The sequence below is a fragment of the Dendrobates tinctorius genome, unplaced genomic scaffold (assembly GCF_039654945.1).
Source record: "Dendrobates tinctorius isolate UK_male_01 unplaced genomic scaffold, ASM3965494v1 ptg000008l, whole genome shotgun sequence".
NCBI lineage: Eukaryota > Metazoa > Chordata > Amphibia > Anura > Dendrobatidae > Dendrobates > Dendrobates tinctorius.
The window spans coordinates 74,178,223-74,250,311 of NW_027361676.1; positions in this window are offsets into that span (position 1 = coordinate 74,178,223).

Sequence of the window (72,089 nt, forward strand, 5' to 3'; positions counted from 1 at the left end):
CATTCATTGACCTAGCTGTGTGGCATGGCTCACTGTCCTGCTGGAAAAACCAGTCCTCAGAGTTGGGGAACATTGCCTGAGCAGAAGGAAATAACTGTTTTTCCAGGATAACCTCGTATGCGGCTTGATTCATACATCCTTCGCAAAGACTAACCAGCCCAATTCCAGCCTTGCTGAAGCATCCCCAGATCATCACTGATCCTCCACCAACTTTCACAGTGGGTGCAAGACACTATGGCTTGTACGCCTTTCCAGGTTTCCGTATAACCTTTTAGACCAGTGGTCCCCAACCTTTTTTGCACCAGGCACCGGCTTCAAGCAAGACCATTCTTCCATGGCCCAGTAGGGCGGGGATGGAGGTGTGACAGGAGTGGGGCTTTGGTGATAAAGGGGTTGGGCTATGGATGTGGTTGTAGTTTAGCAGTGCATACTTATAATTTAATTATAACATTTATAATGTGACTCAACTCACCATAGGTTTTGAATGAGAGGGAGCACCTGGCTTGTTTCTCTGTTTCAGTGGAAGCACTGGGCTACTTCTACTGATGACCATCACTGCTAATGATGATTGGAACCAACAAGGAAATGGAGCATTGAGCACTTAAGAAAAATTGTACTGGAGTACTGTGCATGCTGATTATTTTCTAATCATCAGAAAATGTATGTGTGGTTTCCCCCATTCTGTCCAGCTCTGTGTGGCTCCCCCTGTTGTATGCATGGCTTCCCTGTCCCATCCTTGTATACATGGCTCTGCTCCCATCCTTGTATACATGGCTCCGCTCCCACCCTACCATCCTATATACATGGCTCTGCTCCCACTCTCCCATCCTGTATACATGGCTCTGCTTCCACTCTCCCATCCTGTATACATGGCTCCCCTGCCCCATCCTGTATACATGGCTCCGCTCCCACTCTCCCATCCTGTATACATGGCTCTGCTTCCACTCTCCCATCCTGCATACATGGCTCTGCTCCCACTCTCCCATCCTGTATGCATGGCTCTGCTCCCACTCTCCCATCCTTGTATACATGGCTCTGCTCCCACTCACACATCCTTGTATACATGGCTCCGCTCCCACTCTTCCATCCTGTATACATGGCTCCGCTCCCACTCTCCCATCCTGTATACATGGCTCTGTTTCCACTCCCATCCTGAATACATGGCTCTGCTCCCACTCTCCCATCCTGTATACATGGCTCCGCTCCCACTCTCTCATCCTTGTATACATGGCTCCGCTCCCACTCTCCCTTCCTGTATACATGGCTCCCCTGTCCCATCCTGTATGCATGGTTCCCCTGTCCCATCCTGTATGCATGGCTCCGTTGCCACCCTCCCTCCCTTGTATATATTGCTCTGCTTCCACTCTCCCTCCCTTGTTTATATGGCTCCGCTCCCACTCTCCCTCCCTTGTATATATGGCTCTGCTTCCACTCTCCCTCCCTTGTATATATGGCTCCACTCCCATCTGTGTATGTATGGCTGGACTCCCCCAACCTCCCCCATCATACTTACCCTCACGTCACTGAACTTCCTTCCCGTCGCTGAACTTCCCTCCCTGCATCTCGCAGCGCTTCAGCTTCTTCCTGTGCGGAGCAGTCACCTGCTACCGCTCATTAAGGTCCATGAATATGGACACCACGCCTATGGGAGAGGACTGGCGTCCATATTCATGACCTTAAATGAGCTGTACACTTGACCGCTCGGCGCTGGATGAAGCTGCCGCGCCGACAGGGGTGCAGGGTGAGTATCAGCTGCTGCACCGCCGCCGGCTCCCCTTGTGTCCACGGACCGGCAAGAGCACTGCAACGGCCCGGTGCTGGGCCGCGGACCGGTGATTGGGGACCCCTGATTTAGACGACCAGGTGTTGGGCAAAGCTGAAAATTAGACTCATCAGAGAAGATTACCTTACTCCAGTCCTTTATGGCCCAATCCTTATGATCTTTGCCAAACTTCAGCCTGGCTCTCCTTTTCTTCTCATTGATTAAAGGCTTTTTTTCTAACTTCACATGACTTGAGCCCTGCCTCTAGGAGCCTGTTACGAACTGTTCTTGCCATGCACTTCATCCCAGCTGCCATTCCTTTTGTAGGTCACTTGATGTCATCCTACGGTTGCTGAGTGACATTCGAATAAGATGACGGTCATCCCGGTCAGTAGAGAGTCGTTTTCGCCCTTGACTGGTCTGTAGCTTTGTGGTCCCCATTGTCTGCTGCTTGACCTTATTGTAATAGACTGCCGTCTTATAAATTTTAAGGATGGAGGCAACATGACGCTCACTGTATCCCTCTGCTAGTAAAGCCAGAATTGAGCCATTCTTTTCCTCACTCAAGACTTTTCATTTCAACTCCTTTGGCATGGTTAAAAGTTATTTTTACATTCCTATTACTTTTGGAATATTACTAGCACTTGTTTTGCCATCCAGCTTGTCCTATTGCAAGAGGTTTGTGAACACCACAGCAAGGTTTTTTATACTTTTCTTTGTTAAATAAGATATGGTTCCGGTGATCCCCTAATCAGAAGCAAATTAAGCAGAATGAGTTGTACTCTGGTTGGAATTCAACTTACACTGGAATGGAATGGCTGTCAGACATGTAGAGAAGCTGATCTTTATAAAACTGTGCAGTGGTCTCTTAATTTTTGCCAGAGCAAAAAATTCATCCATACCCTTAATATTTGTATATGTTAATAATACAGCTATGTGTTTCCAAACTATTTGTGGTATGTGTAATCTTTCTTTATGGGATTAACCCTCATCATCCATATAATATTAAAGGTGCGTGTTATATCTGTACAGGAAGACTTGAGCTAGATATGTAGTAAATTATAAAAAGTCAATATTTAAATACAATAAAAAAGATGTGATATTGTATTTTATATGTCTCCTGGCTGTACTATAAGGTAAATTATATAAGTGTAACAACTACTAAATCAATAAATTAATCATACTGAATCCATGTGACTGGATGACATGCTTGTCTATTGCACTTTTTTTCCTTACCACATCCTGTAAAAAGAAGATGTGGTACAATATGAGACCTTTTAGAAGTGGAAGTGATTATGTAAGGTAAACATTTAAATGAGCCACAAAATGGGACATATCTATATTTAGGCTAGTCTTCTATACAGAAAGTTTATGGTAATCTACATATTAAAGACATGTTAATTTGTTGTTAAATTTTTTTTCATTAAAGCGGTTGTCCACTTTGTAGGACAACCCCTTCTTGCTGTAAATGTTTGGCCCCGATAAAATAAAAAAGCTTATACTAACCTCCTGTGCTGGCGCCGTTCCAGCATGTCTCATGTGCTTGGATGACACCTGGTGTCCGGCCCCCAATCAGCGCTGGCGTCACTGCCTTCGTCTTCAGAAGAATCTGAGAACAGCATGATGTAGGCAAAGAGACCCTCAATCCAACATTGTATCACTTAGTTTACTGTGTGCAGCAGCTGTGATACAATCAAAGATTTTAGTTTTAGCAATGCAACAGAGCTGAGAAAAGTGGCCTTACCTGCACCAGGCCCTCTGTGTACATAGTCTATAGACAGTGAGCTGCTTATCACAGAAGGGGCAGAGTTGGACGAGTGCCCCCATATCGGCTAGTCACAACAATGATAATTAACTGGGTGATTAAACCTTCAGTCTAAGTAAACCACAACACACAGTTTAATATGTGAAACATCATTGAATTCTGTGTTTTAACCCTTACCTCATTCTGTCCTCTGATTACATAGCAAAAGCCTACTGACATATTCCCTTTAAGCTATTGAAGGGAAAGAAAGCTTTGCCTACTAGCCAGGCCACAAGTGAAGGGTTAAGGGAAGTTGGAATAGTATTAAAGGAACCAATTACCATCTAGACGGCCAAAGTACTGAGACAGGAAAGAAGTAAGAAGAAAGGTCAGCTGAGGGAGGTGTAATTCCTGTAGGCAGCTAGCAAGGAATGGTCTACAGGGCAACGTGACAAACCGGTCCTGGAGGGTTAGAGAAGTTTTTTCCAATCTCAAGGAGCAGGGGTGCAGCATTGTAGTGGACAATACAGTCGGTGGAAATTAAGAACCAGGAGGCTGTTTGAAGTACTCTGTTACTCCGAAATTGTAACTGAACAACATTATGCCGTTTGTAACTGAAACTAAGTATTAGCCTCTGCCTTATGCATTAGAATTGCACAGGAAAATGCACGCCATGTTTTCATGTAAATGAGAAACTGGGTCTGAGCTGAAAAAGTAAATTAATGTGTATGCAAAATGTAATTGCATATGAACACATGACCTTTACACAGAGACAAACAAAACACAAAACAAATATCCTAAAATAAAAAAGTAAAAAATAAATTGCAAAAATTGTATGAAGGTAGTAATAATAATAAGGGTATTTAGTTAACATAATTTTGATCAAAATTATGTTAACTAAATACCCTAATTATTATTACTACCTTCATGCAATTTTTGCAATTTATTTTTTACTTTTTTATTTTAGGATATTTGTTTTGTGTTTTGTTTTTGTTTTTTTCATGTTTTCATGTAGCAGAAGTGGTGCAGAAACTCTGTAGCATCTAGTAATTCAAGCAAAATGAAAGCAATTACATAAAAACTCAATTCCATTGTACATTTAAAGATGCTGGAGAACTGTGTGTTTTTGCTACATTTATGTGGGGACTGGTTAGACCGCATATGGAGTACTGTGGACAGTTTTGGGCATCGGTGCTCTGGAAGGATAAAATGGAACTAGAGCGAGTACAAAGGGGGGCAACAAAATTAATAAAGGGGATGGGGGAACTACAATACCCAGAGAGATTAGCAAAATTAGGATTATTAAGTCTAGAAAAAAAGACGACTGAGGGGCGATCTAATAAGCATGTATAAGTATATAAGAGGGCAATACAAATATCTCTCTGAGGATCTGTTTATACCAGTGGTTCCCAAACTCCAGTCCTCGCGGACACCAACAGGTCATGTTTTCAGGATTTCCATAGTGTTACACGTGAGAGAATTCCTGATGCCTTGATGATACTTCCATCACCTGTGAAATATTAAGGAAATCCTGAAAACATGACATGTTGGATGTTGGGGTCCGCGAGGACTGGAGTTTGGGAAACACTGGTTTATACCAAGGAAGGTGACGGTCACAAGGGGGCATTCTGTGCGACTGGAGGAGAGAAGGTTTTTCCACCAACGTAGAAGAGGATTCTTTACTGTTAGGGAAGTGGGGATCTGGAATTCCTTGCCTGAGGAGGTGGTGATGGCGAACTCAGTCAAGGGGTTCAAGAGAGGCCTGGATGTCTTCCTGGAGGGTAACAATATTGTATTTTACAGCTATTAGGTTCTTTAGAAGGACGTAGATCTGGGGATTTATTCTGACGGAATATAAGTGGAACTGGATGGACAAATGTCTTTTTTCGGCCTTGCTCACTATGTTACTATGTTACTAAATAGCACATTTAAGAAATAATTATTTTTTTAAATGCAGCATTCCAGCATTTCTACACTAAAAATACTTTAAACTGCTATACCAACACAGCACCAAAACATAAAAAAGAGGAAAACACACAAAATACATCAGCAAAGTGTGATAATCAGAGCAGATTACTATTTTCTGCAGAGAAAAATGTATAGGGGAAATAAACAAAGTGATTCCACACGTGGGAACAGGGCTGTAATGATTTTACAACATAATTTACTCTTTGCTTATTTTTTTGCTTCACGTTGACCAGATTTCTCTTTGGCCTGATCAGCAAATTTGCCAATCCTGGTGTTCTGTGGCAAATGCCAAGCATCCTGCACAGTGTTGGGCTGTGAGCACAACCCCCATCTGTGGACATCGGGCCCTCACACCATCCTCATAGAGTCGGTTTCTATCCGTTTGTGCAGACCCATGCACATTTGTGGCCTGCTCGAGGTCATTTTGCAGGGCTCTGGCAGTGCTCCTCCTGTTCCTCCTTGCACAGGCGGAGGTAGTGGTCCTGCTGCTGGGTTGTTGCCCTCCTACAGCCCGATCCATGTCTCCTGGTGTACTGGCCTGTCTCCTGGTAGTGCCTCCAGCCTCTGAACATTACGCTGACAGACACAGCAAACCTTCTTGCCACAGCTCACATTGATGTGTCATCCTGGATGAGCTGTACTACCTGAGTCATGTGTGGGTTATAGAGTCTGTCTCATGCTACCATGAGTGGGAAAGTGTCATGATCCAGGTTGGATCTGACAGATTAAATGCACAAAGTAGCCTTTTTTTCCTTTGGCTGTGTGCCAAGGTTTGGTTTTTGCCCCCAGTGGCCATTAGGATTATTGCACTGTGGTGTCTTTTGTTCTAAATTTGACCCCCCGCTGGTGGTGAGCGTCATTGCACTTGGGTACTTTAGTTTGTGCACGCAATTATGTAACAGGTGTGATTGCTCTATTAGAGAGTGTCAGGTGTGTCAATCACGGTTGGTGATTAGTCCTCAGTTACAAGCAAGCCTGGGTGAAGGATGGAGCTGGAAGAGAGTCCTGGGCAGCTCAGAGAGAGTCCAGGAGTAGCAGCTATGGTGTCTGCAAGGAGGTCTGGCATGGCTTGGTGGAGTTGCAGCTATGGTGTCAGCAAGGAGTTCTTGCCTGGCTTGGTGGGGTGGCAGCTATGGCGTAGGGAACGCTAGGAGTGTAGAGACACTGTATCAGGGGAGTGCAGGAGGTCTCCACGTCCCCATTCCCTACCGCAGGGCCACCATTGTTATTGTTACCCAGGTTGTCCCTTATTGTTTAAATTCGTCTTACTGGAGGCGGGGTTTCCAGATTTACATGTTACATGTATAACCTAAATTCGCCTGTTGGAGGCGGCGCATCCAGCTGCACGTGTTATTATTTAAATTCGCCCAACTGGAGGCGGTGTATCCAGGGTCACGTGTGCCATCTAAATCCGCCCTGCTGGGGGCGCTGTGTCCAGCTACGCGTGACCGTGACAGAAAGCACAACCAACATTCAAAAGTGACCAAAACATCATCCAAAAAGCATTGGTACTGAGATGTGGTCTATGGTCCCCACCTGCAGAACCACTCCTTTATTGAGGGTGTCTTGATAATTGCCAATAATTTCCATCTGTTGTCTATTCCATTTGCACAACAGCATTTGAAATTAATTGTCAAACAGTGTTGCTTCCTTAGTGGACAGTTTGATTTCACAGAAGTTTAAGTCACTTGGAGTTATAGTCTGTGGTTTAAGTGTTCCCTTTATTTTTTGAGCTGTGTATTTTTTAAAAATAAAAATGCTTGACTTAAAACTGTGCTGGCGCATGGTGCCATACATTATTGTTATCCTTTTAACAATGCTGCTAGGAGAGAATGGTCGATGGAGAGCATGCCTTGATCTTTGGGGGGCAGATCCATACAGAGGTCCATATACCCTATATACAGAGGTTAGATAAGGTCCCATACAGTGGCGTACCACTAATAGCATTTGCTCCAGGCCCCCCTGCCCAACTTTCAACTTTATCTGCATGAGGTGGATCCAGGAAGGAAGAGGAGGTAGGAATCCTCCCCTACCCTTAAATAACCACCCCAACCCTGTCTCCAAAACTCCCTCCCACGAATCAGACTCCTTGCACGTACATCACCCAAAAATCCCTCCCATTCTTATTTTCAAACAAGTTAACCCCTTCGCTCCCACCCTCTAAATTGTCAAGAGGCCTGTCCACCGTAGGGGCTCTCTGGCCTTTCTTAGAAAGTCATAAAATCTGCTCAAAGAAGTGACTAGATAGTTTGGAAGCTGCTTATTAGTTTTGTGCAATGTTGAGCAGAAATGAGTACACTCTCTCTGAAAAGTAAGATTTTAACTAGTATTTCACTAAACACAAAAAACAATTCCAAAATGTTAACAAGACTGAGTTTCATAGAACATTTTTTTAACCTCTTCACCTCCGGGGCCAATTTCCATTTTTGCATTTTCATTTTTACCTTCCCTTCTTCCCAGAGCCATAATTCTTTATTTTTCTGTCAACATAAATACCTGAGGGCTTGTTTTTGCAGAACAAGTTGTACTTTTGAATCACCCCATTTATTTTACCATATAGTGTACTGGAAAATGGGAAACAAAATTCAAAGGTGGGGAGAAATTGTAAAAAAAAAAAAAAATGCAGTTCTGAAGTTGCTTGAGAACTGTTTTTACAGTGACGGTGATTGTTAACTCTTAAATGCTGCCGTCAAACTCTGATCTGATCGTGGGTCGCCGATTGGTTGCTATGACATCCGAGGGTCTGCTGAAGATCAAATGACTTACTATTCCTTCCATGGGCATTAAGTCCCAGGGCACATGGACAGAATAGTACATTTATGGTGAGAAAGGGGTTAAAAAAGCCATCATACAGCTCCATCGACCAAAAAATAAAAATGTTACTGGTCTCTGAAATGGTGACACAACTTCAAAAAAATTTTTTGGTAAATTTCTGATTTTTTTTCACCACTAAAATAATTTAAAAAACTGGCCATGTTTGCTATTGCTGCATTGGTGAACAGAATCCTATTGCATGGTCATTTTTACCACAAAAAATGGTAGGGGGAAGGATGACATAGCCCTAGTGGAAAGGATGACATAGCCCTAGAGAGAAAGAAGCCCATATATTTGCACCAAGACTTATGTCTGTGTCCACTCCAGTCACATACTCTTCTGACATCATCAGAATAGACTATAGGCTGTAAATACTATTGTGACATACTTTCAATAGACCATGATCTGTACAGTATATACATATACACTATTGTGATATCTTCAATATTTTCAATCTATATATATACAAACTATTTCAAGATTATGGCAGTAGATTCCAGTCTGTAACGATCTGCGCAACCTATTTATGGGGTTCTCACTGACTAGGGGCACATTCTCTCTGACATACTCATGGGAGGCACGTTCACACTGATATTTTTGAAAATTTAGTTATTTACAATAGAAACAATAATTTCCCATTACTGCAAAATAAAATATTTTTTTTCCCTCTGTTACTGCATGCTCTTATTACATGTTCTGAGACCGAAGGGGCAGCACGGTGGGTCAAATGCCACCAAGGACAATATATGCCTGTAAAGCGCTGTGGAATTAATGGCACTATATAAATGAGTAAAATAAATAACTAAATAAATAAATATGCAAGGAGCTTGTATCTTCTTCCCGTGTTTTCGTGGGTTTCCTCCCACACTCCACAGACATACTGATAGGGAATTTAGCTTGTGAGCCCCAATGGAAAAAGTGATGGTGCTGTCTATGAAGTGCTGTGGAATTAATGGCGCCATATAAGTGAGTAAAATAAATCTATAATAAGGGTTGAGAGCTAAACAGAAATGTGCTTCCAACTAATATAAGACACAAGAGATACAATGCCCTACTGGAAACGTGAACTCCCAGTTTTACTGTATGGTAAAGTTGGACATGGCACCTCCCTTTGTCAGCACTCTGGCTGATTTTCGGCTGCAGAGAGTACAATACTGTGACTAATGTGTTTTCTTTTCCTGTCTCTCAGGGAGAAAGCTTTACCTTCCAAGCCTCATAGCTGTAAGGCCCAATTACAAGTCGCTCCTCTTTTTGTTTATCATAGCAACCCTCCGCCTCTTTACTCTGGTGTCAGCTGCTCCGAGCCATTGAATCAAGACATAAACAGGCAGCTTTCTCCTTTCTTCCAGGATCATAGATATGCAATTTTCTTTCTTTGCAAAACCATTTTACTCATTTCCAGGATTTCTTCATTTTTGGACAAGACACCTAAAGACAGATCTCTAATAAAATAAGAGAAAGACAGCTGAGCCAAACTGAATATTGCAATTTTTAATTCCTTTTTGATCGGTTTTCATCAGCAGTTATTTCGATCTATTTTCCTTTTCTAGAGACGTCGGCAGATATCGGGATGCCCAGAATTTTATCAGCCCTTCATATTTGTACTTCTATACAGCACTTGCATTGCATTTATTAATTTTATTTTTAATCTTTGACCATAAAGACATGAAGGTTGCAGTCTTGGACTTGGGAACTGTCTTTGCTAAATTTTTTAAATCCTCCGTATCTCCTCTAAGTCCTGGGCCAACCAGTAACCCCTTTTCTCAAAGTCCTAATGCAGTGAACTCTCCAGGAACAGCAGTCCCTTCCCTTGGCAGTAAAACACCATTTTTTCTGCTTTCCACCCCACCGTCCCCTCTTCATATCCTCAATACTCAAACCACATTGACATCTTCCCTGTCCCGTATTCCCTCTGGAAAAGCTTTGACTCCTAGTCCACACTCAAGTGGTATATCTGCACCCAGCAGCCCTTCTCATCCGGTAAAGCCCCATCCTTCGAACTCAGTATCCAGTAGTGCCATACAACTCAGGCAACTCAATGAGGAAACATGGATAAATCCACAACCCACTGCTTCATCTCCCACTCCACCGACAACAATACTGGTACGTCCAGCACCAACAAGTATCAGCACAACATCTCCAACAATGCCAGCTAACCACTCAAGTCGGTCACCGAGGCTTCTTCAAGAAACATCTGCGACCGGGTGGAACACCAAATCGATGCTTTTTACCCTGCCTGATATTGGGGAGGAGAGCACAGATTATGAAGACAACCTCTACAGCCATGGGTGAGTTGTGTTTGAAGAACAAAGTCACATCTGTCTATGGATAACACTAAATATCCTATGGCTTTAATTAACACTGAGACTCTTTGAATTACTGAGTATTCATGCATGCACATGGCTCCAGCTAGTTACACTCTATTCTATGTGCTCATTGTATCTTTCAGCAGCACCTACTGTTTCACTGCAGTCTTGGTAATAGTTCAGTACAATAGCAGCCAAATGTGACGATAGGTAACATAACAGGCTAATAACATGGCTCATTGTGTGGTCGAACAATCATGACTATAATAGAAATACAAACTTGGCAAATAAAAAATAAAAGATGTCTGAGTCACATGTAACAATTGTAACTAGAGTTCAGTAAATGGGAGAAATATAATTCATTGAATCAGAAAACCACCTAATCCAACAAAAACATTCCTTCTTCAATCATCCTGTCTATATGATTGCATGATACAAAGAATGATGGAATAAAAAAAAAAAAACAAGATATTATTGCAACAGGAATTTTTTTTATATTACTGTAAAATCTATGTGTCAGTGTGCAGATGATCAGCTGAATCCAAACTAAGGCTAGAGAAAATTGGTCCGATTATGCTAATCACATCCGATTTTCTTGGATGAGAAGATAAAAAGAAATTTCTCCATCTACTGTCAGTATGTGAAAATTGGATTTTTTTTTTCCTGGGATAGACACTATCCAAGGAAAATAGGCCATGTGCACCATAGAATATCATTGGTCCAAGTGCAATCTGATGTTTTCTTCGCTCACACTCGAACTGAAAATACGATCAACTGCATGATCCCTAGCAATGTATGTTCATGCTGTCTGTCAAAATTAGGACCAAAATCTGTCACTTTTACTACCATACAGAAAAAACATTTGTCAATTAATTACAATGGTCTTAATATGGTGCTTTTTAAAATGAACACTACTGTATATTTTTTTTCTTAATTTAAAATATTGCACCATTTGTGAGATAAAGAAAAAGCTTTGGCCCCTGGGGAAATAAAAATCAGAAAGTGTATGGGAATGTGCACATGACTCTCGACAAGTTTTTCAAGAAGACACTCTGGGAATAGCTGTAGCTTTTTTTCTGAAGCATCATTTTAAGCATGTTTGGTAATTTCTCTTGCACTTTTTGTCCTTTTTGACCATTAGAGGGATTTTTGGAGTATCTCACCAGCATTTTTGTGGCATTATTTTTACTGCCGCTTTCTGGACTTATTTTTTTTTTTGCTTTATCCAACGATAAAGAAACTGTTCTCATTTTGAACCTTCCCATATCTTTGTGGTGTAAAGCGTAATGCATCTTCATAGCTGAAAACACTTTAAAAATATAAAAGTCCATTCTTTGAACCACTTGATATCTTGGAAATGTGAAACATTTAAAAGACCCTCAAAATACTGAGCATGTGAACAGAAGGTCATTTTTGAGTAGAAATGCATATGTTTATTCTTTTCAGTGTTTTTTGGATAGTTTTTGAGAAATGTTTCATATCAGACCCACCTGAAAAAGACATTGTGCATATATATCTTAGATTCTCTCGGCCTAGTTTAGTAGGGGCAATATGCAGTCTTAATTTCCTTCTTGAGAAGTGCCTCATGCCTCAATCTGTGAATGCTCCCCTTCTTGCCCCTCTTTCCCCTCATAAGGTAATAATGCTGTACTAATTTCATCCTGGGCCCTTTCCTAGTATAATCTCCTTCAATCTGCACCCCTTGCGTTAATGATGACCTCCACCCTGAGTCCCTTCTAGTAAAAATATTCCCCAATATTGGGTCCCTTACAGTAATAATGTCCATCATTATGGTCACATTCCAGTAATAATATCAAACATCCTGGGCCCCTTCCAGTAACAATATCCCCTATCCTGATGTAACGTGCCCATCCTGGCCCCTTCTAGTATTATATGTACCCTAACCTGGGTATAATCTCATAGCTCCTGAGACAATCCTGCAATATTGCTCCCCGTTATGCTGCTGTTCTCTAATACATTAAAAAACAAACAGTTCTTCTCCCTTTCCCCCCCATTCCCTGGCATCCTCGTCTATAGCTGGCGCAGAGGCCGGCAGCTGACTGTCACTGCTATGACGTCAGCTGCTATGCTCTGCATGTGACTGTCACGCCGTTGTCAGCTGATGGCCTCTGATTGGCCGGCAGTGTGTATTGCGGGGTGCAGGGACACACTGGGCCAATGCACTTTAATACCGTTTAGCTGAATATGCATCCTCTGGTGCCCACCCATCTAAAATAGGTGCTAGAGTCAGCGGGTTCCTCTCATGCAAGGGACCAGACGCTGTCGCAAGGGTTATGATCCTGATTGCAGCATTTGCTTCCCAAATTCTGTCAGTGGGCAAAGTCACATAGTCAAGTGCAAGAATAAAACAGCCATCATGCCCTGAATGGGTATATTCACAACACAATCAGTGGATATATTGCAGAATTACTGTCAGCTTATAAAATGCGATTTGGATTTTAAATTTGCAGCAGGCGCTCAACTAGTGAGACAAAGGATGACAACCACAATAAATCCGTAATAACATTTCATTGTATAACAGGGTGACTTTTTCCATCACTTCTGGATCACCCACGAATGAACTAAACTATAATTAATCCTTTTCAAAATGACTAGAGAAGAGCAATTCCATTCACACTACGGTCGATCTCCACTTTGCTGCTCATCTTATTAGACCCTGTGATGTCACAACGAAAAACAGATTCTCGAAAAGACCATAAAAGAAGTTGATGGACCAAGCTTAGAAGCTGACCTGCTCCACACACAGCGGGTATCAGCTTTGTTACACAACTGACATTCTCCTGAATTTGCTGGAATCTGCCAACCCATCTCAGGTCAATGTCAGGATTCCAATGGGTTGTCATGGTAGCGGCGGATTGTCTAACAAAGTCAACCTTGTCTACAATGGTAGTAATATAGATAGAACGTAATAGGAAAAGGCTCACAGGGGCATATACTGCAATGCAAAAGTTACTAGTAACCGAATGATTACAGTGTCAAGTAACTAGCAGGACCAAAAAACTTTAACCCCTTACCCCTGGACAATTTTCCATTTTGCTTTTTTTTTTTAACCCTTTCTTCGATCAGCCATAACTTTTTTTTTTTTAATTTTTCTATAGGGCTTGTTTTTTTCTGGGACAAGTTGTACTTTTGAATTATACCATACATTCTCTCATATAATGTACTGGAAAACGGAAAAAAAATTCCAAGTGTGATGAAAGCGTAAAAAAAAAAATGCAATTCCACAATGGTTTTTACTTTTTTTATTTCCCATATTCATTATATGATAAACCTGACCTGACAATATGATTTGCCAATTTCTGAGACTTTCAGCTTTCTAATTTTTTTTCAGGTTTGGGGCATTGTGAGAGATTATTTTTTGCGCACCAAGTTGAAATTTTTACGTGTACCATTTTGGGGTAGATATGATATTGTGACTGTCTCTTATTGCATTTTACTGTATTGTTGCGGCAACCAAAAAAACATAATTCTGGAATTTTGATTTTTTTTTACTGATCAGATTTATTTTCTTTTATATTTTGATAGATCGGGCGTTTCCAAATGCGGCAATACCAAATATGTGCATTTTTTAATTTTTTTACTTGTTTTATTTTTAATGGTGCAAAAGGGGGTGACTTGAACGTTTGCATTTTTTAAAAATATTTTTTAAAACATTTTTTTACTTTTTACTGTATTTAATAGGAGACTTGAAGCTGCGATCGTCCGATCACCTGTGCTATACATAGCAGTGCTTCAGCAGACCCCCGACTGTCATGACAATCCATCTGTCCCCTGGGATCATGTGATGAGCATGCAGATGGGTGGCATCAATAACGTGCTTTCAGTCTGCGCTTGTTAAATGCTGCTGTCAGTGATTGAGAGCGGCATTAGCTGATTGACTGCTGCGGGTGGTTCTCGGATCCACCTGCGGCTGTTAGTGGCACTTGATGGGTGATTAAATCAAGTGCGGGGAAAGGTGTGAGCTCAGCGTGTGAGCCCCCATTAAAGGCAGGGACATGGCTGATGACGTAAATGTATATCATCGGTCATGAAGGGGTTGAAAACGTAAAAAAAATAATTAGCATGTTAAAAAAAATACAAAATATAATCATTTCAATCCCCCTTTTCACTTTTATTTAAAAAATAAAATAAAATAAACATAAAATTATGTCCATATTAAACTATTGAACTATTAGTTATCCTGTACATTAAAAATTTGGCATTATTGTGTCATTTTTACCACACAGTGAATGTCATAAATAAAATAGTAATAGTCATGAAACGTAGTCACAGAATGTCTGCAAAGTAGATAGAAACCAGCCCATAATGCATGTAGTTGATAAGAAGCATAAAATCGAGGTACAGATTCAGTAGTTTCTTAAATGTAAAATGGAGAATGTAGAGCTCAGTTTCCAAGTTGATAACTGTAGATTTAAATCCAATACTTTCTATTTTCATAGTGTTAAAATTCAATGACACTTGGCGAAATCCAAAAAAAGCATAAGAACCCAACGCGTTTCGAACTAGTAAATGTTCCTGGTATTCTATATAAGAGCTTTTACTAGTTTGTAACGCGTTACTTTCTTATGCTTTTTTATATTGCCATGTGTCATTAAATTTTAATGGTATGAAAATAAAAAATTATTGGATTTTAATGTACAATCAGCATAAAAAAAAAGAAAACACATCATAAAGATTTTTTTTTTCAGATCACAATATTGTAGATTAAGTAGTGTCTCTGAAAAATGCAGCTCATCCTGTAAAAAAAGTAAATCTTAAGTAAAAGTTATGTCAGTAGACAAATAAAAAATGTAAGACTCTTAGAAAACAGAAATGAATAACGAAAGTGAAGAAAAAACGAAAAATAGCTGTGGCAGAAAGGGGTTGTTACTTATACCTATAGTTATACATACATGCAACACCTATTTGTCATCATTGTTTTAGTTCACCATTAAAACTTATCAGCAGCTGAGGACTCTCGCTTTTTATCTTTAACATTTTAGACACATGAATAGAAGCACCTTAGCATGCCGTTAGCAAACAAAGTAAAAGTTGTAATAACAATGAGATGAGGAAACAGTCGCAGATTCCTCTCTTGCCCTGCTGAGTTCTCCTTAGTATTGCTGATCCCTGTTAGCTCCCAGCATGCACTGCCCGTGCTTTGTCCTTTAGGACTGAAAAGAAGTTCTGAGCCTCCTCAATTATAGCCCTAGTGTCGGGAGAGGGGCAGACAGTAGACTCTGCCATGCATCTTCTATATATATAATTGCCTTAAATTGTCTGTCATCCACTTCCGTCTGGATGTCCCCGAATCCCATAATCCACTGCGCCGGACCGGAAGTACGCCGACCGCCATTTTGATACACCCAAGTGATGCCGCCCAGATCCATGATTCAACTGCAATCCCGAATGCAGCTGCGATCCCGTTGGCACTGGGATCCCCAGCCACCGCTGCGATCCTGACCTTCGCTGCGATTCCTACCTTCGCTGCGATCCCGGCTGCTGCTTGGATCCCAGCCACTGCTCGGATCCAGGCCGCCACTGCAATCATGAGGCTGTGAAAGGGGTGTAACGAGGGGGTATAATGAAAGGGGTGTAATAAAGGGGGTATAATGAGAGGGTGTAATGAGGGGGGAGTAATGAGAGGGATGCCGCCGCCGGACCCCCGCCATGACCCACTGCCTGACTACACGCTCCGGATCCCGCCGCTGCCTGCCCACCCAACTCCATGCAGTCACAGCCAGCAGGAAAGACTGCGGCTTGAAGCCTGTGCTGGAGATTGGGTGCGGCCACCCTCAGGTGGCGCCCCACACCATCTCCAGCACAGACCGCAAAACACCGTCTTTTCTGCCGGGTGTGACTGCACGGAAGTGGGTGGGCTGCCACCCCAGCACAACAAAGCTGCCCCCATTGTGATGTTACTGCCCTCCCGATGCGCTAGCATCGGGCACACATCTAGTGTCTTATAATACCATATAGTGCAGGAATGTCAAATTCAACTACACAGAGGCCAAAATTAAAAGATTAGACGTGGGCCATCCTTAGTATTTATAAAAAAAGTCTACAATTGAGGAAGTTTTTCCTTATCTTCAAATATGATGAACCTTTTCATATGGAAACAAACTTAAAGGGGTTGTCCCATGAACATGGTACATTTTAATTACTAGATCTTAGCATATTGGAATAATATAATGTCATATAAGAGCAGTAAAAATCATATGGGCTAATGGGCTAATTTAAATAAGTACTAGCAAAGAATAAAAAACCTTGAGTAATGCAGATGATGCCAATAAAAGCGCCCCCCAAACACAGTAAGACACCTCCACAGAGAATTGCCCCACAGTACCATCCACATGCATGGTTTGATGGCCCATAATAACTCCCCCATCCTCAATCCATCCGGCAAAGTATGGTGCCTCCATCACAGTATGAATCTGGATCGCCCTCCCAGGGCCGTGGGGTACTCGGTACCAGGCGGGTGTCAGGGGGAATGTGTCACAGCAGCGGTGACCCGGTCCGTGGCCCTGGGCACCCAAGCAATGAGGAAATGTAGTTAATGGAATGGAATAGTTTGTGACACCACCTGTGGTGCTTGGCAAGGGAGGTGTTAAGCCGACGCTGCAGACAGATCCTCTGGTACAGATGGTGTGGTGCAGCAGTGATGGTATAGCCCTCCACAGGCAGGGCTGATGTTCCAGGCAGTGTAGTTGTAATGGTTGTGGAAAGGTGCAGGCAGCGTAAAAGATGGTACCCAGATGTAGGGGTGCTGAGTGGGTTGGCGCAAGAATGAATGGAGGACATCGAGGCTTGCAGTTCCAAAGGTTTACTCACAGTCTGCGTAACACAAGGGTGCCTGCCTCCGGGCTGTGTCCTCCGGGTCAGAGAAACACCCAACCTCCAGGCCAGATGGAAAGCTCCTCTCCAACACTCCGCCAACACTCCGCCAACGACTCCTCTATTGCGCCTTAAAGTGTGAAGAGCTCCAGTACTGTCGTACTCTGGAGTTCCTCCTGTCAGATGTTCCCAAGAACTCCACTCGCATGGCAGACAGCAGTAGCCTGTCTCGGGGACGCCCTCCTCCTGAGTCCCGGCTCTCTATCCGTGTTGCTGTTGTGCCCCAAGTCTTAGATGGGAGTAGTGCATTTACAGCCTACTACTCCACCGGTGTCTGCTGCAGAACCACAAGCGTCCACACAACCTCGGGGACCGGGCCCCGGCCTTGCACTGAGAACCTATAGGCAGGGTTCCTCTTCCAACCCACGTCTCCTCTCTGTTCTCCTACTCCTTCGTTCCATACTGATCCTTCTCTCTCTTATGGAAGCTTAGGTTGCAGTTCTACGTCTTTCTCCTTCTTTCCCTTTCCCGTGCCAGCTGGCCCAGATCACTGAGGCAGCTGCAGCACTCCTTCCTCCATCCCTCCTTCCATGGATCCCCACTCCTCCCGAGTGGCTTCCTTCCTCACTGACCTTCTGTCAGACTGAACCCCTAATCCTACACTTTCCCACTCTTTTACATAGCTCAACTCCACCCACCTCCCAGCACATCCAGTGTTCCAAGCAGGGAACCACCAAAGGTGCTCTGCTACTCTCTAAGCACTGAGCCGCAATGTGGTTGTGCAGAACTACCCTGTTGTGTGGGGTGCGAGTGTTGGAGCGTGGAAGGGAGTTCCCACCTTACCTGGATGGTGGGGCACTACACCTTAGGAGAAGGTGCAGTACCTCTGTGGCGACTGAGCCTCAGGGGCGCCACAAATCCCCACACAGTTCTCCTTACAGTATAATGGTCACCACATAGTCCTCCATAGTTCTCCGTACAGTATAATGGGCCTACATAGGGTATAATAGGCACTACATAGTCCTCCATAAAGTATAACGGGCCCTGTATTGCCTTTGATACAGTATAATGGGCCTCACATAGTCCTACATACAGTATCATGGGCCCTTCATTGCCTACTATACAGTGTAATGGGCCCAAATAATGCTTTATACAGTATAATGGCTCCACGTACTCCTCCATACAGAATAATGACCTCACCTGGCTTCGGGCTAGAGTTTGATATGTGTGATATAGTGTAAATGTTACCATTACAAATACTCTACGTGCATATATTCAAATGTAAATTCATAGTGAAGAAGTTGGAGAGCAAGAAGCGCAAATAAGATGTTATCTAACACACTTGTTTTATGTTAAAAACAGGATATGGTAACCTGATGAAGTAGAAAAAATGCTTTTGGGACAGATGATCAGCTGCTGCAGATCCACGGGTCACTAGACCAATTGTAGATATGGGAAGGAGGATTTGTGGGGTTTTTCAATGCTGCAGAAGATGGAAGACAATCCGGTTCCAAGTTAATAAATTTGAGGCATTTAGATGTTTTTACTTCCTAAAGAAGAAGTGTGGTATACTTCGAGATGTGTTGAATAAAACCGCATTTTTATTATCTTGGAATCGGATTGTCGTCAATATTCAGCAGCGCAGAAAAAAAACCACACAAATCCTCCTTCCCAAATCAAATATAAATTCAGAAATAGGACAAAGTCTTTAAATTTACAGGGCACATTGAAGACAGATTCGTTTTAAAGGGACCACTATCACCCTGGAAAATACTATTTACCTGCAGATATAGGGGTAGTCTGCAGGAAAATAGAGTAGATAGCGTCTGACGCTGTGGAATATGATGACACTATGTAAGTAAGCATAGTAAATAACACTGGCACATTGTTGCCCAGCTGCCGTACTGAAAATGAGAGAATTAACTTATATCCTCCTTTCAGTGATAGAGGCGTTCACCAAGTGGTTACACAGTCATCGCTGACCCTGCTGTAATTACTCTACAACTCTTCGATTGACAGCTCTCCATAGATGCGCTGCAGAACGAGCTGTCCAAGTTCTGAGGCATGCCGCTGCTCACTGATTACTGAGCTATGACTCTAGCTACTCCATGCACGCTCCTATGACTGAAAGCTGGCAGCTCATTTAGTTCATTTTCTCTTGGTAGCCATGCTTTCAGTGAGGTAGCCAGGAAGCAATGTAAAGCTATTCACTTGCAGATTAACCATACAGTATGTTGGCAGGTAAATAGTGTTTTACAGGGTGGCAGGTTTCATTTAACTCCTAAGTGATGGTGTAAGTAGGTAGCAGGTGTATGGAGCATGCCCATGGGGTGAGATACCCAGTAGATAATGGCAGTGACACACAGCCAGGATCTGCCTCTAAGGCTGGGGTCACACTTGCGAGAAACTCACACTCCTGTTCTGAGTGCCGGCGGCAGTGCCGGTTATTGAGACGCGAGACTCGTGCGAGTTTTATCGCATTGCACTCGGCCATGTTCTATGAGTGACCTCGGCTTAACAGGCAGAGCTCCGATAGCGACTGTTAACCTGCTAAATACCACTGTCATATTCTGACAGTGACATTAATAGAGCACCGGCATGAGCTATGACAGGTAGGTGTCTGTGGAAGACCTCCATGCTTGTTACCACATAATTTCTTTGAAGCTCAACCTGTGGCCGTGATTTTTACCATATGCAGCAATATTGTGGCATTGCTGTATATAGCACAAGCGATCAGACAATCATAGGTTCAGCTCCCCTAACAGGACTAATAAATACAGTAAAAAGATGAAAAAAAAGCTTTAGAAAATATGAAAATAATAAAAAAACATAAAAGTTCAAATCATCCCCTTTGTCACCATTAAAAATAAGGATAATAAAAAAAACTACACATAATTGGCATTACCGTGTCCAGGAAAGTCCAATCTATCAAAATATAAAAATAACTAGCTGAAGAGCCCGGTGTTGCCTGGGCATTGCAACTAACTACGGTTAGTTATAACAAATTATAATGATTATATACTGTGTGTATATATATATATATATATATCTGAATGTAGAGCCCCGCCCACTCCGCATAGCCACATTCACTATAATATCCCACATCATCCCTTCAGCCAAAGCTACCGGACTACTACTCCAAATATCCCACATCATCCCGTCAGCCAGAGCCACCAGACTACTACCACTAATATCCAACATCATCCCGTCAGAGCCACCGGACTACTACACCTAATATCCCACATCATCCCATCAAAGCCACCGGACTACTACCCCTAATATCCCACATCACCCCGTCAGCCAGGGCCACCGGACTACTACCCCTAATATCCCACATCATCCCGTCAACCAGAGCCACTGGACTACTACCCCTAATATCCCACATCATCCCGTGAGCCAGAGCCACCGGACTACTACCCCTAATATCCCACATCATTCCATCAGCCAGAGCCACTGGACTACTACCCCTAATATCCCAAATCATCCCGTCAACCAGAGCCACTGGACTACTACCCCTAATATCCCACATCATCCCGTGAGCCAGAGCCACCGGACTACTACCCCTAATATCCCACATCATTCCATCAGCCAGAGCCACCGGACTACTACCCCTAATATCCCACATCATCCCATCAACCAGAGTCACTGGACTACTACCCCTAATATCCCATATCATCCCATCAGCCAGAGCCACCGGACTACTACCCCTAATATCCCACATCATTCCATCAGCCAGAGCCACCTGACTACTACCCCTAATATCCCACATCATCCCGTCAGCCTGGGGTCAAAACCAGAGCACTGAGTGGAATGGTCCTAACTTCCATATCGGGGATCCCTTTAAGAGAGGCCTGGCGTCAGAACCAGAGCGCTGAGTGGGTTTGCCCTGACTTCCATACCAATGATCCCTTTAATAGAAGCCTGTGGTGAGAATCAGAGTGCTGAGGGATTTACCCTAACTTCCATACCGAAGATCCCTTTAGGAGAGGCCTTGGGTCAGTACCAAAGCACAGAGTGGATTTCCCCTCACTTCAAACCGGGGATCCCTTTAAGAGGGGCCTGGGGTCAGAATCAGAGCACTGAGGGGTTTGCCCTAACTTCCATACCGGAGATTCCTTTAAGAGAGAAGATGTGACTATGGGATGGAGGATGTGTGATGGGTATATGGGCATGGGAGGGGGTGATTCATTTCTGTCATGTGCTATCTGCTACTTTCTGGGAGGCAGACAATGGCTCGGAACTTATGTTTACCGGGATGCTAGATTTCTCCCACCCGGTCAGTGTCTGCTGAGGTGTTGTCGTGGAGTGGGAAAACTGTTGCTCATAGCAACCAATCACAGCTCAACTTCTTTTAAACAGCTCTGGTGAAATGAAAGATGCTTAGTGTGATTGGTTGCCAGGAAAACTGTTGCTCATAGCAGCCAATCACAGCTCAGCTTCTTTTAAACAGCTCTGGTGAAATGAAAGATGCTTCAAGATTGGTTGGTGATACATACATACACATATACATTCAATTTTATATATAGATTAAATCAATCGCTAAACACGGTAAACAGAAAAAAATGAAAATGCCAACATTGAGGATTTTTTTGGTCGCCGTAATGCCATAAAAAATGCTGTAAGAAGTGATTCCAATTTTACACCTGTCCCAAAATGATATCAATACAAACGTTCTCTCTACCTGCAAAGAATAAGCCCTCACACAGTTCTGTTGATGGAAAAATGAAAACATTATTGTACAGGTCTCAAAATATGGTCACACAATCAAATTTTGTCTTACAAATTTCTCATTGTTTTTTCACCACTAAGAAAATAAAAAAAACTGGATGATTTTAGTATTGCCGTAATCCTACTGATAAAGAGAATCATATTGCCAGGTAATTTTTACCACACAATGTACCCTATAAAAACAATTCCCAAAAAACTATGTCAGAATTGCATGTTATTTTTTCGCAATTTCACCGCATTTCGATGTTTCCATCTTGCAGTACGCTATATAGTAAAATAAATGGTCTCATTCAAAGGTGCAATTTGTCCCACAGAAAACAAGCTCTCATTTATTTATGAACAGAAAAATAAAAAAGTTATGGCTCTCGGAAAAAACAAAAAACACAAAAATGGAAATAGTCCATGTCGGAAAGGGGTTAATGCATTTAAAGGGTGCAAAATCATAGTAAGAGCTTGTCCACCAACCTCACATACAAAATTCTGCATAAACAGACAATGTTACTTCCAGTAACATAGAAGGGTGTGCGCACACGTTGCGGTTTCTGCTGCGGATCCGCAGCGGATTTGGCCCTGCGGATCCGCAGCAGTTTCTGCTACGTTGTACAGTACCTTTAGGCTATGTGCACACGTGGGGAATTGCCGCGGAAATTTCCGCGGCAATTCCGCAACTCCCTGCTGCGGGAAATACGCATGCGTAATTACCATGAAAAACTAGCGTTTGTTTTGCAAGCGTAATTAGCTTGCAGAATCTTAGCATTTTCCAAGCGATTTGTAGCATCGCTTGGAAAACTGACTGACAGACATGCTCCCGGCAAGGCATCTCTGGGAACGGGACTTGCCGGGAGCATCGCTGAGGCCTGGGAACGCTGTGGGGGACACCGGAAGGTGAGAATATCATGATTTTTTATTTTAATTCTTTTTTTAACAGGGATATGGTACCCAGGGCCTGGAGGAGAATCTCCTCTCCTACAGACCCTGGGTGCCATCCACACATTTTCCTCTTACTTTGTGCATGGTGGGCATAGCCACTTGCGGAAAGTAAGCGGAACAATGCATTCCTATGTGTGCAGAATCACCGCGATTCTGCAAAAAGAATGAGCATGCTGTGTATTTTTCCGCAATGCGATTCCGCCGCGGAAAAATACACAGTATTAGCACAGCATGTGCGGAATGCCATTGAATTGAATGGGTTGCTTATTTTATGCGATTTTGCAATCCGCAACATGTGCACACACCCTTATTGTATTTTTAGGCCACAGGGAAGGCTGTGGTTGTTAGCATTCTTGGTAAAAAGCTTATTGGCACCTGAAATCTCCACATTCCTTACTGCCCATATGACGCCTGCCAATAATGGAGTGGCACTATGTGTACATGGCCTTTTCATCTTGTTGACTCTGTGACTGTATAGTACACGTGCCTGAGAGTCGGGGATTCTCTGGAACTGTTATGGTGGCCTGGCCATACATATTAGGTAGAAATAATTTGATGGTTAAGCAACTGTTGAACTAGTAATTATCTGGTAAATGGCTTTAAGGCCTTCATGCACATTAAAATATGTTTATGATTGAACAAACATTTAGCAATTGATTTTTTAAATTAATGACTCTATTGCAAATACAACCAGACACATTTTCGTCTGTATAGCCAGTTAGAGTCTTTCAACCTGGCCATACATGCTCGGTGATATTGTGCGATGATTGAACAATCTTTCTGGCAATATTTTTTCAATGAAGAATCATTCATAGATGAATGAACTTTCAATGAAAGAATATTCCCAGAGTCATCGTCCGTATGTCTTTTAACCGAAAAAATATCAAACAATGCTGACTTCATTTGAAACAATGGCTTGTGATAGTTTGCTCTTAAAGCACTTGTATACATTAGACTACTTTGCAATATTCAGTATTACTCTGTCCTTTGTTGAGTGTGGATGTAAGAATGGAGCTCAGAAACAGACGGCTTCACATACCGTGAGTGCTGATTGCGTTACAAAATCAAAATATGCTTCTAACAGCAGTTATTGTCACAATCTCTAACAGTGGCATTTAAGGCATGTGGTCCAAAGGGGCCCAATACTCCCCCACAATTAGATTTTGGGATTTGGGGTGCTGATAGGTTGTTTTGGCTGCCTGGGAAGCGGGCAGCCTGAAGAACCCCATGGGCTCTTTCTGTGAAGCTCAGACAAACATGAGGCTTCATAGGAGACCATGATTTGACCTATGCTGCTGTAATACTGTGGTCCTGCTGTATTTAAAACAAGCAAACATAATTGGGCAACATGGTGGCTCGTTGATTAGCACTGTATCCTACAGTGCTGGGGTCCTGGCTTCAAATCTTACCAATGACAAAATTTGCTAGGAATTTGCATGTTCTTCCCGTGTTTGTGTAGGTTTCTACTGGGTACTCTGATTTCATTACACCCTCTAGAGACATATTGTTAATAAATTGTGGGGGCAGTCATGATGATGACTATGGAATTAATGGCGCCATATAAGTGAGTAAAATAAATAAAAAAATTTGTAGCTTCTGGTCATCTATAATAACTTGCTTCCAGAGCTTATTTTTAATAAAAGGAGGCATTACCAGTGTGAGGCATGTACCTAACACAGAACAGTAAAACTGAACTTTAGCTCCTTACAAACACATTTTCTGCAACTCTCACAACTCTGCTGTATTGTAACACTGACTGCATGTGAGATGAAAGCTGAAGCACTGAGAGGAAACTGCAGATATAATCACACACAGCTCTGCACTGATATCAGGATAGCAGAGAACGGCCATTACACGCCCCAATAATCTCTGGAGGCAGATTCTCAGGGAGATCTATGTCTGGCCCATAGATCTTAGCAGCTCATTGACATAAATTATGCAAACGTGGATTTCTCTGGAATAAGACATCAGATTACACATAACACTGTATCCCTTTATTCAGCCTCCTATGACCTACATGCCCATATAGATGGCTTAGGAAAGTTGATCCTAATGACAGATGACCTTTAAAGCCATATTGTTTCATTTAAATAAAAAAAAAACTATTGTGGCATGTCCTTTCGCATGCCTTATGCATGGAGGTATATGAAAGCACTCCTGCACTGCATTCTTACTGACTTTCTGAAACCCATTTATCCCACTGATCAGCTTTCATTTGCTCCCAAATGGAAACACTGAAGAAGTTATGAAGCATAATTTAATTCAATGTGTAGCAGCCATTGCTGAGTTATGCAGAACAACTCTAATCTTTTGTTCTGCAATGCCTGTCAGTGGCTGCTACCCATTGAATGAAGCTGTGCTTTGCAGTTTAAAGTATTTACATAAAGGTATTACTGGAGCAAATGAAAGCTGATAGCTGGGGGTGCCAGTGTAAGGGGGTGAAATAAGACTACTCATTTGCTCTGTCTCCCTTAGTAGCTTTTAATGTTTTACCGTGTTTTCATAGTAATCGGTGGTACTGCTACATGTCGCCATGTATTACCACCCATCACCAATGGTATTGCCACACTTTTATATGTGTTACCATTTCCTGCAAATAGGTTGTGTCCATTGTACAATACTATATTTTAGATAGGGAAAGTGTAGTGCACCCTTTGGACACTAGAGGGGGGCACTTTAGCACATAGAGTTCTTAGCAACATAGGGTTAAGTGTAGGAGGGCCTACAGACACGTGCAGCAGAACACTTAGGCTGAGTTCACACGTGGCTTTTTTTTGCGTTTCCGCGGCGCTTTTAACCTCGCGATTTTGCCGCGAAAACTAAGCATCCCATGCATTCCTATGGGATTCCGCAATGCTGTGCTAATGCTACGGTTTTTACCGCGGCGGAATCGCTTCGCGGTAAAAAACGCAGCATGCTCATTAATTTGAGGAATCGCGGCGATCTCGCACCCATAGGAATGCATTGTTCCGCTTACTTCCCGCATGTGGCTGTGCACACCATGCGGAAAGTAAGCAGAACAATTGCGGATGGTACCCACGGTCCGGAGGAGAGGAGACTGTCCTCCGGGCTTTGGGTACCATATCCCTGTAAAAAATAGAATTTAAAATAAAAAATATTGTTATTCTTACCTTCCGGCGTCCCACGCAGCATTCCCGCCTCTCTCCATGCTTCCGTTCCCAGTAATCCTTTGCGAAAATGCCCGCGATGGCGTCCATTCTCGCGGGATTGCGAAGTCTCGCGGTCATTCGCGCGACGTCATCGCGAATTACCGCGAGACTTCGCAATCCCGCGAGAACGGACGCCATCGCGGGCATTTTCGCAAAGGATTACTGGGAACGGATGCGCGGGACGTCGGAAGGTAAGAATAACACTATTTTTTTTATTTTTTTTACATTCTATCTTTTACTACTGACGCTGCATAGGCAGCCTCAGTAGTCAAAAGTTGGCAGCCTCAGTAGTAAAAGTTGACAGGTGACCAACCTGTCAGTCAGTTCTCCAAGCGATGCTACAGATCGCTTGGAAAACGCTAGCATTTTGCAAGCTAAATACGCTTGAAAAATGCTAGTTTTTCCGTGGGAAAATCGCGGGAATTTAAAATGCGATTTTCCCGCGGAAAGGAATTCCGGAATTCTCGTGGTAATTTCCGCGAGAGTTCCGGTACGTGTGCACTTAGCCTTATGGTTACTGTCAGAGTTCATTCCAGTTCTGACACTCCGGCTCCATGTTTCCAAGCTTCATATAACACCTCCGAGTCACAGTCTTTTTCAAACAATTCAATTTTACTTATCAAATGAGCGCTCATCAACTTGGCAGCACAATTCACACAAAGCCATGTATCCTGCGCTTTCCCTGCCTTCCGGGCAGACTCAACTCTTTCTGTACTCTTTCTTTCCTCCTAGCAATCCCTGCTGTCTCCTTGGACAATTCATGTCCCTTCCAAGCCACCGTCGTCACCAGCTCCCTGAAAAATACAAGCCGTGGAGACACCATCACATGTTTCTCAACGCAAGCAATGACTATCCAGGTCTTTCCCCAGGAAGGAACAACCACGGGAAGGGCAGTCTCCAATGAAGGAAACCACATATGCCAAATCATGGTATCCATCCACAGACAGCTGTTTCAGGGTATTGCCCCTCATCAGTGTGGAGTAGGAAACTGGCTAGTAGGAGCAATGCCTAGTAAAAGACTGTGAAAAATGAGGATGAATGAACTCATGGAGATCAACATCCAACACTGCGGAGACACCATCACATGTTTCTCAACGCAGTGATTCTAGAGCAATGCCCCCATCCCTTATGGGAAATATGCAAAAACATGCAAAATACAGTGTTTTTGCATATTTCCCATAAGGGATGGGGGCATTCCTCTAGAATCACTGCGTTGAGAAACATGTGATGGTGTCTCCGCAGTGTTGGATGTTGATCTCCATGAGTTCATTCATCCTCATTTTTCACAGTCACCAGCTCCCTGTCAGCCCCTCATTCGGTTCCAATTGGGAAAGGTGCTGGGAATGCCCTCTCCACTGTTCCCGCCCCGGTCATAGACCCTTGAACCTTCCTGAGGATGATCCCGTTGAGCTGGTGTCTGGCTGCACTATTCTACGCCTGGGGCCCCTTACTGCTGACGCGCCCGAGGGGCCGTGGGATACTCGGTACTGAGCCCGTTAACTGCAATGGGAGATGTCACAGTGGCGGTGACCCGGTCCGTGGCCCCAGGCGGTCATGTAAAAGGGGTAGAATTGGATGGGGATAAAGTTTATGTAGTGATTCGTGACGCCAGTTGGATTGTTCAACTGTAGTATAGTCGGCACTGCAGATGTTCCCTGGGGGAGTAGATGGTGATGGCAGTACAGATGTTAAACCCTCTCCAACCAGGGCAGGCCCCCAGAGATTGTAATGCAAGTAGAAGGCATGGAGTAATAAGGCAGGAGACATGGAAAGTCACTTTATCATTTCCTGTAGCTCAGGTGCAGTTCAGACGAGATATTACAACTCTCACCAGGTTACAGTCTGCTCTGGAGAATGGGAGTTATCTTTCCCCGCTGTGACTCAGTGTAACTTTCTGCTATTCTAATCCCTTCTGGGACCAAGGCTTAGAACTTCTCAGTATTGCCTCTACTCACTGTGTATTTCTCCTTCAGCAACTTGCAGCTTGAATCCTTTGTGAAGCAGCTCAAGTTCCCACTTGCACTATCCTTCACTGATCCTAGGTTATTGCAGTATTTCTGAGGGAAAACACTTTTCTGCTGGTTGTATAATCCCATGCAGTCTCTCAGCATACCACCCTGCTCTGAAAGCATGGATGGTCTAGGGGCTGGTTCCCTGCTTCTTTAGCTCTACTCCTGGATCGAGCACATGTCTAAACATGGTCTCCAAGATGTTCTTCCTTCTTCTTGTTCACACTGAAAAACAGCAAGTCTGCTCCTCTCCCTCCCAGTTAGGGTGTGTCTGCAAAGCTCTAAGCTCCAGCCAAGTGAGGGAGTGGTGTAAATTGTGTGTGTGTGTGGTCTTTAGCAAAGAAAGCATAACTCCCATTGCTCACAAAGCACATAGAAAATAGTACACATTTAACCCTTTTGTGGTGATAAAGACGCAGGGCGCCACATTCCCCCTAGTTAAAGGTAGCACGTCCTCGGGCTACACAAGGAACATAAGCATATAGCAAATGACATAACAGTTAACCTGAGTATAAGTAAACAGTCCCAGTAACTGAGTTGAGTCGTGGATAACAGCCCAAAAGCACTTCTGATTGTTTGGATGGTCCCTAAGTGCAGCTGCAGGGCACACAGACCATAAAAGAAAATTCACTGCACTGGCTGTTTTAGATGGCTTCCTGCCAAGGCACGATGAACAGATTTTCTTCTCAAGTTTAAGAGTCTTTACAAGAGTTCTTGTAGTAGAAAAAGGCATAATAAATACTAAAATCTCACATTAGTCCATGTGGGCACATATTTCTTTAACATATTTAATAACGTTACCTAAGGCAAAGTTCAATGTAAGTACAACTCAAACTGTATTATTAATCTTAGAATATTTTACAAATCATTTCTATAAATCATTTCTATAGTGAGAAGGGGTTTGGCCCTGTGTGCTATGCTGTGATCTGCACAAGATAGGAATACTAGACGACTTCCTACAACTCTTTGAACCTACCATGGGTAAAACAGGTTCACTGCTGATTGTGGGCAAGTTTTCTGTTTCTTCCTCATGCACAGCGTTAGTGGTTGGCATTAGCGACTCATTGTTTCCAGTACAATTTGGTGTCTCTGGTAAAGACCTTTGTGGGAACACCATCACTGGAACTACCACTGCATTGCTAACTTGTAGCCAAGAACTAGGGAATTCACCTAGAACAGTGCGAATCTTTGCATCAGTCTTTTCTTTTAGCTGTGAATCTTCCTTAGTCTCAACTCTTTCATGCAATTGTGCTGGACATACTTCCAGATTGTCTCTGGATATGGTAGTACACGTTTTTCCGCCGTCTTTGGAGATAGTACACACTTTGCTGTTGTCAGAGCTAGATGGTTGAATAGTGTAAGGCTGAGCCTCCCATTGGTCATCTAATTTGTTGTTTCTTCTCTTTTTCTTCAGCACTTGTTCACCTGTTGGTAAGGGGGTTGCCACAGCATTTCTATTAAAGTTCCCTTCCTGTTTTTGCCTAGCTTGCGCAAGACTTTCCTCCACACATTGTTGAACTTTTTGATACTGCAGTTGTCTTTCCGTATTCCAATCCGTGTCCAATTGGCTGGATATGGTTTCAGGAGTTAGGACTCCCATTTCCAGGTCAATGGGGAGTTTACCTGGCCGTGCACACATCAAGTAAGCTAGAGCATATCCTGTTGCGCTGGTTGGGATATGGTTATACATTTCAATCAAATCAGGTAATTTCTCAGGCCATTGGTTCCTTTCTTCCAGTGGTAGGATCTGCAATAAATTGATCACCAGATGATTTAGTTTTTCGCAAAGACCATTGCCTTGTGGATGGTATGGTGTAGTTCTGATCTTTTTACATCCATAGAGGGGGCAAAATTCTTGAAAGACTTCTGCTTCCAAGGCTGGACCTCTGTCTGTCAGCACTTGTTCTGGGTAGCCATGGGGTCTGCAGAAATATTCTTGGAATACCTTTGCAGCTGTTCTTGCTGTTTTGTCTTTCACCAGAACAACCACTAGGTAACGGGAATAGTGATCCACTATTGTTAAGGCATAGGTATACCCTAATCGGCTTGGGGTTAGTTGCATGTGGTCCAAGGCCACCAGTTCCAAAGGTTGTTTAGTGACGATGGGCTTCAAAGGGGCCCTTTGATTGGCAGAATTCTTTCTTCTGAGATTACATGGGCCGCATTCCCTACACCCAGTGGCGGATTAAGTGGACTATGGGCCCGGGGCTGTTCATAAAACCTGGGCCCCTGTACCCCCCTTCCCACCTGAGCGCTGCGGTCCCCGTGCGGGAATTGACAGCCGTACGGACCGCAGCACTTGGTTTGCTGCGGGTCCATACGGAAAACCCGCCACCATTCCACCATGTGAAGCCCCCACTCATCCCCCCTTCATCCTGTGAAGACCCCACTCACCCCCTTCATCCTGTACAACCCCAGTCACCCCCCTTCATCATATACAGCCCCCAGTCACCCCCCCGTCATCATATACAGCCCCCAGTCACCCCCCCGTCATCATATACAGCCCCCAGTCACCCCCCGTCATCATATACAGGCCCCAGTCACCCCCCCTTCATCATATACAGGCCCCAGTCACCCCCCCTTCATCATATACAGCCCCCAGTCACCCCCCTTCATCATATACAGCCCCCAGTCACCCCCCTTCATATACAGCCCCCAGTCACCCCCCTTCATCATATACAGCCCCCAGTCACCCCCCCTTCATCATATACAGCCCCCAGTCACCCCCTTCATCATATACAGCCCCCAGTCACCCCCCCTTCATCATATACAGCCCCCAGTCACCCCCCTTCTTCATATACAGCCCCCAGTCACCCCCCCTTCATCATATACAGCCCCCAGTCACCCCCCCTCTTCATATACAGCCCCCAGTCACCCACCCTTCATCATATACAGCCCCCAGTCACCCCCCTTCTTCATATACAGCCCCCAGTCACCCCCCTTCTTCATATACAGCCCCCAGTCACCCCCCTTCTTCATATACAGCCCCCAGTCACCCCCCTTCATCATATACAGCCCCCAGTCACCCCCCCTCATCATATACAGCCCCCAGTCACCCCCCCTTCTTCATATACAGCCCCCAGTCACCCCCCCTTCTTCATATACAGCCCCCAGTCACCCCCCCTTCATCATATACAGCCCCCAGTCACCCCCCCTTCATCATATACAGCCCCCAGTCACCCCCTTCATCATATACAGCCCCCAGTCACCCCCCTTCATCATATACAGCCCCCAGTCACCCCCCCGTCATCATATACAGGCCCCAGTCACCCCCCCTTCATTGTGTACAGCCCCCACTCACCCCCTCCCCCATTTAATTCATTTTATAAATAAAAAAAAATAAAAAAAGTTCCCCATACTTACCTCACAGCCGGCTCGCTCCCCAGCAGCGCCTCTGCTTGCAGCATCCTCCGGGACATGTCGGCGCGTGCATGATGACGTCATCGCGCACGCCCGACATCTGACCCGGAAGTACAGCCAGAGGGAGCCGGAGCTGAGCAGCCGTTAAGGTGACGGCCGTGCACAGCTCCCGGCCCCTCATAGAATGTGACGCGGGCGGCTGTCTGCTGCCGGCGGCGTCACAGGCAGCACAGGGCACGGCCGGCCCTGTACAGGTGCTGGGGGAGCGGTCCGGGTGGCATTTGCCTCTCTGCCACCCGGCCCAGCCCGCCCCTGCCCCTGCCCCTGGGCCCCCAAAAAACCTTGGGCCCGGGGCGACCGCCCCATCCGCCCCTATTAGGATCCGCCATTGCCTACACCACTGTTCAATGGACCATCTCATACCTGTCAAGAAGAAGCGGTCGCAGATGACTACTTCCAGCTTTTTCCAACCAAAGTGTCCCGCTTGATTGTGGTAAGCTTCCAAGATCAAGGGCATGTCCTTTTTGGGGACCACAATCTGCCATACCAGTTCATGCGTACGTGGGTTAATAGCTCTTCGGATCAACTTGCCTTCATAAAGGAACAGCTTCTTTCTCTCTTTCCAGAACTGTTGGACATCTGCAGGAGCATCAGGAGCTGGAGACGAATCTGCTTCTCCAAGGAGTTCTTTGACCATACATATAGCTGGGTCACTGCTCTGCGTCTCTGCCCAACCATGGTGAGGTAGTGGATTAAGGGAAACTTCGTGAACGGCAAGACTTCTCCCTGTCACATGGTTGGAGTTTTGGGAGGCACCATGGCGGTGGAATGCTGGCATCTCTATTTCTTCCAGGTCTTCTAGATCTTCTGCTGGAACAGGAGCATTTGGCATATGGGACAAGGCATTGGCATTGGCGTTTTTAGTACCAGCTTGGTATTTAATGTTGAACTCATAATTGGACAACCGAGCCATCCATCTTTGTTCCAAGGCGCCAAGCCTGGAGGTCTCCAGATGGGTTAACGGATTGTTGTCCGTATAGATGGTAAATTTGGATGAGCCAAATAGTGCTTGAACCTCTCGGTCACTGCCCAAACGATAGCCAAGAATTCTAGCTTGAAGGAGCTATAGTTTGTAGGGTTCGTCTCAGTAGGATGAAGCTTCCGACTTGCATAAGCAATGACTTTCTCCTTACCCTGCTGCACTTGAGATAGGACAGCTCCTAACCCAACATTGCTGGCATCGGTGTGCAGGAAAAATGGCTGATCATAGTCTGGATATGCTAAGATCTCTTCTCCGGTAAGTGCTTGCTTAAGGCTGTTGAATGACTTATCCAACCTAGCATTCCACTCAATCAGGGAACTCTTGCCTCTGGCCTTTTTGGATTGGCCAACTAGGAGATCTTGAAGAGGGGCTGTCAAATTAGTAAAGTCTTTGATAAAGCGTCTGCAGTACCCCACTAGGCCTAGGAATTGTCTGACCTCATGGATGTTGGTGGGTACCTGCCAGTCTCTGATGATAGTCACTTTGTCTGGGTCGGGTACTACTCCTTCTGAACTCACGACATGGCCTAAATACTGCACTTTGGGTTTTAGGAGATGACATTTAGATGGTTTTACCTTTAATACGAAGTTGGACAATGCCTCCAAGAACTCTGCTAGGTGTTGCAGATGTTCCTCATAGGTCCTGGAATATACAATAACATCATCCAAGTACAATAGCACAGTCTCAAAGTTCATATGTCCCAGGCAACATTCCATAATTTTCTGAAAGGTCCCAGGAGCACTGCTCAATCCGAATGGCATGTAATTAAAATCACATAGCCCCATTGGGGTAGTGAATGCAGTTTTTTCTTTGTCTGCCTCAGCAACAGAAATCTGCCAGTACCCACTGGTTAAGTCCAAAGTGGAGAAGTACCTAGCTGATTTTAATGCTGCTAGAGACTCCTCTATGCGCGGTAAGGGGTATGCATCTTTGTGAGTAATTTTGTTAAGTTGTCTGTAATCTACACACATGCCCATTGTACCATCTTTCTTTTTGACTAACACCAGGGGAGCTGCCCAAGGACTGTAGCTATCCCTAATTACTCCCGCTTGTTTCAGTTCTCTTAGCATACATTTTGCCACTGATAATGAGCTGGAGGTACAGGACGATACCTGGGTGATCTCCTGTGGGGATGTTATGTTGAAACCCCTTTACCTGCCCAAAATCCAAAGGACGCTTACTGAAAACCCTCTCGTTTTCTTGTACCATCTGCTGCACTCCATTTTTCTGATGTACAGGAGTGAAGTCGGTGCCAGCATGTATCTTTTGGAACCATTCCTACATCTGAACAGAAGAGCCATTGCCATCCGTCGCTTCTGACAGAGTCAAGGGTTCTACAGCCTGAATGTCGTTGTTGCTGACTCTGAATAGTTTGGCTACATTTGCATAACGGGGCAAGCAAGCTTCCTCCTCTCCAAAGTTCAGAACACGTACCGGACCCCTGCCCCTTTTAACATCAACAATTTCCCTGGCCGTCAGCACAGTAGGTCTGCTATCTGAATAGACTGGTTCAAGGAGAGCTTAGTAGTCCCTTCCTCTGATGCCTATGGCTGCTCTGCACCAGATGAGAGTCTCACTCTTAGGGGGAAGCATAATGGAATAGGGATCACTCACCCTTACACTACCAATCTCTCCACCAGTTAACACCACCTGCTGTTGCTGCACAATGGCCTTGATATCTTTTTTGAGGGCATGCTGTTCTTTGTACGGGGCCGACTCGGCTATGTCTTTCAAAATGTTTATGACCTCACTTAAACAATTTTCCATCACATTTGTGCCCAATGTTATGATATGTGGACACTCTCCTCTTTCCACCTCTACCACCACAAGACCTTGAGCTTTGAGCTCCACCTTCCCCACTTTAATGACAACCTCATTGTACCCCACCTGTGTCAGAGGTTGACCATTACTTGCTATTAAAGACAAGTTACCATCAGGAAGTTGGGTGAAATCAGTCTCAGTCCAATATCTTTGGTACAGTGTGTGAGGCATTGTCGTTACCTGTGATCCAGTGTCCACGAGGGCGGTGAACGGATACCATCCACTACCACGGGTATAAGTGGACGTCCTCCAACATACCTGTTTCTCCAGTTAGTTGGACCAGATTGTCTTACTCCTGGGAGTTGGTCCTCAGCCCCAGGGGTCACCCATTTAAAGGACATTCCCTTTCAATATGATCCACCTTATTGCACCGTCTACAGATGGGTCTCCCAGAAGAGTCAAATCGGTCCGTTCTCCTGCCGGAGCGAGTCAGTCATCGCTGATGTTGTGGCGTCCTCTTTTGCCGTCGCCATGGGAGATCATCCGGGCTTGATGCTAGTTGGATCCTCTCTGTGGGGGAATAAGTCTGTAGAGTGTGAACAGTTTTACATAGACCAGCCATATTTTTAGTCAGTTCTTGTACTTGCAGCTGTAAATCTGCAATAGAATCATCAACTGGAGTCTGCACATGCTGTATTGCTGGCACCTGGGGTGAGGATACTGCCCCCTGGTGGTATGTAACTGTTGGATGTTTAACTGGCTCAGTGCAGACATAGGTAGATTCTCTTAAGATACAGACAGATCTGTCCTTAAACTGAACAAAGTCCATGTCAGGGTTCTGCATTGACATCATGCACAGTTGTGCCTTACTGGAATCAGACAGAAGACCTTCAATAAACTGTACTTTCAGCATTTTGTTCTCATCTCTTACACTAACAAATATGAACCTAGCACTCAACTTAAAGGTATTTGTAAGGCGGTTTATTGTAGTACACGAAAAAAGACGTTTCGGTCAATGTGACCTTCTTCAGTTACTACAAGGGTAAATATAATTACAAAACAAACCGTCATATAAAACAGAAAAAATAACAAAGGAAAAAAAGGAAAAAAAAAACAAAGGAAAACAGAAGTATATACATACAATAGTCAAAATGGTCATACAAAAATAGGATACATTTTTGTATGTAGATGGTGATGGCAGTGCAGATGTTAAGCCCTCTCCAACCAGGACAGACCCCCAGAGATTGTAATGCAAGTAGAAAGCATGGAGTAATAAGGCAGGAGACAAGGAAAGTCGCTTTATCATTTCCTGTAGTTCAGGTGCAGTTCAGAGGAGATATTACAACTCTCACCAGGTTACAGTCTGCTCCGGAGAATGGGAGTTATCTTTCCCCGCTGTGACTCAGTGTAACTTCCTGCTATTCTAATCCCTTCTGGGACCAAGGCTTCCCAGAGTTTAGACTTCCCAGTATTGCCTCTACTCACTGTGTATTTCACCTTCAGCAACTTGCAGCTTAAATCCTTTGTGAAGCAGCTCAAGTTCCCACTTGCACTATCCTTCACTGATCCTAGTTTATTGCAGTATTTCTGAGGGAAAAAACTTTTCTGCTGGTTGTATAATCCCACGCAGTCTCTCAGCTTACCACCCTGCTCTGAAAGAATGGATGGTCTAGGGCAAAATTAGGACAAAATTCATATGCACACTGCACATATCTTATTTAGAAATATTAAAACAAAATAGGAACAAATACAATATTAAAAATGAAGAAATAGTTAAATCATCAAACTTACCGATTTTTTTGGGTTCTTCGAATATCCTACACTTCGAGTCAATTTTTTCTCTTTCTTGATATCATTGTTTCCTAGGGATTCAAAATTGCTATTAGTAATATACCAACATATATACAGCACTACAAAAACAATATACCAGCAATAAAATTTCCCACACAGAGACATACAGACTGCACTGCCCATCAATGCGGCCTGATCAGTGCCCATCAATGCGGCCTGATCAGCGCCCATCAATGCGGCCTGATCAGCGCCCATCAATGCGGCCTGATCAGTGCCCATCAATGCGGCCTGATCAGCGCCCATCAATGCGGCCTGATCAGCGCCCATCAATGCGGCCTGATCAGCGCCCATCAATGCGGCCTGATCAGCGCCCATCAATGCAGCCTCACCAGTGCCCATATTGGTGGAACTCCACTTTTACCACAGGCTCAGACTAGTGTGGTGCAAGAATCCCCAATAAGCAGCATTGGTCCCTAAAAGGCAGGTAAATGTCCCGAATAAGCAGCACAGGTCCCCAATAGGCAGGAAAATGTGCTCAATATACAGCACAGTCCCCCAATAGGCAGCACAGTCCCCCAATAGGCAGCACAGTCCCCCAATAGGCAGCACAGGCCCCTAATAGTCAGGTAAATGTCCCCAATAGGCAGCACATGTTCCCAATAGGCAGCACAGGTCCCCAATAGGCAGCACAGGTCCCCAATAGGCAGGAAAATGTGCTCAATGTATAGCACAGGTCCCCAATAGGCAGCACAGATCCCCAATAGGCAGGTACAGGTCCCCAATAGGAAGGTACAGGTCCCCAATAGGCAGCACAGGCCCCCAATAGGTAGCACAGGTCCCTAATAGGCAGGTAAATGTCCCCAACAGGTAGCACAGGTCCCCAAAAAGTAGCACAGGTCCCCAATAGGCAGGTAAATGTCCCAAATAGGCAGGAACATGTCCCCAATAGGCAGATACAGGTCGCCAATAGGCAGATACAGGTCCCCAATAGGCAGATACAGGTCCCCAATAGGCAGGTACAGGTCCCCAATAGGCAGGTACAGGTCCCCAACAGGTAGCACAGGTCCCCAAAAGGTAGCACAGGTCCCCAAAAGGCAGCACAGATCCCCAATAGGCAGCACAGGTCCTCAATAGGCAGCACAGGTCCCCAATAGGCAGGTAAATGTCCCCAACAGGTAGCAAAGGTCCCCAATAGGCAGGAACATGTCCCCAATACATACTGTAACAGGTCCCCAAAAGGTAGCACAGGTCCCCAGTAGGTAGCACAGGTCCCAAATAGGCAGGAACATGTCCCCAATACGTAGCACAGGTCCACAAAAGGCAGCACAGGTCCCCATTATGCAGCACAGGTCCCCAATAGGACCCGGAGTTAAAAAGAAAAAAAAAACAGTAGTCACCTATGTCCCCTGCTGCTCTGAAGAGGCACCCACTCATCTCCATCTTCTTCCAGCACAGGCACAGGCGGCGTGACGTCATCAGGCCACGCAGGCAGCGTGATGACAATCACGTCGCCTGTGTGGTCTCTGCTGCATACTGAGGGCTGCGCAACGCCTTTCCTCGGCGCCTCGTCGTGCCCGCGATTACAGGGCCCATCGGCCCTGTAATCAGTGCAGTTTAATGTCGGCCTGGCCAGGGGCCGGATAAAAGTCCTTCGCGGGCCGCATGTGGCCCACGGGCCGTAGTTTGAGGACCCATGGTCTAGGGGCTGGTTCCCTGCTTCTTTAGCTCTACTCCTGGATCGAGCACATGTCTAAACATGGCCTCCAAGATGTTCTTCCTCCTTCTTGTTCACATTGAAAAACAACAAGTCTCCTCCTCCCCCTCCCAGTTAGGGTGTGTCTGAAAAGCTCTAAGCTCCAGACAAGTGAGGGAGTGGTGTAAATTGAGTGTGTGTGGTCTTTAGCAGAGAAAGCATAACTCCCATTGCTCACAAAGCACATACAAAATAGTACATATTTAACCATTCTGTGGCGATAAAGACGCAGGACGCCACACTGCCATAACAGCTTTATCCCCATGGCCAGCCTTCTGCTTCATCTCCTGCTTACTCCTCGCCCTGGGCAAGCCTGCCCAGGCTCTGCTGCCTAATCAGGAAGTGTCCTGTCTTTATCTCCCCTCTCTGCCCTGCCCTGCTCTGCTTTGTGGCCCCTCCCATTTACTTAACCCCTATGCTGCCTGGATCTAACAACTATCTATTCCCTAAGGTGCTCCTCTCTATTCTACCCCACTATTAGGCTATGTGCACACGCTGCGGATACACCTGCGGGTTTTTCCGTGCGGAACCGCAGGTAAAACTGCAGGTAAAGTGACCTGCGGTTTGGCCTGAGGTTTTCCCCTGCGGTTTCACACCTCTACTATGTTAGAGGTGTGAAACCGCAGCGGAATCCGCAGAAACAATTGACATGCTGCGGTTTATAAACCGCAGCAAATCCGCGCGGAAAAAACCGCAGCGTGAGCACAGCGGTTTTTAAAACCCATAGGGTAACATGGTACTGTACAATGTCTGCGGAACTGCTGCAGTTCCACAGGGCCAAAAACGCTGCGGAACCGCAGCAGAATCTGCAGCGTGTGCACACAGCCTTACTCTATGCTAAATTCTATCCCTAATCCAAAATAAAGTACATGGCATTGCAGTGTATAAATGTTACATTTCACAATAATAAACAATGAGGTGCCTCATGTAATCATGTAAACAGGGAAGAAGAGGCACTTGAGGTTCCCCGCCACCTCCTTACACTATCAAACTCTAGCAGTATCACTGGTTGCCATTAAATAGAGATCCCTGACTGCTAGTATGCTAGAGAACTGTGGCAGCAGCACAAGTCCACTCACAGCTTGATATTAACATAAGGGCAGTGTTATGGCACTAGACCCTGGGCTATGATATTGCGGTAGAAGAGGTAACATGCAGAAGTCTTGTGTATTGGTAGCAGAACTTGCTCTGTATATTACAGAGTCTAAGGAAATTACAGCTGCTATGAAATGACAGCTATAATAACAAAGGAGTGGCTTCAGAACAACTCTTTGACTATTCTTCACTGGCCCAGCCAGAGCCCTGGCCTAAACCCAATTGAGCATCTCTAGAGAGACCTGAAAATGGCTGTCCACCAATGATCACCATCCAACCTGACAGAACTGGAGAGAATCTGCATGGAAGAATGGCAGCGGGTCCCCAAATCCAGGTGTGAAAAACTTGTATCATTCCCAAGAAGACTCATGGCTGTACTAGCTCAAAAGGGTGCTTCTACTCAATACTGAGCAAAGGGTCTGAATAAAAAATTTCTGCATTTCTGATTTTTTTCAGTCAAGATGGGGTGCAGAGAGTACATTAATGAGAAAAAAAAATTACTTTTTTGAATTTACCAAATGGCTGCAAAGAAACAAAGAGTGAAAAAATTAAAGTGGTCTGAATACTTTACGCACCCACTGTATGGGAGACCAGCTTGTAAAGAGCTGCAATAGATATAAATGGCCAATCATTTACATAAAAAGTCAACAATAATAAATACACATGAATAATGCAGTTTGGCTAAATAGCAACAGAGCTATAGATAAAAAATATTGTCTGGTCTTTATATAAAGTGCAAAAAACGAAAGATTTTATATAGTACACTTATTGCACACATCAGTCATGGCAGCAGTATAGAAAAGGTAAAGGAGCAGAGCTTATGGGTAAAGACAAGTGCTACAACAATAAGCAGAGTTGGTGTTCTTATATCAGTCAATATAATAGAAGAGATGTAAAAACCAAAACATGTCATGCTAATAAATGACATTACCATGTGACATGATGTGTAGAGTGTCATGGTCACGTGTGACTGGACAAACCGCCTCCAGCAGGACAAATTTATATGACACGCGTGACCCTGGATACACCGCCTCCAGCAGGGTGAATTTCAGAATAAAGGGGAAAAACAGGAAAACAATTACCATGGTGGCCCTGCGATAGGGAACGGGGATGTGGAGACCTTCTGCACTCCCCTGAGTCAGTGTCTCTACATTCCTAACGATCCCTAGGCCGGTTCCGCACCGGGCGCCGATCAGGATACCTGAAATCCCTAGCTCGCCCTGAACCAGTCCCTTACTAGTGAAGTGGACGGTGCAGAAACTAATCCCACCACTGCACTAAAACACACATTGAGGAAAGTGACAAACAGGGAAACACCACTTAGCTTTGCTCTGTTGCTAATGCTCCCAGCAACAGAGTCCGACACCTGAGTGCATCTTTTCCTCCAACCGGATCCAACACCTGAGTGCAGCTTTCCAGCAACAGAGTCCCGCATGTGAGTGCAGCTTTCCAGCAACAGAGTCCAGCATCCGAGTGCAGCTTTCCAGCAACAGAGTCCAGCATCTGAGTGCAGCTCTCTTCCAGCAACAGAGTCCAGCATCTGAGTGCAGCTCTCTTCTAGCAACAGAGTCCAGCATCTGAGTGCAGCTTTCACCATAGCTGCCACTCCACCAAGCTTTGCAAGAACTCCCCACTGACACCATAGCTGCCACTCCACCAAGCTTTGCAAGAACTCCCCACTGACACAATAGCTGCTACAAAACATGGTATCCATCCACAGACAGCTGTTTCGGGGTATTGCCCCTCATCAGTGTGGAGTAGGAAACTGGCCAATAGGAGCAATGCCTAGTAGAAGACTGTGAAAAATGAGGATGAATGAACTCATGGAGATCAACATCCAACACTGCGGAGACACCATCACATGTTTCTCAACACAGTGATTCTAGAGCAATGCCCCCATCCCTTATGGGAAATATGTAAAAACTGCCCTTCCCGTGGTTGTTTCTTCCCGGGGAAAGACCTGGCTAGTCATTGTTAGTCATGGGGGCATTGCTCTAGAATCACTGCGTTGAGAAACATGTGATGGTATCTCCGCAGTGTTGGATGTTGATCTCCATGAGTTCATTCATCCTCATTTTTCACAGTCTTCTACTAGGCATTGCTCCTACCGACCAGTTTCCTACTCCACACTGATGAGGGGCAATACCCTGAAACAGCTGTCTGTGGATGGATACAATGTTTTGGCATAGGTGGTTTCCTTCATTGGAGACTGCCCTTCCCGTGGTTGTTCCTTCCCAGGGAAAGACCTGGCTAGTCATTGCTTGCATTGAGAAACATGTGATGGTGTCTCCGCAGCTTGTGTTTTGCATGTATTTACATATTTCCCATAAGGGATGGGGGCATTGTTCTAGGATCACTGCGTTGAGAAACGTGATGGTGTCTCCGCAGTGTTGGATGTTGATCTCCATGAGTTCATTCATCCTCATTTTTCACACCCATTAGTTGTTAGGCCTTATTGCTGGCAGCTACATGGGAGGAGATGGGTGCCAGTGGTTTCCGGTCTCTTCCAACATGATACACGGCGTAACCTCCCTTAGAAAACAACACCAGCCATAGCCTTTCATGAGCAATTAACCCCTTGGTAGGTCACTCTGTTTTCCGCTTCTCGGATAGTCCTTGTTTCCCTCCCCTGAGGTCAGGTAGCTGAAACTCCAAAACCTATGATGGATCATAACTTCTCAATGGAAGGTCAAAGGGAGGCGGTTTTGGTGCTATCAGATCTGGCCGGTCCCACGTTATGCTTGGAGACCAAACACAGCCTTGTTACCTGCCTTCTACTAGCTGTTCTACATGCTTCTTACCCCGGGGTACTAGAACCGGTGGGCATTCAACCCGCTCCCAAGATTTTGAAAATGAAACTGGCATACGGCTAGGATGTACGATAACTCCATGTTATGCTCAGCAGTGACACACGTGGATTTGTGGACCCACTGTGCCACAAGGTCGGGCCTGCTTAGCAAGGGATGTAGCTAAGCAGTTACCTGGTGTTCATTAGAACTCCTGATGGTGGAGACAGACTTGGCTGCAGGTAGCCACTAGGTACTACTCCTAGGTAGATCCTGGTGCTGCATCTGCTGACCCCAGGTGTCAGCTTGTCTGACACAGTCTCGGGCTCCCTGCAGACTAATAGGTTCAGGTTCATTGCAGAACAGTTACTGACACGGAGACTCAGACGGGAATTTCAGAAATAGGATCTAGCAGTTTGGATACTTAGATAGGGAAACATTCAGACTCTCAAGTCTTGTATAATGATTCTGAGAAAGGGCATACATGGACAGAGGGTCAATGTTCTGCATCTGGCCAATCTTGGCTAGGGACTTAGGATTCAGGATTAGCTGTGCCAGGACCAGGGGACTAAGTTCAAGGACTGGCCACATTTGGACCAAGGATTTGGGTTCAGGATGCTGGCCACACCTGGACCAGGGATTTAGGTTAAGGACACTGGATGCACCAGGACTAGGGATTTGGGTCCAGGACACTGGCCACTTTGTGGAATACCACATTGGCAGCACTAACGTAATGTCAACAGTGCTATAGTGAATATATGAGCATTGCAGCTCGTTCCGTATAGACGGCATGAGTCACACAGAGCTAGTAAGCCCATTAATTGGCTTCAGTGCTGTTGATGTCACGACAATAACAGGCATTGGCAGCAAATGCGGAAACTCTGCACTGGACCTGGGGAGGGTGAGTAAAGCAATTTTGCTTTTTAAAAGAGCCTCTCAACTCCAGAAACTTGAAAAGACCTTTAATATTGTGTTTGACCTTTTGCTTATTGCAGACATTAACAAAAATTCCCTTCTTACAGCCGTTTGAAACAGGTGATCATTTTCTTCATTTTTGGCATCTTAGAAACGTGCAAATATACCATAAATTCTCAAATATAGTACATATAACCAAACCATTATGTCAAAATGTCAAAAAAATGTCAACAACTATCGTATTGTTTTACTCAGATCACAAAGCATTGTGAGCGAAAAAAAAATCTATGTACTGTACTTGGGGATGCTATATACCTACACATATTGTATAGATGAACTTCTGATCTGCTCTTCACACAAAAAGAGTTTAAAGAGTGAAATGAAGAATACTGTATTCTGAGGATTAGTCTAAAGGTCTTCCTTGTAAATTTTTAATTATTTTTCTTCTTCGAAATGGAAATAACTAAGCTAATTAATAAGAAGTTAAGGTAGTGGTGTAGCCTTTCCTCCAGCAGCGCAGTATCTTGTTCCTTCTTCAGTGTCTTTTACTTTTCTGGCAATACAATACAGGCATTTGCAGCATTAATAAAAGATTGGTCTGTCATAGAGTATACAAAAAGAAAATTAGTGCACGCTAATCATCTAACAAAAGTAACAGAAAAACCAAGAGTACAGGGACTGATATTTTCTATAGAGCCCAGCACTTTTAGAGAAAAATAAATTATGACCGGTACCGGAAAAACAGTACCGGTGTCATCAGTGGTTTGGACCAGTGAGTCATCAGTGTTTTCAGGTATGGCAAAAGAAAAAGAAATGACAAAGCTTCTCCTATAGTTTGCAATGTTAAACACGTACAGCATCCATGTGCCATCCGTGTGGTGTACATATTTTACACGGATCTATAATCTAAACTTGTATGGACCCTTGTCATCCTTGCTACCGGTATAAATTGGACATATCTCTATGTGGTTTACGCAGACACATGGCCCATGTAAAAACACAGACATGTGGACAGCAGAATAGGTTATAATGGGTACATTTGGTATCCGTGAGAAAAACAGATGTCACACGTACTGCAAATACGGACATGTCAAGGACACCTTAACTTGTTGATCAGTAGGGGTCTGATCGCTAAGACCTTCACTGATCAGCACGACTGGAATGCAGAAAGGAGCAGCCGTGCACATGCTCAGCTGCTGCTGCATTCATTTTTATCGCAGCCACATAAGAAAGTTAATGGAGTAGAAGTTGGTTGTCTGACCTACCGCTCTACATTATGATGGAAATAAAAGTTCCTTGCTAGGAATTAAAATTCCCTTTTTTGCTAATTGGCCAAGGTCCAAGGGGTCCGACCCCACCGATCAGCAGGTTATCACCCCTGTGAATAGATGTTAACTTGTTTTAACTGGGCAACTCCTTTCAATGACAAGAAAACATGAAGTAGATTAAGGGTATGTGCACATGGGTCGCCCTCCCAGGGCTGCGGGGTACTTGGTACCGGGCCGGTATCAGTGGGATGTGTCACAGTGGCGGTGACCCGGACCGTGGCCCTGGGCGCCCAAGTAGTAGGAAAATGTGAATGTTATTAAATGAATAGTTCGTGAGGCCACCTGTGGTGTTCGGCAAGGGAGGTGTTAAGCCGACGCTGCAGACAGATCCTCTGGGACACATGGTGGGGTGCAGCAAGGATGGTATAGCCCTCCACAGGCAGGGCTGGTGTCCCAGGGCAGTGTAGATGTGGAGACACTTACATTAGATGGTGTAGTGTCCGGCGCAGGGGATGTAGCAGTGCCAGGCGAACGGACACAGGACGGAATGGAGGACACCCGGGCATGTAGTTCCAAAGCTTTACTCAAAGTCTGTAGTGCTTGTTTCTGTGCCGTGTCCTCCAGGTGAGGGACTCAGTCAACCTCCAGGCAAGATGGAATGCTTCATTCCACACTCCGCCAACTTATGTGCCTTTTCTCCTTTATAGCGCCTTAAGTGTGAAGATCTCCTAGTACTGTGTTACACTGGAGTTCCTCCTGACAGATGTTCACAAGAACTCTACTTGCACGGAAGACAGCTGTAGTCTGCTTCGGGGACTCTCTACTCCTAAGTCCCGGCTCTCTATCCGTGTTGCTGTTGTGACCTCAAGTCTTAGATGGGAGTAGTGCATTTACAGCCTACTACTCCACCGGTGTCTGCTGCAGAACCATTAGTGTCCATACAACTTCGGGGACCGGGACGCAGCCTTGCGCTTAGAACTCCTAGGCAGGGTTCTTCCTCTAACCCACGTCCTCTACGTTCCCTTTTACTCCTACGTTCCGTACTTGTCTTTTCCCTTCTATGGAAGCTCAGGCTTCAGTTCAATATTCTTCTCCTTCTTTCCTTTCCCTTGCCAGCTGGCTCAGATCACTGAGGCAGCTGCAGCGCTCCTTCCTCCATCCCTCTTCCAGAGATCCCCACTCCTCCCGAGTCGCTTCCTCTCCTACTCAACCTCCTGTCAGACTGACCTGTAATCCTAAACCATCCCGTTCATATATATATTCTGAACTCCACCCACCTCCCAGCACGTTTAGTGTTCCAAGTAGGGAACCACCAAAGGTGCTCTGCTTCTCTCTAAGCAAGGAGTCGCAATGTGGTTTTGCTGAACTACTCTATTGTGTGGGGTGCGAGTGTTGGAGCGTGGTCAGGAGCCTCCAACTTACCTGGATGGTGGGGCACCACACATTAGGAGAAGGTACAGTACCTCTGTGGCGACTGAGCCTCAGGGGTGCCACACACACATTGCGGATTTGTTGCGGATCCGCAGCAGATTTTCCACGTAGAATTGTAGCGTCGGTGGTGGGGTGCCGAGCTGGGGGGGGTGGTCCTACTTTTGTACCGAGCAGAGATGATGACAGAGACACGATGAGGCAGATTCTGGGTGCAACAGGTCCAAGTTTATTTCATTACTTGCCGTCCGCCTGACGGCCTCCGCAGCACACTGCACGTTTCTTCACTTATCGGCCCTCCGTTTCCAGAGCCGTTCACACACCATACTTTTACAATAAGGACGTACATATGCGTACTGTCCCTCCTTCACTTGTTCGACGCTCCTGCCAGGTCCGCCACTGTGGCCGCCCTAGGCCCAGTAACCAACAGCGCTTTCACTGGTCAGTCGTCGTGTCAAATACGGTATATGGCACTCACTGCCTCGTCTCTTCTGCGGTATCTTTCTGTCAGGACCACCCCCTGACGTTTCCCTCTCCTCAGTCCCCTTGGTCGGATTCTCCTCAGGACACACAGACTGGCGAAGTCCTCCTGTCACCTGGGCTCCCCCTGGGGACTGGAACTTTCTGGAACCCTCCCTCAGTATTTATAACTTCCCCAGTTCCTTGAAACTGTCACTAACTGTCACCACGCCCCCCATGACCAACGGTTTCTAAAGCCCTAAGCTGCTGTAAAGTCCTTTGCTCACACTCCACCCTGCCATCTAATGGTCATCCCAAGGTACTGCACGTCCACTACACTTTTCTAGTTGTTTCCCCATTGTAATCACTGTCTCCTACCTACACTGTGCAAACCTATCTTTCTTCACTCTGACTAGTCCGTCCGTCCGTCAGGTCACCTTCCCTACACTCCCCCTTCCTTTGTCCATTGTCGTCCTCGACAATCGTCATCCCTGCCTTCGTCGTTCTGAATCTACACCTACATTCTGTTGTCGGACCAGAAGTTGAGCCAAACCCACTATCTGCGGGGGACGAACCATACTGGGAGCACTATGCTCTGAGCAGCCTACTGCTACTCACCAGCGCGCACGCCACATGACAACGTCTTTCAAATTGGGCAAGGTACACCCGTATTCTCTCTACGGCGTGTATCTTTCCCCTACTCTCCCCTACTGTTACCTTTCACTATCCGGTACGCCATGATCGAGGCCACTCACCTACCAGATCATTGCCGGCGCCCGCCTTTCCTTCTTCAGGGGTGTCCGTGGTGTCGGGGACCTGACCTAGGACGGCTGTCTTTCTCACATCTTCCCATTCATTTTCCTTCTTTCAATTACATGTCATGGTCGGCGTCCCGGTCTCCCAGACCTCAACTCTTAGATCCCTACCGGATCTCACACTTTCCTTTGGTCCCGCAGACCTTCCCTTACCCGGACCTGTTGCATTTTACTTTGCATATTATACATCATACAACTTTATAATAGCACAAGTACCCATTTTTTTATAATTTTTTTTTTCATTTTCTCTTACTTTTAAAACCAAAATATAACATAACATTGCATTTCCTCTTTCTTCCTCCCCCCCTTCCTTGGACCTGGACACTCCTCCACTTTTCCGTATCCCCGTTCTGTCAGGTAAACATATTTTCGTATATAAAGAACATAGAAAGAAGAAAGAAAGAGAGAGAAAATAGTTGCATCAGTTAAACAACAACAAAACTTTTTTCTAAATGCAACTGTCCTTATAATCTGCACAACGGTGCATCGAACTCCTGACAGTCTATACCACTCTCAATGGACAGAGGTGAGGGCTCCACGGGGATACTGAGGGTGTCCATTCAAGTCCTCTTCTTTTCCATGACGGCCTCTCCTTGAGTGTGGAGCAGGTTCCACACTTCCTGCTCCCGGGCCTTTTTCTTCCTGATCACCTCCGCTTCCCACACGGAGGGAACAGCACGGGCCCTGGAGTCCGGTGGGCGGGACTCCGCTGAAAAAGACCGCAAGACAGAAACGGCCGAAGATTTCTGTGGCCCAGCAGCCGCTGGGGTCAGGTGGCAAATGGGGAGAACCGGGTCCTCGGGGGCTGGAATCACAGGGCCCGCTAAATCGGTCGCAGCCAACTCCAGCAGCGGCATAACCGCGGCCTCAGGACAGGCCGCATCCACTACTTCCAACGGAGTCGGAGTAACGGCCGATTTCAACAATGCAGCTGCTATTAGCAGGGAAAGCGCAGCAGCATCTTCTTTGGGTGAGCTCTGCACTGGTGACTCCGGGCGGGGTAGTTCGGGGACATGAGCGGGGACCTCGCTCAGCTCTGCATACACCACGGGGCCCGTGGTAACTAGGCCTTCCGGTGCGCAGGGGGCCGCGTGCTGCAGCAGAATGGTGGGGGCCGCTTGCGGAGGCACTGGTAGGGCCGGGGGTACTCTCACCTTCCCTGGCGCTGCGGCCTCCGTTCCATCATCACGCAGTTTCCCCCGCAGCCTCCGTTCCTTGCTCCACTGTCCTGCGGGCCTTCCCTCCGGACTCGGGGGCTCCGCTGAGAAGTCCTCTGCTGGTATTGGTGGCAGCCGTTCTCGCTGACTCCCCTCAGGCTCCGCTCCCCGGCTCAGCATCCCGCTGCCTGCCCGTAAATCTGAAGATGACTTCTGGTGCAGCTCCATCTCTCGCCGCCATTGCCACTCTAGGCGGCCGATGCCCCGACACCCGCAGCATCTCATACCGTCCGTTGGGCAGCACTCGAATGGCGTCAGACAGCCGCAGCCAAGTTTTTCTTCTGTGCCACTCCTCCTGCTGGGTGGGGCGTTGGCAGACCTTTCCATCCATCTGCCAGGGTCCAATATATGGAAACGTCGGTCTCCGGGCATATATTGCTTCCTTTTGGGGTACGTTGGAGGGGGTCCCAGTCCATTCTGAACAACTGCAAACACCCGGACCTCTCCTCTGCGCTGAAGTAATACCGCCATCTTGGGCAGAATCAGCTACTGCCTTGGATCCTCTGCAAGCAACACAGATCCGACACAGCGTCCCAATTTGTAATCCACAGGTCAGTAATTTTTAGTCCACAGGTGTTTATAATCCGAAATAGAGCAGTCCAAGTTTTCCTCAGTCCTTCAGTTGCAGGCCTGCCGCAGAAGATAGCGTATTAGCGGCGGCGATCCTGCCGACTACGCCAAATGTAGCGTCGGTGGTGGGGTGCCGAGCTGGGGGGGGTGGTCCTACTTTTGTACCGCGCAGAGATGATGACAGAGACACGATGAGGCAGATTCTGGGTGCAACAGGTCCAAGTTTATTTCATTACTTGCCGTCCGCCTGACGGCCTCCGCAGCACACCGCATGTTTCTTCACTTATCGGCCCTCCGTTTCCAGAGCCGTTCACACACCGTACTTTTACAATAAGGACGTACATATGCGTACTGTCCCTCCTTCACTTGTTCGACGCTCCTGCCAGGTCCGCCACTGTGGCCGCCCTAGGCCCAATAACCAACAGCGCTTTCACTGGTCAGTCGTCGTGTCAAATACGGTATATGGCACTCACTGCCTCGTCTCTTCTGCGGTATCTTTCTGTCAGGACCACCACCTGACGTTTCCCTCTCCTCAGTCCCCTTGGTCGGATTCTCCTCAGGACACACAGACTGGCGAAGTCCTCCTGTCACCTGGGCTCCCCCTGGGGACTGGAACTTTCTGGAACCCTCCCTCAGTATTTATAACTTCCCCGGTTCCTTGAAACTGTCACTAACTGTCACCACGCCCCCCATGACCAACGGTTTCTAAAGCCCTAAGCTGCTGTAAAGTCCTTTGCTCACACTCCACCCTGCCATCTAATGGTCATCCCAAGGTACTGCACGTCCACTACACTTTTCTAGTTGTTTCCCCATTGTAATCACTGTCTCCTACCTACACTGTGCAAACCTATCTTTCTTCACTCTGACTAGTCCGTCCGTCCGTCAGGTCACCTTCCCTACAGAATCGCTGCAGATCCGTAAGTGATTGACCATACAATGTTAACCAATGGAAAATAAAATTGCTGTGCACATGCTGCGGAAAATTCCACACGGAATCTGCAGCGGTTTATTTTCCGCAGCATGTCATTTCTTTGTGCGGAAAACCTTTCTTATAGAAAACCGCAGGCCAAAAAACTCATGACAATCCACACAAAATCCGCATAAAAAATGCACGGATATTGACCTGCGGATTCTGCCAAGAGATGCAGAATCCGCTCAGGAAATTCCTGAGCCCAATCCCCAACGTGTGCACATGCCCTAAACCTAAAGAGTAACCATCATTTTAAATTGTATCTCATAAATAACTAGTACATGTGAAAATAAGCAACTTTGTAACATACAAATCTTATCAGGGAGATCTTCTTTGATAAGTCATCATCAAAATTCTCAATATTGAGGTAGAATCTGTATTAGGCCGGAATCACACATGGGAGAAACCCGGACAAGTCTTGCATCTTAATACCCGGCACTGCCGCCGGCACTCGGGAGCGGAACGTGTGGCTGCATGTATTTCTATGCAGCCGCACGCTCCGCTCCCGAGTGCTGGTGGCAGTGCCGGGTATTAAGATGCGAGACTCGTCCAAGTTCCTCGCAAGTGTGACCCTGGCATTAAGTGAAGACAGCCCTGCCTCTATCTAGCTCCTCCCTCCTCCTATCTACATAGAATCTCATCAGTGGCAGCTGCCATCTCATATCTCAGTAATGGGGAAGCCTGTCTTCACTGAATACAGATTCTACCTCAAAATTGAGAATTTTGATAATGACTAATCAATTTTGGCTAAGAAAGAAACAAATTTGCCTGATAAGATTTATTGCAAAGTTGCTTGTTTTCATTGATATTATTGATTTATGAAATTAAAATAAAAAGAAGGGTTACTCTATAAATTCTTTATTGCAATGATGATAATGTGTATTTAGGTAGGAATGTATTTGTTTTTCAGTATATGAAGTGCAATGAGTAATCAGTTTGAGCGTGCAGGGAGGGATATAATGGTTAAGAAGCTCTAATGGAGGATGTGTTCATTCAAACTTTTCTGTCCATGTGCATAACATGTGCATACCTCACTCTGACTGATGTTAGGCAATGTTCACACACCCTTTGATTGTTGAGATATTGTCAAACTGTTCCAGTTATTTTAAGGCCCCGTTACACACAGCAATCTCGCTGGCGAGATCGCTGATTTTGTGACACATCAGCGATCTCTCCAGCGAGATCGCTGTGTGTGACATCCAGCAGTGATCGGCCCCCCTGCCGGGTATCGATGATCGTGCTGGATGGTGCTGGGCCGTTTTTTTCATCACTGGTTTCCTGCTGGCCAGCGCGCATCGCTGCATGTGGCAGCGGGAGCCAGCGATGAGCGACGCTGCACGCTGGTATCCAACGTAAATATCGGGTTTCTAAGAGCCGCGGGGCTCTCTCTCCTACAGTTTCAACAGCAGACAGTTCCTGCAACTGTGCGCATTTTAGATGACTGCCCAAAGCTGCTCATAGATCTTGTGAGGAGCTTGCCATGGACTAAAGACTATTGGACCAATGTCCGTAGAGTGAAGTCCACTGCTTTATGGGATGCAGACTTTTCCAGCACGGAGCACCGGTTGCATCGTTATTGTTGTATTTTATTAGGTATTTTCTTGCTGTGTTTTTTTAATGATTTGCTTGCTCATCAGTTCATCCTCAGAAATCAATGTTTCCATTTAGTGACAGTAAGCAGAGGAAGACATGCAGGCTAGATCTTATGTATACATAAGACCTAAGGGTCCCGTCACACTAAACGATGCACCAGCGATCCCGACAATGATATGACCTGGTCAGGATCGCTGGTGCCTCGCTACATGATCGCTGGTAACCTGTCAAACAGGCTGACTCACCAGCAATCAGGACCAGCGAGGACGCTTATTTACCCGATATTTACCTTGGACACCAGCTCCCAGTGTCTGCTTACAGCGCTGGGAGCTCGTTGATCGTTGGTCTCCCGCTGCTACACGCAGCGATGCGCGCTGGCCAGCGGGAGACCAATGATCAAAAAATGGCCCAGGACATTGCTGCACGATCAGCGATACCCGGGGGGGTGGGCCAGTCGCTGATGCATGTCACACAGAGCGATATTGCTGGCAAGATCCCTGTTGCATCACAAAATCAGCGATCTCGCTAGCGATCTCGCTGTGTGTGATGGGGCCTTAATCCTGAGCAGTAATCAAGGAACTCTATCATTTCATTGTTCTTTTAGTCACTAGTTCCATTGTGTGGATGGCGATTGTAGACCCAGGGGAGAGGTCACTACAGGGGGTCTCACATGCAATCCCAGGTGATGGGCTGCTGAAATATTCTTCATTCCTTGAACTAAAAGCAAATGTTTAAGGGGAGGGTGTGTATACTTCTGCCATTCAGTGGGCTGATCCCAGGGAGGGGCGAGAGAAGCCACATGTTTAGTTATGGGGTGGGGAGAGTGACCTCAAGGGGAGAGGATCGAGGCATGGATGGATGGCCAACGCAGTTTTGGAGATCAGTTGTCGGCTGTGCTGAATTCCCTTGCTATGGTTGAGGCATTTGTTGTCTCGATTTAACACATTTTCTTAAGGATTATTGGTCCTGGATACATGGGCGGTGGTTGTTTTATTTGTCGTTTGGAGGAGCCTAGACTGCAACGACAGACTATACTGGAGGGTAATATGAAATCTATGGGTCAACCAAAAGTTGGGAGACAGTGAGTATCACCTGGTACGGGGGCAGTGGGACTATCAGCCCCTTGGATGGGATGTTGTGGACTCAGGACGTTGTATTTTGGCCATCTACCTGCATTTGTTGTAATACCGTGGACGTATAGAATAAAAAATAGTTGCATCCTTAAGCTGCCTAGGTGATTATTACAACCCTCAACCTCAGATCTTCACAGACCTAATTATTCGCAGTCAAGACTGGTCTCAGACTGCCAAAGTTCATATGAACATAGCCTTATTCTGAAATTGGTCTTAGCGAAATTTGATCATATGCAACATTGGTGACAAAGTCTAGAGTAAGTTATCGTGAAAGATTAGAGTGAGTTTCTATACAGTACGTTGGCACTATGGAAACAACGGGAAATATTAAAAGCAAAAAGAAACAGGAAATATTAGAAGCAAAAAATAAATATTCTGTATCAAGCTAGATACATTCTAATAGCTCTCCAAAAAACTTTCAGTCAATTTAAATTACCCATGTAACAACCTGCTTGCTGTCCAGTCTACCAGTGGGCATTTCCCCTTTACCCGATTCACATGTGTGAAGGGACTTGGTTTCTTGTAGTTGGATCCATCAAAAATCACGTTACTCTTGTTTTAGCTTCAGTATTCTCCTCTAGTCTGCATTAGGAAAGCCACCAGGGCAAAAAATTGGCTATGGTGAAAAATGCACAAACATCTCTTTATATACTGTATGTCGGATATAATAAGCTGCTGATGGATGGATGGCTGGGTGAGTGATAAGGAGACTGTCATGAGGTGCTCTTATTTGAAACTAAGATCTCTATATTTACTCGTGAGTAGGCGCTAATCCTAATGGCTCCTACTCCGAAGCAGTGTAAAACTTAGTGGTCATACACAGGTGAGGCACAGTCCTTGTCGACAGCAAAAAAAAGAAAAAAGTTAAACCTCGTCAGCATTAATCACTTCTTGGCTTTACAACAGTTGTAGCGTCTGTTATGTAGGTAAGAAGGTTAAATGAATGCATCCATCCACACTAAGTCAGAAGGGCTTATTTTGTGGTTAGAGGCACTACCCAAAACACAGTCTATAACAATGTCAGGAGGTCTGTTATATTTCTGGTGGCCTGGCACCAACCTATTTCCCTATAAATGAAGCAAGGCCACTGCTTCACTTATCTTGCCACAGCTGGACACATTCAGTGCTCTCACTAATAGGCCACAAATCCTCAGACCCCATTTAACACCTATCACCTCTTTCTACAGCACCCCCCCCCCTCAATGCTTATGTAGCAGCATGTTGCACACAGGATACCTTCATTTTACAGCAAACCTGTCAGCAGAATTGTGCCGAGTATCCTACAAACACACTGTTAGGCTGACGGCATTATACTGATTAAAATGATACTTGGGTTGATGAAATCTGTCTTGTGGTTGTTGTTTAATCTGTATTTGTAGTTTTCAGTTAATGTGATTCTCGTGATCTGGGGTGGCCTGTGTGGGTTCTTTATGTGGTGCTCTGCTTACTTATTCATCTGTACGGCTTATGGCAGGTCACTGATCCCTCAGTGACTTGCCCCCTATTTTAAATGCTGCAAATACTATTGTAGGGTTACAAAAAAAATCTACTTCATCAAAATGGCAGCAGCAGCGCCAGAGCTGTAGCATGAAACATGCCTATATGCATTTATGCTTTATTTCTATACTATCGTGGGGTAAATATATATATATCCTCATAAAAATGGCGCCGCCTGTGCAGTAGCATTTATTGCATTCCGATAGATGCTACTGCGCAATTACCGGCGCCATTTTGCTGGAGAAAATTTTTTTCTGGCTCTATCAGAGAGTTAGATTCAATTGATTGAGAGCAGGTGGCCACTGATGGAACTACTACTGCCATAAGCCTACACTTGCTGCAGCTAATAACAGTGAGAGCAGGCAGCAGCTGACAGGAGTATTCATCAGCCACCTGCTCTATAAATAAATAAATGAATGAATGAATGAAAAATCTGGCAGGGGTTTCCCTGTATTTTTGATAACCAGCCAGGCAAAACTGACATGGCTGCAACTCTCAGCTGTCAGCATTATCAAGTCTGGTTTTCAAGAATATAGGGGTTCCCATGCGTTTTCTTAAGATAAATAATTTAAAAAAACGGCGTGGGTACCCCCATTTTTGACAACCAGCCTTGTTAAAGCTGACAGCTGGGGGAGAAACCTCAGACTGGGAATTTGAGCAGGTATGCATTTGGACTCTAGAATGACCCGTTTAAATCTTAGTCTGAGGTTTTTCTAGATATATGAACTATATATGATTTTTTTTTTCTTTTGAGACGGCAAGGTTTAGTTTATTCTTTTTATTTTAATTTTTACCTAATCCTATAAATTGTCTTGTGTGTTTAATGTATTTATGCGTCCCAAATGTGTGTTAAAGGTTTTTGTACTGTTTTTATGAATTTATAGTGTGACGAAGCTTGACATTATCATATGCCCCATTTGGTGGGTTTTTCAAAGAAAGATAATGCATAACACGATCATTCCTTACAAGTTGTTACTAGGTTTTATCCTGATGAAGAGGTCCTATGTTGATCTCAAAACGTGTTCACTTTGTAAACCTGTAAAAATAATGTTTTCAAGCAAACCATCAGGCCAGCAGTTCTCATGAGCAGTGCATCAAGTGATGCTTCACCCTGAAATGTTCTGTGCTTAAGTCCTTTGGACTTGTGTCCTGCAGCAGCTGAGTTATGTGATACACATGTTGCTTAGGTGCAACTACATCAGATGAACAGACCTATTTTCTGTTTTCTGCATTGTTATCAGTTAAAACCCTATTTGCGCTCTCTTTTCTCCCAGTTTCTACATTTCCATAACCTGTGTGACAGAGTCATTGGTAAAGTACTGGAGGGGAGATTTGTGTCACTTCACTTAATGGCGTCAGTGATATAAAGCTAGAGTATTTTACTCCAACACACTAAAGTGTTGTGAAGCTTAAACTAAAGTTACATAAATGGGCTGGTTTTATGTGAACATTCATAGAGTGGGTGGGAGAATGTCCACCGTATCTCCACCTGCAGATGCAGAATAGGACCTGTGTGATGTCACAGGCGTGTGATCAGTCACATGATGGAGGAGTTGGAGGAGTCGCATGGTCTGGGGCTTCAGTGCTTGGCTTCCAAAGGCCGCAGTGTTCAGTGTGTGCCTGGAGCGGAAGCACTTCAGGAAAGTGTATGCTAAAACTTGAACCATGTATGTTCTGCTGGCCATGAGCGGGAGGAACCCCACACTCAGAAGGACTTTGTTTTCTGCCTCCATTTTGTTTTGTTTTCCTGTTTTGCCAAGAGAGCTGTATTTGCTTTGCTACACCTTGGTTTATGCTGCCTATAATAAACCAAAGGAAGTTCTTAAAGCCGCAGTGTACCCACGTCTACCTCCGTGTGCAGCCGAGTGAGCCGATCTACCACACCAGCAAAAAGTAGCTTTCCATTTTAAAGGTTTGTACGATAAGTAACATATTCAGGGATTTTAAATTGACAATAGTCCTGAAGGAGCCATCTGGTTTGCATGTCAGAAAAAGTGTGGAATAAAACCACCTCCCTGCTTTGGACTCCGACTCTTGAACAAGGACGGTCTTCTGGACTAAATACAGGACTTCATTATGTAGAGCTGACTGCTCCCTTAAGGAAGCAAGAGAAGGGGTGAAAACAAACCTATCTTGAGTGATCAAGTTGACCTATAACCCTAGACCCGACTCAATCATGCTGAGGATCAAGTGACTGGCTGTAATGTTTTCCCATGCAGGGAAGAAGTAGGAAAGCCTTCCCCCTACCAGGGCTGGGAGTCATTGACTCAATATCCGGGGCCCCTGAGCGGAAGACCCAAATAAGAGTCCTCTGCTTCTGCAGTCTTCCCATTTGTCCCGATCCTTAGAAGGCTTTATTCAAACAAATCCTCTTCTCCAGAAAGACCGCCTATAGATAGGTATGGATAGATTAGGGAAACCTTTGTTTACATCTCTTGCTTATTGTAAGATGTCGTCCAGAGCCGGGCCGAAGAGAAATTCTCCTTCACAAGAGATGGAACATAGCCTTGTTCAATCCTGGATATCTCCAGGCCAACACTTCAGCCACAAAGCCCGACAGGCAGCATTGGACAGGGCCGCTGACTTTGCCGCCAATCTCACAGAGTCTGCTGAGGCATCTGCCAAAAAGTCTGCAACCCCTTGCATCAGCAGAATCGTGGACAAGTTATCCTTTCTTGCCACCATCTTTCAGCTGGTATTCTAGCTGTTCCAACCAGACCATTAATGATCTGGCTGTGCACATTGCTGCTATGGCCAGTTTCAAAGCATCCACTGATATCTCCCAAGTGCCTTTGAGAAAGGTGTCTGCTTTTCTGTCAAGTGAGTCCTTTAGAGCCCCCATATCGTCAAAGAGGTGAGAGGGTCTCCTGGATGCCTTAGTAATTGCCACATCCACCCTCATTGCTTTGTCCCAACAAGACGAAGAGGGTTCCTCAAAGTGGTATTTCTTTTTGAACAAAGGAGGCAGGAAACCCTTCTTTTCTGGCTTACTCCACTCTTTCCATACTAGCGTCTGGATTTTATCATTTAAAGGGAAACACCTCTTCTTCCTTTGATCTAGGCCATGAAATATCAAATCCTGCACTGACCTCTCAGGGATTCACATTGTCCATGGTAGATCGGACCACTTTAACTAGTCCATCAATCTCATTTAATGAGAAACAATGGTGCCCTGAGCCACTATCCGAGGTCATGGCTGACAATGCAGAATCTGCTTAGCTATACTCATAGTCGGATACCAAGGAGACTTCAGATCAGAACTGGGGAGACATCCCTATCCATTTCCCTCTTGACTGTTTCCCTACCTTAGAGATGGCCTTGCTGATTTCAGCTTTAATAATAGTTTTCAAACTGTAAGTGAAGCTAGGGTTCTCGTCCGCTAATGTCTGTTGTACGCATGCCAGAGTCTTTCCTGATATGAGTCTGCTAATAGGGCTCTATACAGAGCGCACTCCTTGTGCTTGATCTTAGTAACACACTTCCTTCCCTGGCAAAAATAGGCAAGAAAGAAGAGGAGACCTTAATACAAAGTGACCTTTCACAAAGATCACATACCAAATGGTACCGGTTTGGTCTTTCTCAGCTGGGAGATCATCTCTTGAGGCTGCAGAATCATCCACCTTGCTGGAGCTTCACTGGCTAAACCTGCTTGCAGATCAACGTTGTTCTATGGTTCGATTACTTCCGCTAACCCAAAGGCGACGATGCTCCACTCTCTCTTTGGGATTCCCATGCAGCTGCTGGGCTCCTGCTGCTGCTGTTACTCATGTTCATGCACCAACTCCATTTCCTTTTTAAACGGTGACAGTTGGGCTGAAAAACCCTCAGCAGTGATGCCAATCCAATAAATACCTGCTCCTGATTCCAGGACCTGAATACATTCGAGTCCTGCGCAGCTTCTGTGACCCGAATTTTTATTTAATACATGCCCCTCCGGCGAGGCCCGTCTCCCCGCACTTCCATTGTTCTAATGAAGCGATCCACGTATGACTGCCCCTGGTCGTGTCACCTGTCGCATCACAGTGACTCCAAATAACGTCATCCGACATGCCTGCGGCCGACACCACGTGCTGCGCCTGCCTCTTCCGGAAATACAGCACTTCCGGCTTCAGCCCAAGTGACCGTGAGGAGGGATCGCATACTCGCCGCCTGAGCCATACCAGAGCTGCTTCTCCCTAGGCAGGAGACACTGCTCACTATGATTGCAACAGTGTATACAAATCGTACTAAGGTCCTGAATAAGCCAAAAAAAAAAGTAAAACCTTGAAACTCACAATTGTATTACATATATTCTAAAAAAGATGAACAAAAAAACAACAAGCAGAACAAAAATTAAATCTAAACCCTATTAAAAATCCTTAGGTCTGCCTGTCAGCGGAAGTCGGCACCCCAATACTGACAAGAAATGGCACCCCCTTTTTACTAGGGTTTAGATTTAATTTGTGTTCTGTTTGTTGCTTTTTGTTCATCTGCTTTAGAATATATCTAATAAAATTGAAAGTTTTAAGGTTTTCTGTTTTTAGTTTCACTATGTTTGCACCCATGCACCAGCCCCCTTGAGCGCATCGTGGAGCCTCCGGGAGCTCTGCGTCAGCCGAGGCAGAGAAGGGATCCCTGCCTGAAACAGCCAGGGAAAAAGTAAATCTTTCCATATGTTCAACAGGCAAGCCTGTCACAGATTCCCCCATCAATGACAGGAAACCAACTGATATGGGAAAGAGGTGTCTCCCTTTTTAGCCTCTAGGCTTCCTGTCCTTGGTGGGCGGATCCCTTCTCATGGTGCTGTCATGGGTGATCGATTAAAAAGTCACTGAGTTAACCGCAGTTCAGCTCAGTGAGTTCACTGTGAGAATGGTGATCTGCAGTGAACTCACTGAGCAGAACTGCGGTGAACTCTGTGACTTTTTTTCATGATGCTGAGGTCACCGCAATTCAGCCCTGCCGGGAATGCAGCCGTTTTATTTATTAATTTATAGCGCTGTCAGTGTTTGATGAATACTCTCATCACCTGCCGCCTGCTCTTGCTGTCATCAGCTGAAAACAGCTCTAAACATTCTCCCCTGCTAGCACTGATTGCTGCACCAGCAGGGGAGAATGATGAGAGCTGTCTTCGGCACCCAGCGATGGGGAACAGCGCAAACAGTTCCACTGCTTCCCAGGCGCCCGTACATGTGGTAATGATGTGGCACATTGATGGCTCACGGTTTCCACACATATGCCACAAGTATTACACACATATACACATGGACACTGATATCACTGGTACCGATTTTTGTGATACCGTAAATATCATGACATGTGAAAAAGACAGTGATACTTGCACTCCAAAGGATCAGGCATATCAATCCAATCCAATATTCCTATTCATATTAGATCACCAGCCTTTGCTTCTGAAATCAGCTGATTTGGCTGAGATTTGTTTAATATATTGGCATCTTTTATTAGGGAGTGGACGAAAAAAAAAGAGCAAATGGATTCCTCATGCAGGAAAATGTTTGTTTAAAAGGGAATGTATACTCAGAAAAGGTTGTATTGTTTACATTAGTTTTTTGTTGCTTTTCTAAACATTTTTGGAAATATATTTTTTATTTGAAGATCAGTTAAGAGGGGCAAGAAGATCACATGCTCCTGCACTGATTAGAAGCACTTCACCATCATATCAAATAGTGCAGGTTTCTGCTAGCAGTGCAGGGGTTAATCTGGTCAGTTGAGAGCTCATGGAGCTTCCCTGCTTTGATAGTCTCAGTTGTTCAGTGTTGGCCACTCCCTTCTGCTATATATACACGCCCCTGGCAATCAGGGATTGCCAGTGTTAGTTTCATACTGCCTGGTTCTGGTGTTGGAGATGTTGGTTGTTTAAGGAGGGGTTTGTTGTGTTGTTCTGAAGACTGCTGCATGGTGATTTGTCTGTGTGCATATCCTCATCCTCTCCTATTTGGATTTTCCTTTCTTTACTTCATGGTGTTCCACTCTCTTGTTTTTGAATGCATATTTTCATGATTGGTATTTTCATTTATTCAGGTACATCTTCCCTTGTTAGTCTGGTTTGTGTATTTTTATACACTACAACTCCCCACTTTATTTTTAGTAAAGATTGTAAAAAAAATTGTTTAAAACCTTTTAATATAGGAATTTAACACAAAAACCTAATTTGAACAATATGTCATTTTCTGATGACAGATTGCCTTTACATTTTACAATGGGTAAAATGTTTCACAAGAATTTAATCTATGCAGTAGAAAAATATATTTGCTACAGTTTTCAAAATGGATTTTAGCGTATATGTATAAATGCTTATTCTGTGTGCCATAAATGTCTGATAGTTAGGGGTCCCTACAGATAGTCTCACTTGCTCCAATTATCCCTGTGAAAGTTACAAAAAGTTATATTCATAAACCTTAAAATAGTTGTCCACAAACCCTTGTCAATCTGAGTATTTGCCCCCGTTAAAATAATAACATTTATTCTCATCTCCGTTGCCAGCACCATCCCAGCAGTGTGGGCACTTGCATTCTTGGGGCTCACATGAAGTTATGTCACACGAGCCCTGTGCCCAATTAGCGCTGGCTTCACTGTCCTCGCCTTCATATGAGTAATCAAGAGTAAGTGAGTCAGCAGCCATAGTTCTGACTTCATCTTGACTAATTTGTCCAAACGTGGGGACAGTGAAACCAGTGCTGATTCTGTGCAGGGCTCGCATGACATATTAACCTCACGTGATCTCAAGGAGAGCAAGTGCTGAAACCGCTGGAACGTCACCAGTACTGGAGGCGACAATACGTGTTATAAGTTTAACAGAGGCACTCAGATTGAGAAAGGGTTGTCCTAGTAGTGGACAATCTCTTAAAATAAAAAACAACCTCTTTAAATAAAAACTGCCATGTACAATCAAGGTCACTAGTCCCTTGATTTGAATGGTAAAAGATGAGGTAACCTCTTTAACCCCTTAACGACCTCCTTTTAACAGCGGAGGTTAAGGGTACTTATTCATCTGCGTCGCTTTTTAACGGGGTAGCTGAGACTCTGGAAAACATGATAATGGACGATTTTTACGGTCCCCTATCAAAAAAAAGTCTGATTTAAAATTCATTTCTTTCTCCACTGATATGACGTAACAATACCTCCTCCATCCCCTGGGCCCTCCTGCTCAGTCTTCCTGGAAACAAAGTGGAAGACGCATGCGCAGTACGCCTGCCAAGATCTGCTGGCCGCTACCTGGCAACAATGAGAAATTTTGTTATCCTTTTGTGATCAAAAGGAACCAATCACAGTGATAAAAAAATAGTAAGTCAAATTCCCCTTTGTTAACCCCTTAGATAAAAATTATAAATCCTAGTCTTTGTAGTTAGGGTTGGGGTTAGGGTTGGGATTAGGGTTATGGTTAGGATTGTGTTAGGGTTGGAGGTAGAATTGGGGTTTTCTCAAAAGTGAAAAAAAAATTATGATGATATGATGGCTAGTGTTGAGCGCAAGTGCTCGCTATTCGAGTTTGCAACGGGTGCTCGAGTATGCACAGAGTATCGCGGATGCCCACGTGTTTTTTTGGGGTTTCCAACAGCCGTGGAGCATGCGGGGCAGCTACTCGAGCATGTCACTTGAGAACGTGCGATATTTCGTGCATTTGCGCTCAACATTAACGACAACATATTCAATATGACGACCTAATGTTATCAAATTATGTGTCATACCTGTGAGTTCAAAATGCTCACTATGCCCCTGGAGAAAATCCTTGTGGGATGTGATTTCCAAAATGGGGTCACTTATTGGGAGTTTCCAATGTTTAGGCACATCAGGGGTTATCCAAACGCGACATGGCATTTGCTCTCGATTCCAGACAGTTTTGTGTTCAGAAAAAGTCAAATGGTGCTCCAAATAGTAGATTTCTCAGGAGAAATTGCACATCAAATTTTGTGGCCCATTTTCTCTTGTTACCCTTGTGAAAATTAAAAAAGTTTGGGTCTAAATTAAATTTTTTTTGTGAAAAAAGTTAAATGTTAATTTCTTTGTTTCAGTTCTTGTGGGGCAAGTGAATTGCTAATAAACTTCTTGAATGTGGTTTTGAGCACCTTGAGGGGTGCAGTTTTTTAAATATCACTTTTGGGTACTTTTTGTGATATAGGACCCTCAAAGTCACTTCAAATGTGATGTGGTTCTTAAAAAAATGGTTTTGTAAATTTTGTTGGAAAAATTAGAAATCGCTTGTCAACTTTTAACTAGAGTTGAGCAAAACGGGTTGGCCAGATTCAGAATCTGCCGACTTTTGCTAAAGTCGGGTTTTGCCGATCGAAACCCGACCATAGCGTGAGGTCGGCCACGAGGTCGCCGACTTGAGCGCCAAAGTCGCGTTTCCCACAATCCTTCCAGCGCCTATTTTCAGCCAATCATGAAGGACGCACACTGTGGGCAACGCGATTACGTCAGCAGCGGCCCCCACCATGTTAGAGAAGGGCATGCAAGTGATTGGCTGGCTTTGTGTGGCATCACAGTGCCTATAAAAGGCCGTGACCACCATCTTACTTCTGCTGATCTTAGCATAGGGAGAGGTTGCTGCTGATCATGACGTTGGTATTGTCAAGTATTTACCTCGTAAGGGGATATCAAGCGTCTTCACTTACCCCAAAACCCCCCACCGTGACCACAAAATGACCACCCCCAACTCGGCGCCAACTAATACACAGACACCGGTATTTCTTTTGGAATTTTATGGCCACAGCAGCTTTTTATTATAACAATAAACAAACAATAAACACTGTATCATAAACAATACAATGAATTTAACCCTGGAAGGAGAAGTCCTTGAAGCCACAAGATCGTGGTGAAATAGTACAAATATCGTGGACAACCCCCGACCATTTGCTCCCAGCCATTACCCCACAGGCTCGGGAGCACCAGCACACCAATAGATGTTGTCCACAAACTCCTTGGGGATCCGCCCTCTTCCGACGGAAAACTCCCCATCCACCTTTCACCAGATCACGACCAGCATACCTTTAAACGAAGGAGACCCTACCCAGAGAGTCTCCCAAACCAATTTCCACCGACTTCAAGGACTCCCCCTCCCCCAAAACCGCCATGACCCAAAATAGAATCACGTACTACCAACCCAAGAGAAAAAAGGGAGGGAGGGTGGGACTGCTCAGGAGCTGGGACAACAGGAACAGAGGGCGGGCGCCCCAGACCCTGCATTAAATACCCCCTAGCTCCCCCTCCCCTTTAACCCTTCCCCTTCCCTCATTATCTTCCAACCCCCCGTCATGTTGGCCTCCGCCCACGCCTCCTCTAGGGGGTTGGGAGGCTCACTCCGGCCATTTCTTGACGTTGGTATTGTCAAGTATTTACCTCATAAGGGGTTATCAAGCGTCTTCACTTACCCCAAAACCCCCCACCGTGACCACAAAATGACCACCCCCAACTCGGCGCCAACTAATACACAGACACCGGTATTTCTTTTGGAATTTTATGGCCACAGCAGCTTTTTATTATAACAATAAACAAACAATAAACACTGTATCATAAACAATACAATGAATTTAACCCTGGAAGGAGAAGTCCTTGAAGCCACAAGATCGTGGTGAAATAGTACAAATATCGTGGACAACCCCCGACCATTTGCTCCCAGCCGTTATCCCACAGGCTCGGGAGCACCAGCACACCAATAGATGTTGTCCACAAACTCCTTGGGGATCCGCCCTCTTCCGACGGAAAACTCCCCATCCACCTTTCACCAGATCACGACCAGCATACCTTTAAACGAAGGAGACCCTACCCAGAGAGTCTCCCAAACCAATTTCCACCGACTTCAAGGACTCCCCCTCCCCCAAAACCGCCACAACGAGGGGCCTTTGAACACCTCAATGACCCGAGACCCCCACAACCCGCCACGCGACAGCCTTCTCTATACCCTCCTGAAGGGCAAGGGCCCAAATATCGGAACCGACTGCATTCAAATGAATCCCGTCCGCCAACCAGTAATTGCCCTCACCCTTCTCCAAATCAAAATGTCGCACGGCAACTCCCCCGTTTTTAACTATAAAAGCGGACACCGCTCTGTTGACCTTGATCCTGGCCTGATTGACCTTCTCCAACGATCTCATGGACCGCCAACGCCTGCATGGCACGATCTCCGACCACACAATCGTGACTTCCCGATAAGTCACCCTCAACCGCAAGCAATCTTGCTTAATGTCCTTGATCAACTCCCGGAAGGGACGAACAGCCAGATCATTACCCCCAGCATGAATAACGAGAACATCTGGTGCCCGGTCCAAACGAACACACTCATGAATTTCCGGCAACACCCGACACCACACCAGGCCCCGAAAACCGATCCACCGCACCACCGCCGCCGATCTGGAAATTCCCAACTGTCTGCCGTCGGTCCTGACATCAGCTCTCACCGCTCCCCAGTAAACAAAGGAGTGACCAAATATCCAAACCAGCAGTGGTTCCGTACCTGAAACACAAAACGACAATCACAGAAACATATCGCAAGAAAACTCACCAATACTTGCAATATTTAATCAACCCCATGGACCACGCCAACCGGACACAGCTCCTGCACGCCGGAAGGCCGAACATAACTCTGATACCGATTAGACCTCCACCCTCCTATACGCTGTATGCAAGAGGGACCCAAACCACGCTCAGCTGCCTCAGTCGCCGCACCAATCCGAAAAGAATGCGAAGCAAACCTAGAATCATCCAAACCCAAACACCGAATTGACTTCTTAAACACCGCACCAAACTGATATCGAGACAGACTTCCCCCGTCTATGTGACACAACAAAGATCCGCCCAAACTAGGACGAAGATCCCAAAATCTACGTAAACACTGAGCCGGGCACATTCCGGAACCAGAGACAACCCCCAACACCACTCGACGGCCTTTCCCAGCCTGGTCCGTTTTCGACCTCCTTAGCCAAAATTCGACGCCCTGAGCGGTCAACGTCACATCCCTGGCTAACAACCCGCCCACAGACTCTTTATTGTGAGACACAAGTTCCCCGATCCGCAGTGCCCAAAAAAATGCAAAGGAAAAAGCCAGCCGAAACAGCACAACCTCATAACCATCCGAGCATACCGATCCCAGAACCAAACCCAATTGCTCCAGCATATTAAATGACACTGGCCGCCTCAAATCACCCCCCCCCCGAAAGCGGCCAAAACCTTTCGCCGCCTGCCTAACCAAAAACGTTTTTGTCAAATCCCTGTGCCCGCGCAACCGAAAACCGAAAGACAATCCGGCCAACAAACGTGTCACCTTCGCCCGAGACCAGCCTTCGTTTGCGCCCTGCCCCAACCACGACAACAACAGACCCTCTTGCTCAAGCCTGGCCCCACTGGCGGAGCCAGCCGTAATGACCTCTTCCCATGCACACCACACATTCCGGTAGGCCTCCCAGGTTTTTGGTGCCAAAGATGATACGATCAGTGACTCCGCGGCTCGTAAGCCACCCTCCACAATTCCTCCGGACAAATCAGACCCTCGAACTCTGCCTCCGGAACCAAGGAACAAAAACGATCCCACTGCAAGTGAGAGAGAGAATCAGCTATCTCATTCTTCACTCCAGGCACATGTGTCGCAGTCACATGCGCATTCAAAGACAAACATGCTAGCACCAACTTCTGCAAAACCCTGACCACTGGAGGGGACGATGCAGTAAGACCATTAATTGCGCTCACCACCCCCATGTTGTCACAATTGAAATGAACGCGCCGATTCCGAAACTCCTGACCCCACAAATGAACTGCCACCAGAATCGGAAAGATCTCCAACAACGTGATATTGCGCACCAACCCAGCCGAAACCCAAGCGACGGGCCACTGAGCGGCGCACCACTGCCCTCCAAAATAAGCACCAAAACCGAATCCGCCTGCCGCATCCGTGAACAAATCCAAAGCATCGTTGCAGACCACATCAGCCATCACCAACGAACGACCATTGTACGTCTCCAAAAAGGACTCCCAAACCTCCAAATCGGCCCTGAGCTCCGCCGACAATCTCACAAAATGATGGGGAGCCCGGACCCCCGAAGTAGCGCTAGCCAGCCTACGTGAAAAAACTCGACCCATCGGCATTACCCGACAGGCGAAGTTAAGCTTACCCAACAGTGACTGGAGGTCCCTCAACGATATTTTACGCAACCGACGTGCGCGAACAACCTCAGCCCTCAAATCATCAAGCTTGTCTTCCGGCAACCGGAATTCCCATTTGACCGTATCAATGACTATCCCCAGAAAACGCAAACACGTAACGGGACCCTCAGTTTTTCCGGGTGCCAACGGAACCCCGAACCGATCCGCCACCCACTCAATCGCCCTCAAAATCCTGAGACAACGCGAAGAGTCCGCCGGGCCAATGCACAGGAAATCGTCCAAATAATGAACTATCGAGTCACAACCAGAGACATCGCACACGACCCATTCCAGAAAAGAGCTGAAAGCCTCAAAATACGCACAAGACAAGGAACAACCCATAGGTAAACACCTATCTACAAAAAACCCGTCTTCCCAGAAACAGCCCAACAACCTCACGCTGTCTGGGTGAACCGGAAGCAAACGAAAAGCGGACTCAACATCGGTCTTAGCCATAAGGGCCCCACGACCACATTTCCGGACCCAACCTGCCGCTTCATCAAATGAAGAGTGTACCACTGAACAAATCTCCGGATCGATACCGTCGTTAACCGACCTCCCCCGCGGGTGAGACAAATGCTGAATAAGCCGAAACTTATTGGGCTCCTTCTTCGGAACCACCCCCAACGGGGAAACAACCAAATTCGGAAAAGGAGGAGACACGAAAGGGCCCGCCATGCGCCCCAATGAAACTTCTTTTTGGATCTTCTCCGAAACAACTGACGGATGCTCCAAAGCAGAGCGCAAATTTTTCAAAACAAACGGGATTTCAAACGGAGGATCCGGAATCCGAAAACCCTCCTCAAAACCAGAATACAACAGCCCCGCTCCTACCCTATCAGGGTATCTATTTAGATAAGGGACCATCCTTTCCAGATTTACTGGAGTCTCCCCCTTGCAAATTACCCCCACCGGATTTGGACTTCCCTTTTTTAAAACACTTGGATGCCCCATGTGAGGAACCATTGCAGTTTGAGCACAGGTGTTTAAATTTACAGTTGGCCCCAAACTTACACTGGCCGTCATTAAACTGCCAGCACACCCCCGCCTTGTGCGTTCCAGACTGCCCTTGACCCCCACCACCCGCAGAGCCGGCAGTGCCGCTATTCTGGCTGGTGCTTCCAGCCCCCCCAAGAAAGGAACTCCCAGACTTATTTTGCGCTATCACCCGCATCCACAAGCCGATATCTTTTTGGTCCCAGCGGATAGCCGGACGCACAGCTTTCCTCTGACGAAACTGCTCGTCATACCGCAGCCACGCCTGCCCGCCATACACTCTATAAGCCTCCCCAATAGCATCCAAATAACAAAATAACGCGGAGCAATTATCAGGGGCCTGTTCCCCGATAACACTCGCCAAAATAGCAAACGCCTGCTGCCAATTTACAAATGTCTGAGGAATCAAGCGCCACCTCCGCTTTTCCTCCTCTTCCTTTTTGCTATCCTCTTTCTTACTTTTGTCCAAATTAAACTTCTCAAGAGGCAATAGCGAAAATATTTCAACATATTCATCCTTCCAAATCCGCTCTTTCACCTCCTTTTTCAAATGGGCCCCCAACGAACCCTCAAAACACACATACACCGTGCCATGCGCCCGATCGTCCAGATGCACACGACACTCCTTTTCCTTCTCGGTTTGCACCGACACCGAAATCGGCGTGCCAACACAAGGGCCCGACGCACCCGCGCCCTGACCCGCCAACCCGCCACCCTGTGGCCCAACCCACGCTGCAACCGGCGACGACCCCACAAAACCCTGCTCCAAACGCAAAAGCAAGCTACGCACATCCGCCAACACATCACACACTCCCCCAGCCGACCCTGAACTGCTAAAACCAGCCTCAACCCTGCCAACCCCGGACTCAGCTAAGGGGCCCCCAACCGCCACAGACGAAGACAAAAGCGGGTGACAAACAGGGGACATAGACGCATACTCACCGGGCTGCGAGGGGGCTGTGTGCCCTCCAGCCGGAAATCCTGGATCCCCAGATGATGACGCCTCATGGACTTCGCGCCTCCCGGCGGCTAACTCACCGCCTCGTTGGTGCGGCCCGACCACCCCTGCAGACTGAGCCGAGGTGGGAGGCCTGAACCCCCCGGCGGAACTGGGCAGCGACACCCCGAAAAAGGAAGGCTCCTGCCTCCCCCCGCCGAAAGTCATAGAATCATAGAATCATAGAATCGTAGAGTTGGAAGGGACCTCCTGGGCCATCTGGTCCAACCCCCTGCTCAAAGCAGGATTCGCTAAATCATCCCAGTCAGATATCTGTCCAGCCTCTGTTTGAAGACTTCCATTGAAGGAGAACTCACCACTTCGGCCACGCCGTCGCGAGGCACCCGGTCGCTTAGGGCCCCCCACGGCAACTGGGAGCCCGACAGTGTCCTCCGCTCCCGTCTTCTGGCAGCCGGCACAGACTCCGCCGGACTGCCCTCCGGTCCCGCTGCAGCCATGGGGCTGTGGCACCATATCGGGGGGGTCCGCGGCGAGCACCGCTGCAGGGGCACCGCAGCAGCGCCCCCCCGTTCCAGACAGTTCCCCCCCACGGCCGGGGGACGCGACGCGGCTTGGCCCTGCCTCCTGGCAGGCCGCTCCTCCTCCCTTGGCCGAAGGGCCCACCGAGGCAGGCCGCACGGCTCGTGCACTGCCGCCGCGGCCCCCCGAAGATCCAGGAGCAACCGGAAGTCGGGCGCGCGCCGGCCCCGCCCCCTTCCGGCCGCGGGGCGAAGGTCCGGACGCCGCCGCAGGGCCTCGCCGCCCGGAAGGATTCCTCCCAGGCCGCGCACCCCCGGACGGGGAAGGCTGCGTCGCGCGGCCCGGAGGGTCCCGGGAGGGGCTCCGGCGGCGACGCGAGGCCCGGGGAGCGGTGTCGGGGGACAGCCGCTCTGGAGGCCGCACCCGACGGGGCCTCCGATCTCTCACCGCGGCCTGCCCCGGCATCTGATGAAGCAGGCCGGCCACCTGCGCCTCCAGCCAGCCAGGAGGCTGCCCTGCCGCTGCCGCCCGAAGTCTGTCCAGGGCCTGGTCCACTCCCGACATCCTGGTAAAGGGCATGTCACACTAAGAGATATCGCTAGCAATATCGCTATAACTAGTGACGTTATAGCGATATTGCTAGCGATATCTCTTTGTCTGATACTTACCAGCGACCGGCTCCCCCGCTGGTTATCGCTGATCGCGCGAGAACGTTCAGGACTGTTTCTCGTCGTCAGCTTCCTGTGGCGCTTCCTGCTGTGAGGACGAGCGACGCATGGAGCCGGGCGGGAGGACGCAGGATCGCCTGGTGTGACAGGTAAGTAGCGATCCCCGTCCCCAGCGTTGTCGCTAGTGAGATCTGCCTGTGCGGCAGCTCACTAGCGACCACTTAGCGATGTACCAGCGATCCTGACCGCGTCATATCGCTGGTCGGGATCGCTGGTACATCGCTAAGTGTGACAGTACCTTAAGTGTTGTGGGACTGCTCAGGAGCTGGGACAACAGGAACAGAGGGCGGGCGCCCCCAGACCCTGCATTAAATACCCCCTAGCTCCCCCTCCCCTTTAACCCTTCCCCTTCCCTCATTATCTTCCAACCACCCGTCATGTTGGCCTCCGCCCACGCCTCCTCTAGGGGGTTGGGAGGCTCACTCCGGCCATTTCTTTCTCAATAGGGAGAGTCTTTAGGCAGGGAAAAATTTAAAAAAATTGCTTGTGCTGATAGCGAATGTCACTGTAAAACACTACAGTATAGTGTGCAGTGACAGGGGAGGCTATATTTGTGTGCAGCAGCTCTGTTGGTTATTAGGCTGCCTTATAAGGCTCCCTGTTGGCTGCATTGCTGTTTGCACACTGCTGTGCAGAGTGCTTTTTTAAAAGCAAAAATATTTTTTTTCCTTTTCTCTGCACAGTTATCAAGCATTGATTTTATAACACTTTTTTGTGCAGCAGCTCTGTTGGTGATTAGGCTGCCTTTTAAGGCTCCCTGATAGCTGCGTTGCTGTTTGCACACTGCTGTGCAGACTGCTTTTTTAAAAGCAAAAATCCTTTTATTCCTTTTTTTTCTGCACAGTAGATACTGAGCGTACATTTTTTCACACACCGTATAGAGGTGTATGCTCATCACACACTACCGTGTACCGGCTGGTATCACGGACAAATACATGCTATATGTGTGTGACTCCGTAAAAAAATACACGGAGATTAAGATTTTTCCATACATACACCGTATAGAGGTGTCCGATTCTCAAACAGTATCGGATATCTGGTGTTTTTATTACGGTCACATCTCCACAGAGTCAGCGTGTGTGTGTGATACTCCATAAATACATATACGGACATTTCCATTTCTCCATACACCGTATTGACTGCTGTCCGATTATCAAACAGTATCTGATATCTGGTGTTCTTAGTTATTATGGTCACATCTCCACAGAGTCAGCGTGTGTGTGACACTCTGTAAATACATATATGGACATTTCCATTTCTCCATACACCGTATTGACCGCTGTCCGATTATCAAACAGTATCTGATATCTGGTGTTCTTAGTTATTATGGTCACATCTCCACAGAGTCAGCGTGTGTGTGACACTCTGTAAATACATATATGGACATTTCCATTTCTCCATACACCGTATTGACTGCTGTCCGATTATCAAACAGTATCTGATATCTGGTGTTCTTAGTTATTATGGTCACATCTCCACAGAGTCAGCGTGTGTGTGACACTCTGTAAATACATATATGGACATTTCCATTTCTCCATACACCGTATTGACTGCTGTCCGATTATCAAACAGTATCTGATATCTGGTGTTCTTAGTTATTATGGTCACATCTCCACAGAGTCAGCGTGTGTGTGACACTCTGTAAATACATATACGGACATTTCCATTTCTCCATACACCGTATTGACTGCTGTATGATTATCAAACAGTATCTGATATCTGGTGTTCTTAGTTATTATGGTCACATCTCCACAGAGTCAGCGTGTGTGTGACACTCTGTAAATACATATATGGACATTTCCATTTCTTCCTATACCGTATTGACTGCTGTCCGATTCAAAAAATAGTATCGGATATCTGTTGTTCTTAGTTATTACGGTCACATCTCCACAGAGTCAGCGTGTGTGTGACACTCCGTAAATACATATATGGACATTTCCACTTCTCTATACACCGTATTGACTGCTGTCCGATTCAAAAAACAGTATCGGATATCTGGTGTTCTTAGTTATTACGCTCACATCTCCACAGATTCAGCGTGTGTGTGTGTGACACTACGTAAATACATATACAGACATTTCCATTTCACCATACACCATATTGACTGCTGTCCAATTCAAAAAACAGTATCGGATATCAGTGCACATCTACACAGAGTAAGCGTGTGTGTGTGACACTCCGTAAAGACATATACGGAGATTGACATTTTCACCAACAACGTATACAGCTGTACACTTCTGATACAGTACCGTATATCTGCTTGTTGGATTACGGTCAAATACATACTGGGTGAGCGTCTGTGACTCCCAAAATATATACAGAGATTTCACTTTTTACATACACCTTACACAGCTGTACGCTCCTCATACAGTACCATTTCTCTGCTGGTATTTTTGATACATTTTCCCAAACATGAGGAAGTCTGGTGGAAGAGGTCGTGGACGTGGGTGTTGGGGGGCCAGCTGGTACTGATGGTGGCTGTGGTGCATCTGCTGGTATGGCCAAAAGCACAATAGCAGCTAAGGCAGGAGGTGTTGAGCCTGCGTCATGAGCTGGCACAAGAAGGCCTTTAAGGCTCCCTTTTCTGGGAGTAGGTAAACTGCTTTTAAAGCCGGAGCATCACAAACAGGTTTTGGCTTACATTGCCGAAACAGCCTCCAGCTCTATTGCCTCCTCTTCTGAAGTTACAAAAACTGCAAGCACAGAGTCGTCAGTGCATGCTTCTGGTCAGGAACCACCCCTTTCCTTGTCTCCTTCACCCCCACTAAAAGTGAAGGATGTGGCAGCCCACACTTCAGATTACTCCATGGAGCTCTTTTCACAGGCCATGCCTGTGTTATCAAGTGAAATTCTGAATTCCCCAGTCCAACATGAATCAGAGATGGAGTGCACTAATGCACAGCCACTGCTAGATGATTCTACTGGTACATTGACCCACAGCACTACATTCCCCTCGCACTCTACAGAGTCAGAATGTGACACTGATGAAACTCAGGTGCCCCTTCCTGCATACTATACCACCTTACACGGTGGAA